General features: G+C 39.8%; 1 protein-coding gene across 1 annotated transcript; it reads left to right on the top strand.

Annotated features, from left to right (window-relative positions):
• Window positions 1-13,487: 13,487 nt before the first annotated feature.
• Window positions 13,488-27,481, top strand: LOC129053280 (adenylate kinase isoenzyme 6-like). Its single transcript, XM_054545368.1, is given in 2 exon segments — window positions 13,488-13,654; window positions 26,935-27,481. Coding segments are annotated over 2 exon segments (714 nt in total).
• Window positions 27,482-72,089: the final 44,608 nt, after the last annotated feature.

Here is a 72,089-nt window from a genome sequence, read left to right as displayed (position 1 = left end):
AATTTTTTAATCACCTGGGTGCAGGCAGGCTGAGTCCAAAAAGAGCCAGCGAAGAGAGATGAGGTGGTGCCATTTTACAGGATTTTGTTAGGTAAAGGAAAAAGGGGGGTTGTTCTCTGGTGGGCAGGAGTGGGAGTCACAAGGTACACAGTGGGGGAACTTTTGAGCCAGGATGAGCCAGAAGGAATTTCACAAGACAATGTCATCAGTTAAGGCAAGAACAGGCCATTTTCACTTTTTTTTTTTGTGGTGGAATGTCATCAATTAAGGCAGGAACCAGCCATCTGGATGTGTATATGCACGTCACAGGGGATATGATTGCTTACCTTGGGCTCAGAGGCCTGATAATAACTAAATTATAGAAACAAATTTTTGAAGCCTCTCAAGCTCACTTATCCATTGTGCCTGGAGCTGAGGTGTTAGATCAGGTGGCAGAAAATATTTATGGATTAAACCCCATGATTTGGATTAAGTCTAATGGGGGCCCTACTGTAGTAAATTTTGGAATTGTGTTTCTTTGTTTAATCAGCTTGTTTTTAGTGTGCCAGACCAGTCAAAGAATCCTGTGTCAAAATCAAGAGAATGAACAAAGCTTCATCACCATGACACATTTATATAAAAAGAAAGGGAGAGATGTTGCTGGAAGTCAGGGACCCCAAATGTAGGGAATGGCTGAAGCCATGGCAGAAGAACATAGATTGTGAAGATTTCATGGACATTTATTAGTTCCCCAAATTAATACTTTTGTAATTTATTATGCCTGTCTTTACTGCAATCTCTAAAAATAAATTGTAAAGATTTCATGGACTCTTATCACTTCCTTAGTCAATACCCTTGTGATTTCCTTTGCCTGTCTTTACTTTAAGCTCTTAATCCTGTCAGCTGAGGAGGATGTATATCACCTCAGGACTCTGTAATAATTGCATTAACAACACAAATTGTACAGCATGTGTGTTTGAGCAATATGAAATTTGGGCACCTTGAAAAAAAGAAGAGGATAAGAGCAATGTTTGGTGAGCTGGGCAGAACAGAGTCATATTTATCTTCTTTCAAAGGCAAATGGGAGAAATATCACTGAATTCTTTTCCTCAGCAAGGAATATCCCTGAGAAAGAGAATGGAAACCAGGGGATGGGTCTCTGAACTGGCCCCCCTGGGCATGGCCATCTCTTATGGTCGAGACTGCAGGGTGAAATGGACCCCAGTCTCCCACAGCACTCCCAGGCTTATTAGGAAGAGGAAATTCCCACCAAATAAATTTTGGTCAGACCGGTTATCAAAACCCTGTCTCCTGAAAAGATGTTATCAATGACAATGGTGCCTGAAACTTAATTAGGAATTATAATTTTGCCCCATCCTATGGACCTGTGATCTCACCCTGCCTCGACTTGCCTTGTGATATTCTATTACCTTGTAAAGTACTTAGTGTCAGTGACCCACACCTACTTGCACACTGCCTCCCCTTTTGAAACTCCCTAATGAAAACTTGCTGGTTTTTGTGGCTTGTGGGACATCACGGAACCTACCAACATGGGATATCTCCCCCAGATGCCCAGCTTTAAAATTTATTTTGTACTCTGTTCCTTTATTTCTCAAGCTGGCTGACACTTAAGGAAAAGAGAAAAGAACCTATGTGAATGTCGGGGCATATTCCTTGATATGAAGTGATCTTGAATCTCTGATATACAGGGCTGATGTTGACACATTATTCTCAAGAAAACAGTGGTTTAGGGCACAGTCTCAAGCTCTCTCTAGGTTGAAATTTTGTCTGGCATGTTGGTTCACATTTGTAATCCCAGCATTTTGAGAGGCCAAGGAAGCAGGATTGCTTGAGCTCAGAATTTTGAGACTGGTCGGAGTAACATAGCAAGACACCATCTTTAAATAAAACTTAAAAATTAATTGGGCATGACAGCACGTACCTGTAGTCCCAGTTACTGAGGAGGCTGAGGCAGAAGGACCACCTGATCCCAGGAGGTTGAGGTTGTGATGAGCTGTGATCATGCCACAGCACTCCACCCTGGATAACAGAACAAGACCCTGTCTCAAAAAAAAAAAAAAAAAAAAAAAAAAAAAAATTACCAGCTCTATGATCTAGCACAACTTATTTGAGTGTTGCAGCACTCATCCAAAGACAATAATTGGACTTACCTTATTGGTTATGACAACTAATAAAAAATGATACATGAAAAGTGCTTAAAACAGTTCCTGCATTTAGTAAGAGCTTTGTGAATATTAACTACTATTAGTACCATCATCATCTTTATTGTCGCTGCTTACGGGGTGTTTAATGTGCACCAGGCATGTTTAAGCACATATAGCACATGCATTATTAGCTCATTGAACTTCACTTTGTTTGTTTGTTTGTTTTTGCCAGGGGTTGTTGTTTTTTGAGATGAAGTCTCATTCTGTCACTCAGACAGGTGTGCAGTGGTGTGATCTCAGCTCACTGCAACCCATGTTACAGCAATTTTCCTGGTTCAGCTTTTCAAGTAGCTTGGACTACAGGTGTGTGCCACCACACCCGGCTAATATTTGTATTTTTAGTACACAGGGGTTCACCATGTTGAACAGGCTGGTCTTTAACTCATGACCTCAAGTGATCAGTCTACCTCGAACTCCCAAAGTGCTGGGATTACAGGCTTGAGCCATTGTGAACTACACTTTGAAGTAGGGGCTAACCCTTTGCTTCAGTTGAGGAAACTAAAAATGGGAGAGTTTAGTAACCTGCATAAAGATAAACCTGCAAGTAATTGGAGTCAAACGTGGAATCAGGAGTTTTTTGTTTATTTTTTTGTTTTGGAGACAGGATCTTGCCATGTTTCCCAGGCTGGAGTGCAGTGGTGCAATCATAGCTCCCTTTAGCTTCAACCTCCTGGGCTCAAGCGATCCTCCTATCTCAGCCTCCTGAGTAGCTGGGACCAGAAGCATGCCCCACCACACCTGGCTATTTTTTTTTATTTTTTATAGATATAGGGTTTCACTATGTTGTCCTGGCTGATCTCAAACTCCTGGGTTCAAGTGAACTGCCACCCACCTTGGCCTCCCAAAGTGCTGGAATTACAGGCATGAGCCACCGTGTCTGGCCTGGAATCCAGTTTTCCTAACTCCTGAGTTATGTTGTTATTGCCGTCTGCTACTGTCCATAGTAACAGCCATATTAATAACTACTTCCCACTTGCTGAGTAGGGTGCTAAGTACTTTACATGTCTTATTTAATTTAATGTTCACAATAATCCTATGAGGTAGATTCTGTTGTTAGTCCCATTTTACAGATGAGGTAACCAAGGTTCAGAGAAGCCAAGCAGCCTCCACAAATTTATACCGCAAAGAATGCCAGCATTTAAATCCAGGCCTGCCTGACTAAAATCTGTTCTACTGAATTTGGCTGGCAAACAGGTAAGCAGGATGCTCCTAGGAGTATGGTAACAGTAATTGGTGATCCACGACATCTGGGAGTCACTGAAACTCAGTTCTACAATTTGCCTAATCAGCCCTATTTTCTGAGCTATTGTTAGGGACAATTTTCACTTTCTCTGACGCTTCATTTCTTTGCAGCTTCTGAAAGATGCTGATTTGTTCAAATTAAGACCAACTTTTGTGCGTTTCGCATCTCAGATGGTTGTGCACGTGCTCAAGTGTACGGAGGAATCCTAAACAGTCCAGAAGGAGGCCTTGGCGTTCTGTGCAAAGTTTTTGCCACTTTGCTGTGGGAGGAGTCTGTCTTTCTTGACCGAACACTTGATGTTATGTGATTGTAAGATTCCAAATGTGCATTTCAACATCAGATCGTGACGGGCAACTTGTTTTGTGATGAATAGCACTATAAGTAGAATACATTCTATAGAGAAAGAATTCTTAGCCAGGGATACACGGCGGGGCTTCAGAGGCTCTGGGAACATTCCCTGTGTATGTGTGCATTTTACTAGAGAGAGCTCCTAATTTTTATAATATTCTCAAAGGAATTCATGCTCAAAAATATCATTAAAAAGCCATTGTTCTCAGGCCAGGTGCAATGGCTCATGCCTGTAATCCCAGCACTTTGGGAGGCCAAGAAGGGCCGTTCACCTGAGACCAGCCTGGCCAAAATAGTGAAACCCCATCTCTACTAAACATACAATTTTCTGGATGTGGTGGTGCCTGTCTCTAATCCCAGCTACTCGTGGGGCTGAGGCAGGAGAAAATCTGGAACTCGGGAGGTAGAGGTTGCAGTGAGCAGAGTTCAGGTCTCCCATCTGCTTTTGCAGAATCAGAAAATGTGATTGCTGCAAGGCTTGAGGGGACGATGCAGGGGACTGAAGGGAGAGGGCCAAAGGCTGAAGGGACAATAGCTCACCCTGGAATGTTTTCAAATTTAGTGGAGATGACGCAGGAAACAAGTTGACTCTGAAAACGTCACAGAATTCAGTGTTATTGCTTCTTTGAAAGGTGGGTTGTTTGTGGTTTTTCCTCAACACTCATTCATATACTTCAAATAAGTGCCATTTAGTTTCATACAATTTATATATACCTGGTTTCACTGCATCTGGAGAGATTCAGGACAGTACTTGTTAATGAGAAGTCCCAGGGTGGAGCTACAATGCACTCTCCATTGTGAACTCTAATAACTTGAGACAGGTCTCATTGAATTTAGAAAGTACATTTGGCCAAGTTTGAGGACACACACCCGTGACACAGATTCAGGAGGTTCTGAAGACGTGTGCCTAAGGTCATCAGAACAGTTTGATTTTATACATTCTAGAAACACAGGAGACATCAATCAATGTGTGCAAGATTAACATAGGTTCGGTATGCAAAGGCAGGAGAACTTGAAGCAAAAGCGGGAATTCTCAAAGTGAGGAGGGGACTTCCGGGTCATAGTTAGTTGAGAAACAAATGTTTTTAATGACAAAAATACTTAAGATTGACTGCAGAACTGGAGGCAAATTCATCATATTTGTATTAGTTCTTCTTTTTCATGCTACAATTTTTGGAGGGATTTCAAAAGGCTCAGATGCACATTACACATGTGGAAGGTTTGTATCACAGCTGAGCAACCTCAAGATTAAGAAACCTCAATCTTGTAAAAGTAGGTTACATGCAAAGGTGTCCAACATTTGCCTCACAGAGAAAACCTGTCTTTTTTATATTGGTTGAGTAATTTATCTGCCATTCACCTGAAAAGAAAAAATTACTACCCTTTTCCCAGGCTATTTCTGTACAAAAATCTTTGAAAAATACCCTGGAAAAGGAGAGATATGCAACCTAAAAAAATAACAAACAACAAACTCTTAAAGACTTTTGGAGAATTATATCTCAGCAGCATGCATCCTTTCCATTAAATATTACACTAACCAATATTCTGATGTAAAAGATCCATTGAAGATTTTTAACATGAAGACTAACTTTGGCTGTTTTGTGTTGTGAGATTGTCAAAGATTGTAAGAGACAGGAATAAATACAATTACCAAGGACTTTAGAGACATTAGAGAAATGGAAGTTGGAGAAATGGATTTTTTCTTTTTCCTTTTTTTGAGATGGAGTACTCTATCTCCCAGGCTGGAGTGCAATGGCACTATCTCAGCTCACTGCAACTTCCACCTCCCAAGTTCAATTGATTCTCCTGCATCATAGCTGGGACTACAGGCTCCTGCCTCCCTGCCCAGCTAATTTTTGCTTTTTTAGTAAAGACAGAGTTTCACCATAATGGCAAGCCTGGTCTCAAACTCCTGATATCAGGTGATCCACCCATGTTGGCCTCCAAAAATGCTGGTATTACTGGCATAAACCACTGTGCCAGGTACCAGAAATTAAAGTTCTATTGTGAAATGATGTAATTCTGGCTGAGTGAATGACAGGTGAGAAGAAATGAAAATAATACACAATTGAACATATTTAGAACACAGTGAAATTAGCTGGCTTATTGGAAATAGTTAAATGACTACCAGTGTAAATAGTGTATTTATTCTGAATGAATTGCTAATCTAGATTTGTGAGATAAAATCATTATTTTTACAACACAGAAACATAAACTGCATTTCCATATACCAACAATAAATTTGAGAGTAAATTAAGAAAACAACTGGTTGCAACAACATTGAAATAAATATAATGCTTAGCAATAAATTTAATAAGGAGGAACAAAACTTGTACAATGAAATCTACAACATAAGAATATTTATAAAATAAACTAAAAAATATTTAAATAAGTGGCAAGGAATTCCATGTTCATGGACTGGAAGCCTTAATAAAGTTAAAATGACAATATTACCCAAAGTAGTGTTACAAAGGTACTGTAATCCCAATTCTTAATTTTTTCCAACTTTTCTTCTGCAAAAACAGAATAGCCCATGCTAAAATTCATATGAAATTTGAAGGTACTCTGAATATCCAAAATAATCTTGAGGAAAAGAACAAAGCTAGGTGGCTCACATTTTAAACAAGAACATAAAAAACTGCTATAATTAAGTTTGATACTGCCATAAAAGCAACGATAGAGAGAAAATTAATAAAATAGGTAACTCCAAAAAAGAAAACCTTGCATAAATTGTTGATTGTCTTTTGACAAGTGTGCCTAAACCATTATGTAAAGGAAATGATAGTTTGTTCAACAAGTGAGGCTGGCAAAACAAGTCCAAATTTAAACCAGTAAGTTTAAATCTTTATCATATTCCATGTAGAAAGTTAAAACAAAAATCGATTCAAGACACAAAAATAACTGTTAAAACATTAGTGGTTTCTGATGGTTGTTTTTATTTATGTGGGTCAGTACTACCATGAACAACTTCATACACACTATGTATAAAACTTAGAAGAGATAAATGCATTCCTAGACACACACACACCCTCTCAAGACTAAGCTAGGAATACACTGATTTCCTAAACAGACCAATAACGAGTTCTGAAATTGAATAAGTAATACATAGCTTGTAAATCAAAAAGAGCCCTGGACCTTATGAATTTACAGCCAAATTCTATGAAATGTACAAAGAACAGCTGGTACAATTCCTACAGAAACTATCCCCAAAAAATGAGGAGACATCCCCCCCCCCAACTCATTCTATGAAGTGAGCATTATCTTGACATGAAAACCTGGCAGAGACACAAGAAGTGTAGAAAACTTTAGGCCAACTTTCTTGATGAATACCAACACAAAAGTTCTGAACAAAATGTTTGCAAACCAAATCCAACAGCACATCAAAAAGATAGTCATCATGGTTAAGTAGGCTGCCTCCTTAAGATGCAAGATTGATTTGGCATATGTAAATCAGTCAATGTAATTCATCACATAGACAGAATTAAAAAGAAAACACGATTATCTCAATAGATGCAGAAAATAATAAGAGCCATCTATAACAACCCCACAGCCAATATTCTGCTGAACGGGCAAAAGCTGGGAGCATTACTTTTGAAAACCAGTACAAGGCAAGAATGCCCTCTCTCACCATTTCTATTCAACATAGTATTGGAAGTCCTGACCAGAGCAATCAGGCAACAGAAAAAAATAATAAATAAACAGCATCCAAATAGGAAAAGAGAAAGTCAAACTATCTCTGTTTGCAGATAACAAGATTCTATATCTAGAAAACCCTGTAGTTAGAACTCTAAAACTTCTTTAGTCAATGAACAACTTCAGCAAAGTTTCAAGATACAAAATCAATGTGCAAAAATCCCTAGCATTTCTCTCCACCAAAGATAGCAACACTGACAACCAAATCAGAAAGGCCATCTCATTCACAATTGCCACAAAAATAATAAAATATCATGTAATACAACTAACCAAGGAGGTGAAAGAGCTCTACAATGAGAATTGCAAAACACTGCTTAGAGAAATCGGAGAAGACACAAACAAATGGAAAGACATCCCATGCTCATGGATGGGAAGATCCAGTATGTTTAAAATGGCTATACTGGGCAAAGTAATTTACAGATTCAATGCTATTCCTTTCAAATTGCCAATGAAATTATTTACAGAGCTAGACAAAACTATTTAAAGTTCATATAAAACCAGAAGGCAAGGAGTGGTGGCTCATGCCTGTAATCCCAACACTTTGGGAGGCCGAGGCAGGCAGATGGTGAGGTCAGATCAAGACCATGCTGGCTAACACAGTGAAACCCTGTCTTTACTAAAAATACAAAAAATTACCAGGTATAGTGGTGGGTGCCTGTAGTAACCCAGTGACTTGGGAGGCTGAGGCAGGAGAATGGCGTGAATCCAGGTGGTGGAGCTTGTAGTGAGCTGAGATCCTGCAACTCCACTCCAGCCTGGGTGACAGAGTAAGACTCTGTGGAAAAAAAAAAAAAAGGCACAAAGAGATGAGGCAATTTTAAGCAAAAAGAACAAAGCTAGAAGTATCATGTTTCCTGACTTCAAACTATTCTACAAGGATACAGTAACCAAAACAGCATGATACTGATACATATACAGGCACATAGAGAAATGGAACAGAATAGAGAACCCAGAAGTAAGGCTGCACATCTGTGACCATGTGATAATCAACAAATCTGACAAAAACAAGCAATAAGAAAAAGATTACTTATTCAATAAATTGTGCCTGGATAACTGGTTAGCCATACGTGGAAGATGAAGCCAGATCCCTACTATACACCTTATACAATAAATAAATAAATAAATAAATACATAAATACATAAATAGATAAATAAATTCAAGATTGAGGACTTAAATATAAAACTGAAATGTATAAAACCCTAGAGGACAATCCAGACAATACAATCCTGGACATAGGAACGTGCAAAGATTTCATGACAAAAACACCAAAAGCAATGATAAGAAAAGGAAACATTGACAAGTAAGATGTAATTAAACTAAAGAGCTTTTGCATACCAGAAAATAAAACTATCAGCAGAGAAAATGGAGAACCTACTGAGTGGAAGAAAACATTTGCAAATTATGCATCTGAAAAAGATCTACTATCTCAGCATCTATAAGGAACTTAAATTTACAATAAAAGTAATCTCATTAAAATGTGGACAAAGCACATGAAAAGACAGTTTTCAAAAGAAGACATGTATATCACCAAGAAGATTATGAAAAAAACCTCAGCATCACTGATCATTAGAGAAATGAAAATTTAAACCACAACAAGACAGCGAGGTTCGGTGGCTCATGTCTGTAATTCCAGGACTTTGGAAGACTGAGGCAGGCAGATCACGAGGTCAAGAGATCAAGACCATCTTGGCCAACATGGTGAGTCCCCATCACTCCCAAAAATACAAAAATCAGTTGGGTGTGGTGTGTGCACCTGTTGTCCCAGTTGTTCAGAAGGCTGAGGCAAGAGAATTGTTTGAACTTAGCAAATGGAGGTTGCAGTGAGCTGAGATCATGCCAGTGCACTCCAGCCTGTTCACAGAGTGAGACTCCATATCAAAAAAGAAAAAAAAAAAAAGAAAGAAACCACAATGAGATGTCATCTCACACTAGTCAGAATGGCTATAGTTAAAGAGTCAAACAATAAATGTGGGCAAGGTTGTAGAGAAAAAGGAACTTATGGTGCAAGTGTAAATTAGTTCAACCATTAAGGAAAGCAGTTTGGTAATTCCTCAAAGAGCTAACAGCAGAACCATCATTCAATAGTTCTGCTTGCAATCCCATTACTCTGTATATTCCCAGAGAAATAGAAATTATTCTAACTTAAAGACACATACATGCAAATGTTCATTGCAGCCCTATTGACAACAGCAAACACATGGAATCAATCTAAATACTATCCGTAACAGATTAGATTAAGAAAATGTGCCACATACACATTACGGAATACTATGCAGCCATAAAATAAAGAGATTATGTCTTTTATGGCAACATAGATGTAACTGGAGGTTATTATCCTTAGCAAACTAACACAGGAACAGAAAACCAAATACCGCACGTTCACAGTTTTAGGTAGGAACTAAATAAGAACGTACGAACTCAAAGATGAAAACAACAGACATTGGGGTCCATTTGAAGTTAGAGGGTGGGAAGAGGGAGAGAAGCAGAAAAGATACCTATCAGGTACTGTTCTTAATACCTGGGTGATGAAATCATATGTACATTGAACCTCTGTGACATATGTTTACTGCGTAACAAACCTTCACATGTACCCCCAAACCTACTGTAAAAGTTTTAAAAAGTTAAACTTTAAAAACTCTTAGGAAAAAGAAAATGCAAAAATCTTACAACATTAAATTTGCTGATTGTTTCTTGACTGTTACACCAAAAGCATAGGCCACAAAATGAAAAACATAAATTGGACTTGACTAAAATATGAATCTTTTGTGTTTTTTTGATATGAAAACACTCTGTTGTTCATGTATTTTGATACCAAAAAAAAAAAACTCACTACTACTAAAATTTGGTACAAAAAGCATGAACAACAGAGTGAAAAGACAACCAGCAAATGGGAGAAAAGATTTGCAAATCATGTATCTGACTAGGTACATAAGGTGTAATATAATAAGCAGAAAATATAAAGAACTTCTAAGACTCAACAACAAAAAAAAAACAACAGTATTTATAAAAAGGAAGAGGACTTGAATCTATATTGTGTCAATAAGCCTACAGAAAAATGCTCAGCATCACCGGTCCTGAGGGACATGCACATCAGTACCACAATAAGGTACCACGTTACATCTATTAGGGTGGCTATATAAAAACCAAAACAACAAAAACGAAAAAGATGCTGGCTAGGATATGGGTGAAGTGGAACCCTGGTGCATGGCTAGTGAGAATGGTTTATCAACTGTGACCAATGGTTTATCAACTGTGATCAATAGTTTGGCAGTATATCAGAAAGTTCCATATAGAATTACTGTATGTTTCAGCAACACGTGACCACTTCCATATGTTTCAACTACAGGTGTATCCAAAATAATTAAATGCAAAGACTTAATCTGCAACCTCTGCCTCTGGGGCTTAAGTGATTCTCATTCCTCAGTTTCCAGAATAGCTGGGACTACAAGGATGCACCACCATGCCCAGCTAATTTTTAAATTTTTAGTGGAGACAGGATTTTTCCACGTTGCCCAGGCTGGCCTTGAACTCCTGAGCTTAAGTGATGTGCCCATCTCAGCCTCCCAAACTTTTGGGATTACAGGTGTGAGCCACCATGCCTGACCTCTGTTATTCAATTTAAGAACTGCATGCACAGATGTGTTTGGGTTTTTAAATTTTATTCACTCATGCACTGATACTTTCACACCTATTTTTATAGCGGTATCATTTACAGTACAAAATGTAAAAACAAATCCAGATATCTTCTAAGAGATAAACAGATAAAAAAAGTGGTATAGATACACAACGGAATATTATTTAGCCTAAACATGAATGCAATGCTGCTGGGCATGGTGGTTCATGCTTATAATCTCAGGACTTTGGGAGGCAAAGATGAGAGGATGTCTTGAGCCTGGGAATTTGAGACCAGCCTGAGCAATATAGCAAAATTCCATCTCTACAAATAGTACAAAAGTTTGCTGGCCTTGGTGGGGTGTGCCTAGAGTCCCAGCCACAGGGGAGGTCCATGTGAATCAGAAGGATCGCTTGAGCCTGGGGAGATTGATGCAGCAGTGAGTCATGATTGCATTGCTGTGCACTCCAGTCTGGGTGAAAAAAGAGACACCATCTCAAAAAAAAAAAAAAAAAAAAAAATGCAATGCTGATACATGCTACTATATGGATGAAACTTGAAGACATTATACTACATAAAACAAGCCAAATACAAAAGGATAACTATTTAATGTCAAATTTTGTGTGTAGGGGAATGTCATATGAGGCTGTCCCATTCTGAGGAGGAGCAGATTGTTGGGTTGTTAGAATACTGATAGCTCACGTTTACAAACCAGGTCATGGTTGGTAAAGGAGGAAGGCAAAGGCAGCTGTGGTACTCATCCACCTGAATTGATTGTTCTGTGCCCTGGAGCTGTTATCTGGTGACTTCCAAGGCTGAAGGTCTGTGCAGACATAAGTCTATGCCTCATCTGGGGAGCAGAAGGTTGCATGGGTTATAAGGAGTATCACTGATGGCCAGAAATAGCTCTAAGTCTTCCAAATCTGGCTGCCAGTTACTGTCTTTGCAGAGCTCCACACAGGAGATTGACAAAAAAGTTTTAATCCGGTCACACTCTGTTTCCTCTGGTGCAGGGCAGAAGCTTGCTGTTGCCAACAAGGGCCAGCACTGAAATGAGGTGAGTGGAAGAACAGAGGGTTCTCTAAACCAGCCCAGAGATCACTGAGAAAGGCCCCCTGCGCAGACACCGCCATGACAACCCAAAAGGGCTCTGTCCCATATATTAACAGAGACATAGTTATTGACATAGAGGTAGATATTTGTTCTATTCCTTCTATTTCCCTGAATAAGTCTAATACAAACTGTAACTAGCAAAAGACTGCATAAATTATCAAAATCATACTAACAAGAAAAGTCGAGAATCAGATGGCTTCACTGATGAATTGTTTTAAACATTAAAAGACGTAAACCAATTTTTCTCACTCTAACAACTGCAGTTAGTCAATGCAATATACCAACTCAGTAGAATGATTTTTAGGAAAAAGAAATTATCATCTCAATTGATGGAGAAAAAAATTGACATAATCTGAAAGGTTTTTATAAGAGCATCTAGTAAACTAGATATAGACTACAACTTCCTTAACATTAAAAAGTACCAAAAAAAACCTCAAAACTACCATTACATGCAATGGTGAAAGACTAAAAGCTTTCTCCTTAAGATCAGGAACAAGACAAGCATAGCTGCGTTCATTACTTCTGATCAAAATTGCAATACAAATCAGGTGAGAATAATTGAGCAATACAAGAAAAGAAACATTTCAATTGGAAAATAAATAAGCTTATTTCTACACATAGATGTTATAATTTTACATATATAATTAAAATCCTAAGTAATAATAAAACTGTTAACACTAATAATCAAATTCTGCCAAGTTGTAGAAAAGAGATCAATATATACACATTAATGGAATATAATTAAGGGTCAGGAAATATATCCATACATGTATAGAGATGGGGTTTCACTGTGTTACCCAGCATGGGCTAGATCTCCTGACCTCGTGATCCGCCTGCCTCATTCCCCCAAAGTGCTGGGATTACAGGCGTGACCCACGGCTCCTGGCTGGACTCCCTTTAATTTTTAATAAGACAGAATGGAGATCCCTGGGGCCGCAGCTCCTCCCACGCACACTCGGAATCGGTTTTTCTCCCTTTATGACCCACTGGGATCCCTGAACAATCTGGAGAGTATTCGGGGCTGTGGACGCACAGCAGAACTCCGCACAGGGAGAGGACAGGACTGCACGAGGTGGGATGCGGGGACCCCCGCTGCTAGCCCAGCCACCATCTTGCGGCCACAGGGGACTGACCGCCAAGCTGCACGGATGACTCGGAGATGACTGTGGAGGAGCATGTACTGCCGGTTTCACAGCCTGATCTCTTCTCTTGGGATGCCGAACCCCCGTACTCACCATTTCACAGCTTGCAGGATGTCCTCGTATCTTAGCTATGCATCACAGAGACTGTAAGCTATTAACAGAGACTGTGAGGAAGTCTCCTGGAGCTGCCAACGTGGAGAAGATTCCCAAGTTCCCGTACAAGAGAGAGAAAAAGTTCCTGCCAAACGCCGGAAGCCACGCCCTCCCTTCCTCTCCAACTGCGTGCCTGATTGGGCGGTTGCCACGCCACCTACACTGACTGGATAAAGTTCCAGGGCACACCCACTCCCGCCCCTACCCCCACGCTTGCCCCTACCCCCACTCCCCATCAACCTTAGTGCTTTTTTTTTTTTTTTTTAATTAAAATCTGGGATACATGTGCAAAACGTGCAGGTTTGTTCCATAAGTTTACATGTGCCATAGTAGTTTGCTGCACCTATCTCAAACTCTTGACCTCAGATGGCCCACCCACCTCCTCCTCAGAAAGTGCTGGGATTGCAGGCATGAGCCACCGTGCACCTCTACTGCACCTATCAATCCGCCATCTGTGTTTTAAGCCTCACATGTTTTAGCTGTTTCTCCTAATGCTGTCCCTTTCCTTGACCATTCTCAGACAGGCCCCAGTGTGTGATGTTTCCCTCCTTGTGTCCATGTGTTTTCACTGTTCAACTTCTACTTATGAATGAGAACATGTGGTGTTGGATTTCCTGTTCCTGTGTTAGTTTGCTAAGGACGATGATTTCCAGTTTCATCTATGACCCAGCAAAGGACATGAACTCATCTTTTTATGGCTACAGAATATTCTATAGTGTATATGTGCCTAATTTTCTTTCTTCAGTCTATCATTGATGGGCATTTGGGTTGGTTCCAAGTCTTTGCTATTGTAAACAATCCTGCAATAAACATATGTGTGCATGTGTCTTTATAGTAGAACGATTTATAATGCTTTGGGTATATACCCAGTAATGGGATTGCTGGGTCAAATGATATTTCTTTTCCTAGATCTTTGAGAAATTGTCACAATGTCTTCCACAATGGTTGAACTAATTTACACTCCCACTAACAGTGTAAAAGCATATCTATTTCTCCACAGCCTCACCAGCATCTGCTGGTTCCTGACTTTTAAATACTTGCCATTCTAACTGGCATGAGATGGTATCTCATTGTGGTTTTGATTTGAATTTCTCTAATGACCAGTGAAAATAAGGTTTATGTTTTTTGGTCATGTAAATATCTTTTTTATTATTTATTTACTTATTTATTTATTTAGACGAAGTGTTGCTCTGTTACCCAGGCTGCAGTGCAGTGGTGGGATCTCAGCTCACCGCAATGTCCGCTTACCAGCTTCAAGCGGTTCTCCTGCCTCAGCCTCCCAGAGTGCTGGGATTACAGGCCCGAGACACCTCACCCAGCCAAATGTCTTCTTTTGAGAAGAGTCTGTTAATATCCCTTGCCCACTTTCTCATGGTATTGTTTGTTTGTTTTTTTCTTGTGAATTTGTTTATGTTCCTTCTAGATTCTGGATATTCAACCTCTGTCAGATGGATAGACTGCAAAAATTTTCTCCCATTCTGTAGGCTGCCTGTTCACACTGATGACAGCTTCTTTGGCAGTGCAGAAGCTCTTTAGTTTAATTGGATCTAATTTGTCAATTTTTCTTTGTTACAATTGCTTTCAATATTTTAGTCATGAAGTCTTTGTCCATGACTATGTCCTGAATGGTATTGCCTAGGTTTTCTTCTAGAGTTTTTATGGGTTGGGTTTTTACATTTAAGACTTTAATCCAGCCAGGTGCAGTGGTTCACCCTTGTAATCTGAGCACTTTAGGAGGCAGAGGCAAGCGAATCACAAGGTCAGGAGTTCGAGACCAGCCTGGTCAACATGGTGCAACTCTGTTTCTACTAAAAATACAAAAATTTATCTAGATGTAGGGGTGGGTGCCTGTAATCTCAGCTACTAAGGAGGCTGAGGCAGGAGAATTGCTAGAAAGGTATTTCCCTTTCTATTTGAAAATGGAGGTTGCATTGAGCAGAGATCAATCCACTCTACTCCAGCCTGGACAAAAAAGTGAGACTCCATCTCAAAAAAAAACCCACGAAACAAAAAAACTTTAATCCATCTTGAGTTAATCTTTGTATAAGATGTAAGAAAGGGGTCCAGTTTCGGTTTTCTGCATATTCCTAGCTGGTTTTTTCAGCGCCATTTGTTAAATAGGAATTTCTTTCCCACTTTGTTTGTTTTGGTCAGGTTTATTAAAGATCAGATGGTTGTAGATGCATGGTGCTATTTCTGAGGTGTCTGTTCTGTTCCATTGGTCTATATATCTGTTTTGTACTAGTACCATGTTGTTTTGGCTGTTATAGCTTTGTAATATAGTTTGAAGTTGGGTAGCATGATGACTCAAGCTTTGTTATTTTTGCTTAGGATTGTCTTGGGTGAACAGGCAAACAGGCTCAAATAGTTGGAGTCACATGTCCAGAGTATCACAGCTAATTAAGAAGTGAGCTGAGACTTGAAATGCATTTGTTCTTCCCCTTCCTTGATCTGTTGCATAACACATCTTAGCAGCTATTTAAAGGTAGGAAGTAGAACATTTGGACACTTTTTTCACAACTTTTTAAGCATTTTGATAAGGTAGTAAAGACCCTCGTCCCATCCCTGAGCCCCTCTCTTACCACACTGCACACCATTGCTGACCACATCGTGAGGTGGCCATAGGGAATCAGGTGGGAAGCAAGGGCTGGGAATAAATAAGCGAGAATTATATTGCCCAAATTTGTAAATCTAAGAAAGGCTCCTCAACCATTCTGTGTGAGGAGGTTATGCCACAGTAGTTGTGACCTGACTGTGCTGCATCTCAGTTTGATTTCTGTTTTTGAGAATCACTGTATTACTCTTATTAATGGGGGTAATTCTCTTTCTTTTTTCCTTTATTATTATTATACTTTAGACTCTATGGTACATGTGCGCAATGTGCAAGTAAGTTACATATGTATACATGTGCTATGCTGGTGTGCTGCACCCACCAACTCGTCGAGGGGATAATTCTCTTTCTACTTGAAAATGACCAACTGTCCTCTGCAGGTTCTCTGATTTGACTTGCTAGGTTAGATTCTGAAGGTAGTGGTGAGAAAATATTTGGGCCACATTTAGAATACCTCAGTCTCAGCTGGAGAATATACAGAAATTTCTTAATACTATCTAACTGTTTTCTCAATAATCATTATATTTAACTCTGATAGCTTGGAGGGCAGGGCTACACACAGATGACACAATCTTCAAAGTTTAATTTTGTTGTAAGTTTTTTTTTGTTTCATTTTGCTTTGTTTTTGGATATAAGGTCTTGCTCTGGTGCCCAGGCTGGAGAGCAGTGGTGCGATCATAACTCATAATTTGGATGTAACGGTTCTTTAAAAAATATATTTTTGGCTGAGTTTGGTAGCTCACAGCTGCAATCTAAAAACTTTGGGAGTTGAATGTGGGATGATTGCTTGATCCCGGAAGTTCAAGACCATTCTGGGCAACATAAGTATGCTCAGTCTCTAGAAAAAGATTTACAAATTGTCTGGGTGTAGCGTTGCTTGCCTGCAGTCCTAGCTACTTGAGAGGCTGAGGTGGAAGCATCACTTGAGCTGAAGAGTTTGAGGCTACAGTGTCCCATGATTCAGCCACTGCACTGCAGCCTGGGTGACAGAGTGAGACCTGTATTTGTATGTATGTGTGTGTGTATATATATAAAAATATGTATGTTAAAAAATTCAATCATGGGAGATAAGTGAAAGCCCACAGTGGGGGATGTGGAGAAAGGCTAGTATGGCTCTTGCAACTCAGTGAGACTTGGTTTTCCATCTTGAAGAAGTGCCCATCCACAATGACACCATAGCCTAGCACAAGTCAGTTCTCACACTACGCCTGCTGGGATACCACTATGTACCCTTTTTTAAAAAAGAAAATCTTTCACCTAAGAGAAAGAGAGTAGAAGAGGAGGGTTTCACATTCATAGCCTTCTTTTTTTTTTTTAATGAAACAACAGCCACTTGTCATAGGAGTTGTCAAAAGGTGACCGACAGTAATACACTTAAGGAATCAACCAAAGAAAATAGGCCTCTCAGGTGAGGAGAAGGCAGAATGGTAACTAAACCCAATCCATTCTCAGATTTGCATGGTGAAGACATCTCAAGAACAGGTGTTAGCTGTGTGAACTGTGTTCACTGGACAAGGCCAGGGGAAAGGAATTTCTAAGACATAGAGCACTCTCTAAACACTTCAAAAGACATTCACTTATACACGTGGCTGATGACATGCTTGCTCTGAGGAGGGACTGCTGAGCAACAGCCACCAGCTGTAAAAGCTGTAAACTCTTCCTCTCATAGGGTCATGCCACCCCTACAGACACCCCCTCCCCCCCGAGCACCATAGGCTCCAGTCATCAGATGAACCTGAGGGACTGCCTTCCTCCCATCTCATTAGCTCTCCAAGAGTGTCCAGATCACTCTAAAACCTACCCTAGGATGGCCAGTTGTAGATTCTCCTCCATTCTCCCAGCACAGTGTGACTCCTGAAGAGTGCTGCCCAATCCTCTTACCTCAACTCATGTGTCAAGGGCCAGTGCCTGGGCAGTTAGATGTCCAGTGACCTAACAGGATTAGCATGCCCAGGGCCTAGCCCCACAACCTGGCACCTCTCCCCCACCTAGCCTTCATGCTGGCTTTTTCTCTTCTGTCACCAATGTCAGGTGAGGTTCCCCAGAGCCACACTCATGAGCCTGGTAAGTGACAGTTGGGTAAACTCCTACTAAGTGCCTGTTACTCCACCCTCTTATCTCCCACATAAATGACATTATAAGCATAATTTTACATTTGATTAAATTTATACATATTCTTCTTTTCATAACATTTCTGACAACAGCCCTCACAACCAAATGAGTCTGGGTTACAGAGCACATGGGTGAGGCTGCTGCAGCAGGTTTCACTTCCCTTATTCCAATGTGAAATGAAAATGTGATGGTTTAAAGACAAGAAAAATTTATTTATCAAGTATGGGGTTGCTGCACTTGCTAGTTCATGCTCACTTCCTTTGAAATATTGTATCTGGACAGAGCATATTCATAAGTAACTCTATGCAAAACCCCAGACAGAAACAACTCCTTCAGGCTCACAGGGCATCAACCTCTCCCTTCATGTTGGGCTCTGACAGCAGGAAAGATAAGGAGCACAGACAGGGGTGACAGGGAGCAGCCTCGGGCCTTAGGGATCCCTAAACTTGCCAGAGCTGGTCTCTGTAGATGGGGCTGTGTGGCAAGGATCAGGTATGGAGCTGGGCTCCACAGAGAGGTGACAACCACTCCTGTATCTCTAAATTTCCACCAGGATCCATGATCCAGCCCTGCTTTCCCCTGGGCCCTTCACCCACCCACCCTCACTGTGTGTTAGGTGGCTCAGGTCCAAATGGGAGAATAATACATTCAGACAGTAGCTTCTGGGTATTCCCATCTGATATACAAGGAGTAAGGAGACAAGTCAGAGCCTGTGGTGGTGCCTCTTGATATGTCTGAGGGCAGGCAGGCCAGGGTTGGGCACATAGATGTCTACATGTCCACCACTGCTGACTCCCTCCCTATCACTCAGAGTTACAACCAGACCAGGCCTATCATGATTAAAAAAACCACTGCAACTCTCATCCTGTCACAAAACTAATGTGCACCTAGTGCCACCCCTACACAGATCCCTGGCTTCCTATTCCAGAACACAGAAAAGCCTCTTATCTTTTCTATTTAAAATCCAAATTTTAAGCGAGATTGAGCTTGGGGATAATGGCAGCAAAAGCAGCAGCCAGATGTATTCACTCTAGGTGTATACACTCATGGCTTGGGCATGTTCCACAGTTGTTGGAGGATGAGGCTTTGGAGGCACCTGTTTGCCAGCTGCTAACTGATATCCACACACTCCATTCATGTGTCTTCATTTAGACCTCTGCATCAAATATTCCTTGAGCCATTGCCAACACATCTTTTGGGAGATGTCGTTAATTGCAGAACCAGCCCCCACTTGTTCTAGAGGCATTCTGGAGCTATCTGGTCAGCTCCTAATCCCCCAGGACATAGGTGCTGTCCTCTTGCCAGTGCTCACATCCAGCAGTACCATCTCAGGATGTTTTTTTCAAACACAAGCAGTGTGAGGTAGCAGGCATGGCATGACAGGCTCAGGACCACGGGCAGCTGATTCCTGGAGAAACAGCACAGGGCAGATGCATCTGTGGGTGGTGCCATAACAAGTGAAGAGAGCCACAGCTCCTGCCCCCCACAGCCCCAGCCTAGATGATGTTCAAATCTTCCCAGATGGTATTGGGGTGCCTGATGCCCATCACTCACCCGCTAATTAGCACTGCCTTGTGTTGGTTACTCAGGAGAGGGGGTGGGGGGTGTAGATCCAGGGTGGGCACCGCCTCACAGCCAGAGTCCATCTGATGGCAGACAAGCAAGCAAGCCCAGGCAGTTCTGCTCTAGACACTTGGCCTCATCACCTCTGGCTGCACTTTCTGTGTATACGTTGCACAAAGGTAGCAAAAAGAGGTCAACAGTAGCTGTTGTGTCATGAAAGTCTATGCCACCTTAAGATCTTCTAAAATTTTGTTGTCTGAAGCCATCTTTCTTCTAATAAAATGTTTACAAATACACAAATACAAGCCTGAAACTAGTATAAATGAAATATTAGGATACTTTAAACCCATAAATAAATAGACAACATGAAAACAGTCACTGTTTGGTTTCAAAGCACACCCTCAGGAAGCAATGCTCAGATGAGCAGGCAGCCCCAGATCCCCTAACCCATGATGCTCTGTCCCACTTTGCAAAGCTTCTCCATTGGCCGGTACCCACTGCTTTCTGGTGAGATGTCCAAGGTGAAGTGAGTGCTGAAGGCTGTACAGCTGATGGAGCTGACTGCCTTGCACACATTGAAAATCACCCCCTGGCTCCAAGGGTCAGCTGTGGTGACACCTCTTGATGGGAGGTAGTGCCAAGCCACCATTAGTGTGCCTGGGCTGCCCTGATCTATACACCCCAGCTCCTTGCTGGGATGTCTGTCTGCTTCTTTCAGGGCCTGGGTCATGAGCCACCTCTGGCAAGGACCAGCTTACTGGACAGGCTGGGCACTCTCCCCCAGCATCCTCAGCAGCCCTGCCTATGCTGTCACCTGTGCTGATGATCTCCAAGGTAAGATTAGGGGAAATTTTTCAAGGCAACTCTTTCCCCCTAATTTCTCAATCTTAATAACAGCACTGATAACTTTTATGCCCTAGTAAGCTGAACCTGTAAGACAAATGATCTCCTGCCTTAGAAGGGCCAAGGTTGGGCAGTGTGTGCCCAGGTGAGAGCCCATTGGTTGTTATTGAAGGGGGAGAGCTGGATGGACCTGGCCGCTTAGCCTAGTGAAATGTAGGGCCTTCTCCTTCCAGAGAATCAAAGTCTCCAAGGCCAGAAAGAGATGCTTGGGTGGTCTTCCAAGAAGCAGAAAGCTAGAAGGCCTTGCAGGGAACCCCAGACAGCCTTCGGGGTGACTGAGAAGGCTGGATTCATTCCTGCTTTCCTTGGTTTCATTCTGTCAGCAAGAAAACCTGCCTGCAGATGGTAGGTGGGACTGAGGCTGCCAGTCAGTCACTAGAGTCTGTAGGCACTTTGATTGTGGTTCTTTTTTGAAGCAGCCACTCAGGCTAGTTCTTGCAGAGCAGTTCCCTCATTGTCTGCAGCTCCTTGTTTCAGTCCTGGGACCATAGAGGGACAAGGGAGGGAGGCAAAGGCTCAGCCTGTGCCCCACAATGTGCTCTGAGAAGTCTCCCTTCTCTTTCTTTCTTTTTTTTTCCAAATGGAGGAGAAGTCTCTTTTGTTACCTGCCTATGGACAACCTCAAACTTCCAAATGAACAGACCCAGCATGGAGCCTCCAGGAAAGTGCACAGAATTCTGTCTGGTACACAGGAGGAAGGGGGTACTAGACACTGAGGGCAGGATCAGTCTGCATGACCCTGTTCAGGAATGTTCTCCTCATAGTACAGCCTCAAGGTGTAGGCATTCTCTGTGTGCATGCGGTCTATGGCAGCCTCTGCCTGGGGAGCCATCCAGCTGCACACATGCAATGGAGCAGTGATCTGGGTGAGTGTGTGGTTCTGGAATTCGTGACAATTAGGGGAGAGGGAGATACACAGCCCACTGAGCCCAGAACACTGCCATAAGCTACTTCTCTGAGACTTCCATCTGCTGTAGGATCTTCTTGCCCCGATAATCTGCACTGAGGTCAGATAGAAGCAAATGGCCACCACTCTCAGGGATGCCCCCTGTCATACTGACAGCTCCCTAGAGGGAACTCAAGCAGTGGGGGTAGATTGTTTGGCAGAAACTCTGGAGTTTTGGCTGGCTGGTTCATCCCATAAGCCCCTGTAACTTGACACATATCAGGGGGAGATGAAACAGTGACATTACATTTTATTTTATTTTATTTTATATTTTATTTTATATTTTACTCTATTTTATTTTGTCTATTCTATTCTATTCTATTCTCTTCTCTTCTCTTCTCTTCTCTTCTCTTCTCTTCTCTTCTCTTCTATTCTATTCTATTCTATTCTTTGAGAAGAATCCTCACTCTGTCACCCAGAATGGAGTGAAACAACATGATTTTAGCTCACTGCAACCTTCACCCCCCGGGTTCAAGAAATTCTTCTGCCTCAGCCTCCGAGCAGCTGGGACTACAGGCATGCATCACCATGCCCAGCTAATTTTTGCATTCTTAGTAGAGATGGAGTTTCATTGTATTGGCCAGGCTGATATTAAACTCCTGACCTTGTGATCTGCCCACCTTGGCCTTCCAAAGTTTTGGGATTACAGGCATGAGACACCATACCTGGCAGCCTTACCTTTTCTTTCTTGGCATGACAAAGTGTTTTATGAAGTTCAGGCTGTGGTACTTGAGCAGCTCCAGTGGGGAATGGCTTAGGAAGCAAGGGCTAGTGGGTTTGGGGTTGAGCAATTGGCTGTAGGCCTACAAGGAGGAAGTGGGCACTGAGCAAGTACCCTGGTTGTGTGTCCACAGACCCAGAAAAAATGACATCCCAGGAGTTTGTGGGGAGCTGGCAGAGACTTACTGGACCCAGTAAAAGCCCCATGTGGATGCAGTGATGGGGCCCTTCTTGTACTAGTCTGTAATTACAAAGAGGTACATGAAATCCCCTTGCATCTTGCAGTTTCCAGAAAGTGGGTTCCAGATGCTCATGCTAATCACTTTTTGGCACTGAAAGCGCTTCAAGAATGGTCAAGTAGAAATAAGCCCTTCATCTCACCTAGGACCCTCTTCTTTGCTCCCTTTGGGAGTTCCACCTTCCAGTCTTGGCTCTGGAGACACCATGGTCCCTCCTGGGTCACTGGCAGGATGTACTCAGGAGGCACACAGTCAGTGAGGCTCATCTCCAAGCCATTCTTTCACTTCCTACTGTTTGAGGGACTCAAGGCTGGTGGTAGCACAGGGCCACCCAAGGCCAGCTGTCTCCACCTAAATTTGACCCTGGTTTGAGTGCCTCTAGGCCAGACCCCTCCAGGTGGGAAAACCTGGTCCTCAGCCTCTGGCCTCCATGCTCCCCTTCCCTCTTTTCAATCCTGGCCCCAATGTCTCCCCCACCTCTCAGGTCATTGGAGAAGATACTCGGGAAAAACAAGCAGTTTAGTCAGCCCTGCTGAAGTTGGCAGATGGGTCCAGGCTCAAGCTGCTCTTGGAAGTGGCTTATGTGGAAGCAGGCCTTGAATAGTGTGTGTAGCTCTTTCAGGGAGAGGGATGTAGGATGTTACCAGTGCCCTGTACCCTAAAACATCGCATCTAGCACAGATAGTTTGCAAGATGCTTTCTTGGGTGATTTTAATTTTCAACTTTAGGCTTCCATTTTCAAATTCCATAACGGACACATTAGTTGGGGTTCTAATTTCAACACACACACACACACACACTCTCACAGAAACACACTCTCCTGTCTGCTGGTGGGCAGAGATCCTTTCTTATGAAGAATCTTCTGCCAAATCCCTCTGAATCACATGTGGGTCTTGAGGAGCAGACAAGGCTAACTGCTTTTTGTCCACTAGTGTCTTGGGTAGGTGGAGTATTTAGAGCTGCCTTTTTGGGCAGCCCTAATGCAGGGGTGTGCTGAGGACTCCCCAGGGCCTCCAACTTCAGGACTATCTTCCAGTGTGTGTTTCACTGAATTTTAATGGTGGCTGTTTTGGGAAAGAAGAAAGGTTCTGTGATCAACTACGGGCACCATTGAGCTACAAATCTTTTCCACAATACCTCTTAGCAAGCAGGTAAACCCTGGGAACATGAGTGGCTTTTCCCCAGGGAATATGAGTACATGAGAGATTTTGCTTTACAACCAGGTGAATCTCACCACAGCAATTGGTGCTGTACTGGGCAGATTTCTTCACTCAAATACTGTGAATCTTTTTAAGTTTTTTTTTTTTTTCCCACAAGACATCATTTATCTTTACAGAATTTGATTGGGCTGATATCAAGCCTGGCTTGGTACTGCCGGATTTTTTTAGAATCACAACTCCGCTCTTTAACTTGTGGGCTATGAAGTTATAAGGTGTTGGTGTGACAGGCTGAGAAGGAGGTCTGTGCTCCAACCCTACATTCACATGCTTATCTGTGACACAAGACCTCCAAGGATTGGGGAAGTGCTGCCTGGCCCTTCTTTAGGGGTCCCTCCTCTGGGCATTCTACCCAACTTCCAATCCAGCCTTCCCTCATACACAGCCCCAAGACCTCCTGCAGCTCCTCACTGTTTTGCAGCCCTGGGAAGTGTTTTGGCATGTTGCTGTTCACTTGCCGTGAGAAGCAGGTGCAGTGACACATTTCTTCATGGACAATAAGCACTGGCTAAATCTCCTGCAACGTCTCCCTAAGGCACACCTGCAGGCAGATGGCCCCAACAACTCTGATAAGAAACCGCATGGCTGGAAGCAAGGACTTGCGATTTCCCCAGCCCAAAGCCCTGAGAATCTTTCCCAAAATTCTCAGTTTTCCATTTTTTGAGTATTTAATTCTTTTTAGAATCCCAGGCCCCCTCTATACATGCCATGCCTACCTACACCTGTCTGTCTGTGCAGAACAGAGCCTGGCCACACTGACTATTCTTGCAGACCAAGAAAAATCCCTATGCAGAATAGAGGGTGATGGAAAAACTAAGGGAGACAAAATGGCAGCTTTATCTCATCCCTTGCCCAGTGTTAAGGTCCCCAGGGCAAACAGCTTTTGCCTTCAACTTCAAGCTAACAGCATACAAAATACATTGATTTTAACTTCCACCACTCTCTTACTAATGTTACAAATTATATCGCTATATATTGTGTGTATTTTCACAGAGATTTAAGAATTTTATACACCATTATTATTACAACAGCAAATTTTATATCAGTGTATATATTTATATTTAACAGAGAGCTTTATATTTTCTTATGGCTTTATGATGCTGTCCAGCATCATTTAATGTTTCAACATAATTGACTATCCTAAGCATTTTTTTCTAGGGTTATTCTAGTAGTAAGCAACCTTAGATTTTTTATTTTAAACTTAAAAACGTTTTATTTTTTCTAATTTTTGAAGTACAGTGTTTTCCAGATCAATTATTCTTAGTTACTAGTATTTTTTGTTTCATCACAGAAACATGTAAGGTTCTCAGCATCCCCTCTTTTTCTCCCAAATAACATTTATGTCATTTTCTTCCTATATTCTTTTTATAAGACTCTTTCCCTGAATATATTGGTTTACTTGATGATGTCCAGTAAGTCTCATATTTCACACTCATTTTTTTCCAAAAACTAGTTTCCAGGCCTAAATATTTGTGAATAATATATGTTTAATTTTCTGATTCTTTTTTTGCTCCATTTTTTGCTATTGTGTCTCTGTAGTGAATTTGTAAATGCCAGTTATTAGATCCTTCAATGCCACAATTTCTGTTGGGTTTTTAGAAAAAGGTTTCATCTCTTTGTTGATATCACATTTTGGTCATTTATTATTTTTAAATATTATTCAATTGTTTATTTTTGTTTTATTTTTGTTCACTAAGAACTTTTAATTGTTTTTAATTCTTTATCAGATATGCAAAAATCTTCATTTCTTAAGAGTCAACTTTTGGATATTTATTCTGTTTCTTCCAGTGAAGAGTATTTCCCACCTTCTTCATATGAATTGTAATTTTTTTATAAGATCTGGAAAATTATACAATGTACATCAAATCTAGCATTTAAAGCCTGCCATGGCTGGGCACAGTAGCTCATCCTGTTATCCCAGCACTTTGGGGTCCAAGACGTGCAGATACTTGAGGCCAGAATTTTGAGACCAGCCTGGCTAACATAGCAAAACCCGTCTCTACTGAAAATACAAAAAAATTAGCTGGGCATTGTGGTGTGCACCTCTCATCCCAGCCATTAAGGAGACTGAGACAAGAGAATCGCTTGAACCCAGGAGATGGAGGTTGCAGTGAGCTGAGATTGCTCCACTGTACTCCAGCCTGGGCTACATAGCAAAACTCTTTCTCAAAAAAAAAAAAAAAAAACCCTACCTTAGTAAAGGGGGATATTGACAGCAATCAGCCAGGCTATAGATTCTGGGCACTTCACAGATGCATTCTCGGTATGTCTTCTATAAATCTGGGTGTAGTTCTCAGTTAAAGATAATTTGTTTCATTGTTTTTAGATTGATTACATATTTTCTTCCCCAGTTGACTGTCTGTGGTATTGCAGCCTCTCTAGTGCTGCAGTTTTCTTTCTTTTCATCAGACACAACTGTTGTCTGTATGACTCCATCATGTCCTTCAGCACTCCATGTCTATTCATTAGGCAATCTCTTGAAAGGAAAAACATTTCAACACATACACTACAGCTTTAATTCTTTCCTGATGAAGATGCTGGGAGTTTGGCATTTTCTGGTGAGCCCAATTACTATTGTGGGGAAGAAAAAAAAACTCTGGTGGATAGTCTGTAGCAAAGAAAAAATTCCTGCATTGTGAAAAGAGAGGAGGCAACAACCATATACAAAGCAAGGTGAAAAAAAATGAGCATGTAAACCATGGGAGAGGTCCAAAGGTCACAGAGAAAGCCAGAGTTTAAATATGGTTTGGTCATCTCTGTTCTAATGGAAATTGTTTTAGAAAAGCCTAATTTTATTTTTCTTGCTGTCACAGAGAAACATGTTCCTGTCCCATGCTTACTATGCTCTTCAATCTTCTATGGCTTCCTTTCTCCCTCCCAGAATCTTCCAGTGCATTCACACTGAAAACCAAAGTCCTCCCAGAATCTGTAAGAACCTACATGATCTGACTAGTTTTCATTAGTTTTGGGAATCTGGAGAAATCTGCGCACATTTCTGGAGACCTCTATGTTATGTAATTTTTAAATAAATATGTGGTTTCTCAAGTCAAAGATGTGTGAAGGGTGTTGTGGAGGTATTGAGAGGCATTGGGATTTCGTTTGGAAATTCCAAGAACAATAGTGCAAAGGACATGTGAGCAAGGCACTCAGAGCCATCGCGGCAAGCCGTCATTGCTTCTCAGCATCCTGCTTACCAGTACCCCACGGGTTGGAAGAACCATAGTAGGCAAAGAACTTGCATCAATATCAGGACTGAAATACATTGATGTGGGTGATTTATCTTGATAGGAGCAACTGTATGATGGCTATGATGAAGAGTATGATTGTCACATTTTAGATGAAAACAGAGTAGTTGATGAGTTAGATAACCAAATGAGAGAAGGTGGAGTTATTGTTGATTACCACTGTTTTGATTTCTTCCCTAAATGCTGGTTTCATGTAGTTTTTGTGCTGAGGACGGATACCAATGTATTGTATGAAAGACTTGAAACAAGGGGTTATAATGAGAAGACTCTAACAGACAATATTCAGTGTGAGATTATTCAAGTCCTTTATGAAGAAGCCACAACATCCCACAAGGAAGAAAACGTGCATCAGTTGCCCAGCAATATACCAGAAGAGCCAGAAAATAATGTAGATCAGATTGGATGGGTGCAGTAGCTAAAGCCTGTAATCCTCACACTTTGGGAGCCCAAGTGGGTGGATCACCAGGTCAAGAGATCAAGACTATCCTGGCTGACACGGTGTAACTCCATCTCTAGTAGAAATACAAAAAAAAAAAAAAATTAGCCGGGGCATGGTGGTGGGTGCCTATAGTCCTAGCTTCTCAGGAGGCTGAAGCAGGAGAATGGCATGAACCAGGGATGCGTAGCTTGCAGTGAGCTGAGATCGCACCATTGCAATCCAGCCTGGGCAACTGAGTGAGACTCCTTCACAAAAGAAATAAAAATAAATAAATAAATAAATAATTAAGAAAATAATCTAGATCAGATCTAGAAATGGATTAACAGTGGTCAAATATCATAACTCTTGACTTATAAGGCCAGCTACTTTATAATGATTCTTGTTGATATTACTCTGCGGACATCATAGAAATTGTTCAAGTATCAGTAACAATTTATTCAAATCATGTGCAGGACTAGCAGGTTGATAGTATAGAGGTTTATGCCTGTGTTTCTTTTTCTCCATGAGAAACCCAAACACCTGAAATACAATGAATATAGTATTATTAAGGATTGAGACAAAAACTGTACTTTTAAAACACATCACTAAGGAATAAATAAATCTGACAAAATGGGTGGATATGTTAAGTTTATTACAGAAAAAAATGCAGATGATCTCTTAAAATAAAACCAAAGACTAAAGAGAAAGCATCAGAGTATTCCTTTTTTCTTTCCATAAATTAAAAAATAATGGAAGTGTAGTACTCTATACAAAATTTAAAAGGTACAAAAGAGCAAGTTGAAAAGTTAGGTCTCCCTTCCAGACCACAATATCCACAGGCACTCCAGGATCCTTCGCTTTAGGAAATAATGTTACTGGTTTCCTATATGTCTTTTGAGAGTTTTTATGCCAGGACAGTGTATATATATATATATATGTGTGTATAATTTTTTTAAGAATATAGTAGTACATGGCACACACTATTCTGTACCTCTCATTTTTTAATTAATATATTTGTAGATTATATCATATCAGTACAGAACTCCCTGTTCTCTTTTATTTTTAGCTGAGATATACATATCATACAATAAAATTTACAATTTTGAAGTGATTCAGAACTGGATATGGTGGCTTATGCCCATAATCCCAGCAGCTGGGGAGGCTGAGGTGGAGAATTGCTTGAGGCAGGAGTTCAAGAACAGCCTAGGCAACATAGTGAGACTTTAGACTCTAAAAACAAACAAATGAAATATACAATCCATTGATTTTTAGCTTACTAGCAAGGTTATGACTGTCAACACAGTGGGGGAGGCAGTGATGATAAAGGAAAATCCTATACGCTTTAGCAGTCACTCTCAATTCTTTCCTACTCCTCCCTTTGCAGTTACTAGTCTGCTTTCTGTCTCTATGGATTTGCATATTCTGGATATTTCATATAAATGGGATTATACAATAAAAAATGAAATTTCAGGAACACTAGAGAGAGATGACACGTTTCTGCTTTATAATTTCACATCCTATGAAGGTTTAAAACATAATTCTACAAAAAAGTTGATGGAAAATCTTTATGTGCAAAAGTATCTTGTTAAATATAAGAAAATTATTTTATGGAGAATTCTTTTTTCTTATCAGGACCTAATCTTAAAAATTTAAACTCTACATGCCAATAGTATCTACTGTAATGTAATACGGTTTATTGTATGTATTCATTTTATGGATTTCTTACAAAAACTTTTCCCACTGGGGAAATTAGAACATTGCTCTACATACATTGAATTTCCAATTATTATCTTATTTCTCACTTATTATTTTGTGATTCTGTCTTCTTTAACATTAAGATTATCATAACTGTGTTGTCACTTTCTGAATTGTCATATGTCTGTAATTTGTCTGTAATCTTAGTTTCAGTTCTACAATAGCATGCTCAAGGCCTGGCATGGTGGCTCATGCATTTAATCCCAGCATTTTGGGAGGCAGAGGTGGGCAAATCATGAGGCCAAGAGTTTGAGACCAGCCTGGCCAACATAGTGAAACCCCAACTCTACTAAAAGTACAAAAATTAGCCAGATGTGGTGGCATGCACCTTTAATCATAGTTACTTGAGAGGCTGAGGAAAGAGAATCACTTGAAACTGGGAGGTGGAGTTTGCAATGAGCCAAGATCCTTCCATTGCACACCAGCCTGGGCAGCAGTGAGGTTCTGCCTCAAAAAAAATGAATACATAAATAAAACAATGAAACATTCTCAAATATATATATTGTATATAATTATGTAACTTATTAAAATATTTGTCTTGTAAGTTTCATTGACATTAGGCACAATGTTATTACTAGCATTTTCTTCCAGTTTCCTCAACTTTTACCTGAATAAGAGCAAAACTTATTCCCAATTGTATTTTATATATCAATTCTTTATACTGTATTTAAAACATATATAATTATTATATCTAGAAATGTAAGACTTTTCTTCTAAAGGCTAGATTACAGCCTTATTATTTTATAAGAAAAGCAGCAAAGGGCCGGGCATGGTGCCTTATTCCTGTAATCCCAGCACTTTGGGAGGCCAAGCCAGGCGGATCACCTGAGGTCAGAAGTTTGAGACAAGCAGCCTGACCAACATGGAGAAACCGCATCTGTACTAGAAATACAAAATTAGCTGAGTGTGGTGGCACATGTCTCTAATTCCAGCTGCTCAGGAGGCTGAGGCAGGAGAGTAGCTTGAACCTGGGAGGTGGAGGTTGTGGCGAGATAAGATCATTGCCCTCCAGCCTGGGAAACTAGAGTAAAACTCTATCTCAAAAAAAAAAAAAAAAGGGAAAACAAAGCAGCAACAAATCAATGTATCAGAAGCATAATTTAAAAGTGTCTTTAGTATTACTTAAATGCTTTTTTAAAACCTTTCTCATCAAAGCTCCTTATAAATAATTATGATGGGTTTTCTTTGAAATGTTGTTGCCTTAACTGTATGAAACAATTCAAAATTAATGCTTTTAATGGATGCACAGTTAGAGTTGAAAATTGTAGTTATCTAGAATTTTTTCTTTGTTTATTGAGGATTTTATGGGTTAAAGTTGCTCTTCATTAATTTTGTATTTTATATTTCTGTATTTTTCAGAGTAGCCTGCCTCACATCAGTTGTGTTTCTAGTTTCTACCTATTTATTATGGTTTTGAATTGCAGTATTCAAATCAGAATTTTGGGGGTTAATGTTAATTTCAACTTTGTTTGCAATTTTGTATCTGTTTCATTTTTTTAGGGCAGGCCACCATACATCAGTTTACTGTTTTTAGTTTTAATTTATATTCTATAATTTTGTATGACAATTGTCAACTCTGTACATCTTAATACAGTGTGAGGCAAAAGTCAAGTATGAATCAGGTCTACTTTCTTTGTCAATATAATTATCTAAGTGTTTGCGTGTTTAAACATTACCACTATTTTGTTTATGATTTGTATATTTTTCTTCTTGGCTGGTGGCCAACAATTGATTCTGTCTAGGTGATATTCATGGAAATTGTCTTAATTTCAACATCTTTATCTTATAATATCTTAGTGTGAAAGAAACTGTTTTGTGGTTTGATGGTAAATTTTTAGAAAGTTTGTAGCTCTATCTCTGTTAGCTGTCTTATTTATTTTTAAGACAGAGTCTTGCTCTGTCACCCAAAGTGCAGTGGCACAATCTCAGCTCAATGCAACCTCCACCTCCCCAGTTAAAGCAATTCTCTTGCTTCAGCCTCCAGAATAGCTGGGATTAAAAGCATGCACCATGCCTGGCTAAGTTTTGTATTTTTAGTATAAATGGGGCCAGGCTGATCTTGAATTTTTAATCTCAAGTGTTGTGAATACCTTGGCCTCCCAGAGTGTTGGGATTACAGACCTGAGCCACCTGCCCTTAGGTGTTGTTGTTAATTTTAATTGTAGTAAAAATACATAACATAAAGTTGAGAATCTTAAATATATTTCTTATACAGTTTAGCCATGTTGAGCATATTTACATTGCTATGAAACATATCTGTAGAACTTTTTTCTGTTGCAAAACTAAAGCTCAATATAAATAAATAATACCCATTTTTATTTTACCACCTGGCTCCTGATGAAAACCGTTTCAATACTTCAGATATTACATGTAAGTGGAATCATAGAGTATCTGTTTTATTGTGGCTAAGTTTACTTAGCATCATGTGCTCAAGGTTTATCTTTATTTTGGATGTTTCAAGATTTTCTCCTCTTAAAGGCTGAGTAGTTTTCCATTACTTTTATATCACAAATTGTATTTATTCATTTATTTGGTGAGGAAAGTTTGTTTTGCTTTCAAATATTTGCCTTTGTGAATAATGTTTCAATATGTATAGGTGTTCCAGTAACTATTTGCTCATATGTGCAAGGTTTTCATCTGTGCTACATTGTGTTTTATTGGAAAACGTCTGTCTTTATGCTAGAACAAAACTATTTTTATTACTGTAGCTTTGTAATGTGCTTTAAAATAAGAAAAGGTGACATCAATAACATTATTTCTTTTTTAAAACATTTTTGGGCTCTTTTTTATCCCTTGAGATTCCATATAATTTGTTGGTTATTTTTTCTATTTCTTAAAAAAAAAAAGTTAATTTAAAAGGGATTGCATTGAATCTGCAGTTCACTAGGAAGTATGAATATTTTCACAAGATGAAGCCTTACAAACTTTGAACACAATCATGCTCAAAAGTGAGTTGTTTAATTTCCATTTGTGTTGATATTTTTGTTTTCTTCTGTTGTTGATTTCTAGTTTTATTCCATTTTGATCAGAAATAATAGTCTTTAATATTTCTATTCTTAAAAAATTGTGAAGTCTTGTTTTGTGGCCTCATAGGTGGTGTATCTAGGAGACTGTTTTATGAACTATTGAGAAAATTGTGTTCTGTTGTTCTGTATTCTGTATATTCTCATTAGGTCTAATTTTTTTCTAATGTTTTCATAATTTCTGTTTCCTTATTAATATTTAGGCTAGCTTTACTATTTATTATTTAAAATTTGAATTGAAGTATTCTACTATTATTATTTTTCTGTCTATTGTAATAATTATTTCAATGTTTGCTTTGTGCATTTGGAAACACTGGTGTGAAAAATTTATGTATATATATATACAGACACATATATATAATAAAATTTCATAAGTTCTAAGTGAATGAGCCCTCTTATTATTATTTAATGGCCTTCCTTGTCTTCTGTGACAGTTTAGACTAAAGGTTTATTTTTATTTTTGAGAAACAGTCTCACTCTATTGCCCAGGCTGGAGTGCAGTGGCACAATCTCAGCCCACTGCAAGCTCCATCTGCTGGGTTCACACCATTCTCCTGCCTTTCCTCTTGGGTAGCTGAGACTACAGGCGCCCACAACCACTCCTAGCTATCTTTTTGTATTTTTAGTAGAGGTGAGGTTTCACCGTGTTAGCCAGGATAGTTTCCATCTCCTGATCTCGTCATCCGCCAACCTTGGCCTTTCAAAATGTTGGGATTACAGGCATGAGCCACCATACCCAGCTGACTTAAAGTTTGTTTCATGAACTATGACTAAAATGTGTTTTGCCTAACATAGATGTGACCAGCACTGCTCTCATTTGATTTCCATTTACATCAAAAGTCGATTTTGATCTTACTACTTTCAGCCTAGTTTTGATATTAAAGCTAAAGTGAGTCAATTACGGAGAGGATAAAGTTGTGCTGTTGTTGTTGTTGTTGTTGTTTATTAATCCCTCTCTTCAATTTACATGTTTTGATTGAAAAGTTAAGTTCATAAATATAAAGTTATGTTTTTGAAATTGAAGAACTTATTGTCATTGTTTAATCTGATTTTTACAGCTATGTGGTCCACTTTACCTACTCCTTTTAATCTTCCCTTTTGTGTTGATTTTTGTAGTGACATGCTTTAATGTATTTGTGTGCTGTATGTATCTCTGTAAATATTTTTCTTGCGGTTACCATGGGGATTTCATAAAACTTTTTTTTTTTTTTTTTGGAGATGGAATGTGACACTGTTGCTCAGGTTGGACTGCAATGGTGCGATGTCAGCTCACAGCAACCTCTGCTTCCTGAGTTCAAATGATTCTCCTGCATCAGCCTCCCCAGGGCCTGGGATTACAGGGCACCACCACCATGCTTGGATAATTTTTTGTATTTTTAGTAGAGACGGGGAGTTTCACCATGTTGAGCAGGCTGGTGTCTATCTCCTGACTTCATGATTTGCCTATCTCGCCTTCCTAATGTGCTGTGATTACAGGCATGAGCCACCATGCCCGGCCAGTAACACTAATTTTAATTGCATACAAACATTCTTTCTCTTTCCATCCACCTCAAATTAATATTATTGATGTCACTAATATCTTTTTAAATTATATATCATTAACAAATATTTTTACTTATTTTTAGGCTTTTTAAAATTATATTTCATAATTACATATGTTTTCTGAACCATCATTTGAATTCATCAGAATCTTATTTTTGTGCCTGCATATTTCTTTTCCAGAGAGTTATGTACTTTCATCTAATTTTGTGATGCTATTTATCATCACTTCATTTTTGTCATGAGAAAATCTCTCTTTAGCATTTCTTGTAGTGCAGTCCTAGTGGTGATATGCTATTGCAGTATGTGGTCATCACAAAAAGACTTTACTTTTTCTTCATTTTGATAAATAGTATATCTGGATATAGTATTATTGCTTAAAATTATTTGTTCTTTCAGCACATTGACAATATTACCCATGTCCCTTCTGGCTGGCAAGATTCCTGCAGCTAGATTCACTGATTATCTCATAGAAGCACCCATATAAAAGACACATAGCTTTTCTTTTTTGGCTTTCAAGATTATCTACTAGTCTGTGACTTTCAAAACTTTGCTTATAATTTTTCTCATTAGGAATCTTTTTGTGTTTATCCTAGTTAAAATTTGTTGAACTTTTTAATTTTTGTGTTTTTTACTTAAGCTTGATAATTTCCCAGGCATTTTTTTCTTTTTATATTCTTCAACTCCATAATTTGCTCTTTAATATTTTTATGTTATTGTTTATGTTCTTATTTTCCTGATTTTATTTCATTGTCTGTGCTCACATTTTGCTCACTGAGCACCATTTAGATAATTATTTTAAAATTTTGTATGTAATTTATACCTCTCTATTTCTTTATGGTAGATTTCTGTGTATTTATCTTTTTTTAATATTATTTTGTTATATTACCCTAATACTTTGTATATGTTGTAATTTTTGGCTGATTATATTATATTACATTATATATGTCCATTAAACTTGGCCATTTAATATAATCACTGGTCACAGTTTTTACATAGAGGCTTTGTTCTGAGAGAATCTGACACAACTGGTTGGCCTAGAAATTCTGAAGTTCTCTCAAACCTTTTCTCAAGATTCATTTTCTTTTATTACAGTTGGTCTCAGCCAAACCAATCTGTCATTCAAAGTACACCACCATGTCTTTGAGCATTCTGAAGCCAGGAGTTGGGAGTCCACTCCTACATGCACCATGCTATATTGAGAAGGAGAAAGAACTGTCGTGTGTAAATGTACAAAACATTCCTTTCTTTTGGCGGGGGGGATGTGGTTTCACTCTTGTTGCCCAGGCTGGAGTTCAATGGCACGATCTCAGCTCACTGCAACCTCTGCCTCCCAGGTTCAAGTGATTCTCTTGCCTCAGCCTCCTTAGTAGCTTGGATTACAGGCATATGTTTCCATGCCCAACTAATTTTGCATTTTTAGTAGAAATGGGGTATGTCCATGTTGTTCAGACTGCATTTGAACTCCTGACCTCAAGTGCTCTGCCTGACTTGGCCCCACACAATGCTGAGATGACAGGCATGAGCCACCGCACCTGGCCACAAACATTCCTTCTTGTGAATGTGGAGGACATGCATGTCCCTGACAAAAAATTTTAGACTTCTTAAAAATTTTGATATGGGTTTGAGGGTAATCTAACCACTACTAGCTACAAGAAATCCTCATGTAATTTTGTGAACTGTTAAGCAACAGCATCCATCAGCATTAATAGCGTATATGAAGTGCATTTTTACACTGAGTTCTCCAAAAAGCCCTCAGTGTAGAGATGAGAAAACACAGGCTATGCAATTTCAAAAGGCTGCTGAACAGCACGTGGGTCAGACCTAAGAACCTTCCAGAGAGGGCTGCATGAAATTTCCTCTAAATTACCTGAAACACAGAAGATTCTGACATTGAGTGCAAGAAACTGGAGAAGCCATATTTCCTCTCCATTTTGGAGACAGTGAACAGGGCAAGATAGCTTAGAAAGAATTAAATCAACAATTTTTTCTTCCTTTTTTTTTTTTTTTTGAGACAGAGTCTCGCACTGTCACCCAGGTTGGAGTGCAGTGGCAGGATCTCTGTTCACTGCAAGCTCAGCCTCCTGGGTTCATGCCATTTTTCTGCCTCAGCTTCCTGTGTAGCTGGGACTACTGGAGCCTGCCACTACTCCCGGGTAATTTTTTGTATCTTTATTAGAGACGAGGTTTCACCGTGTTAACAAGGATGATCTCGATCTCCTGACCTCGTGATTTGCCCACATCAGCCTCCCAAAGTGCTGGGATTACAGGCATGAGCCACCATGCCTGGCCCTCCCTTTGTTAATATTAAAAAAAATCTTAAGAAAGAGACACAACATTTTCAGACCTGGTAAGAAGATAACTGCTGGGAGACTGCAAGATTGATGACAGAGTCAAATACAGAAAATCCATATCTATATTTAAAATAACAACTAATAAGTGACTTAAACATATCAGTTGGAAAAATGGAAATAAAAGAAACTGTGTTTTTATTGGCACCACAGACATGAGATTGTCAGAAAATTAAAAGAATGTTAATATCTAGGAGAGGCTGGGTTCAGAGAAGCAGCTTTATTCAGGGACTGTCGATGACAATGTACTTGCCATAGACCTTGTGGAAATTTATCTGGCTGAAGCTTTTAAAATTTTACACATGTATTTCCTTTTACCCAGTAATCAGTTTCCTGGCAATCTACCATTAATACATATCATGTTCTTAATTTTGTCCCTTCTCTCAAATTTATATGTTGATATTCTAATATTTATATGTTGACATTCTAAGGCATATATAATGTAGTTAGCCTCAAATTGTGAGTGAATGTGTGTTTGGACATATAATTTTTAAAGAGGTGACTATGATTAAGTAAGTTCAGTAAAGTGGACCGTAATCTAACATGACTGGAGTCCTTTTAAAAAGAGTAAAGACAGAGAGGCTCAAGAGAAGACCCTTTGAAAACATAAACAGAAGGTGGTCAATTAATCTCAAGTAGAAAGAGGCGTTAGAGAAACCACTTCAGCCAATAGCTTGTTGTTCAATTTCTAGCCTCCAGAATTATGAGAAACTCAGTTTCCATTGAGAAACTCAGTTTCCAGTACATGGTACTGGATTATGGAAGCCCAAGCAAACTGCTACAGCCAATCGTGACACACAGAGACGTTTTCTTCATTACAGCTAAAATGAAAATAGAATGTTATCATGGCAGGCTCTAACAACATTGAAAGGCTAAGCCACTCTGGGGAATGACCTTCTTTTATAGAACATTACAAAGACATGTGAAAGCACAGCTTCTACACTAAAGGCCTACAGGGATGAGCTATCTGACGTGACACATTGCAGGCAAATGCAGGGAACAAAGTAACCTCTTTTTCATGTAACCTCTTCCCTATTTTTGTGTAAAAACCTCCCTAGGAATAGTGGTGGCTTTTAAGTCTCAGAGAAAGTCTGGCAATACAGTGAAGCTGCCTGCTACAGATGATAACTGGGGTAAATAATTAAAACAATACAAACTGTAGCAACAAGAATAAATATAGCCTAGTGTAAAGTAAAAACAACACAAAGGCCTCCTCTGGTATTTCTAGAAGTATATGAACAGGGAATTTACATCTAACAAAGTTGCCATTGGGACTAATGAAGGCCACATTTTTGGCAGCAGAACTTTGGGTCACTCTGAGAAAAAAGCTCTAAGACAGAGCCCAGAGACAGTCCATATTTGTGTCTGGGTTTTGGACCCATCCTGGCCTTGTCAGGCCCCTGTCTGTAGACATTCCCATGTGCCTGTTCTCACCATAGCTCTCTGTGAGACATTCTTGGTGGTAAGGTGAAATTGCCCCTTGTCCAAGATGATGGGGACTTGAACTCATCACACAGCTTCTCATTGATTTTGACACATTTCATTAAAGAGAATGCCCAGCAGCCAAGCCAAGCCAAAAAATATATATATATATAATGGTCTCCCTTGTTTTTACCACAAGGTGGCATCCCCATTGTAAATTTTGCTCCCAGCTGGGTGTGGTGGCTCACGCCTGTAGTTCCAGCAGTTTGGGAAGCTGAGGCGGGTGGATCACAAGGTCAGTGGACTGAGACCATCCTGGCCAACACGGTGAAACCCTGTCTCTATTAAAAATACAAAAAAAAAAAAAATAGCTGAATGTGGTGGCAGGAGCCTGTAGTCCCAGCTACTTGGGAGGCTGAGGCAGGAGAATGGCATGAACCCAGGAAGCAGAGCTTACAGTGAGTGGATATTGAGCCACTGCACTCCAGCCTGGTGACAAAGTAAGATTCTGTCTCAAAATAAATTCTGTTCCCCAGATCAGGCACATAGGAACATCTTCATAGACTCACAGCACATGAAAAAACCAGAGGACAGCTAAAGCCTTGGGATTCACATCTGAGTAGACACACTTGGTCCCCAACACTCAGATTTTTATTCAACCAGCCATGACCTGGGTGTGGACATGACAGACTCACCAGAGTTCCAACACCTGACAACCTGCACCTGCCAGGAAAAGCCCCTTCCCTTCCTATTCCCCATGCAACACATGGTTATGGGGGGCCAGATGGGGTTTCTCAGATTAGATGACAAAAGAGGTCTGGCATGGACATATCTGCTCTGGGCTACACTGCATTACCTGTGGGTGCCTCTTGCCAAATGGACACAGGTATCAAGGATGTGGGCTCAGCCAATACCTGTATTATTTTAAAAGGCTCTCACTTTGGACCCTTCTAAGGCAACAGCTTACGAATGTCACCATGAAATAAGAACATAGTGTTCTCTTAAGCATATCCCATGAAATGAGCTATGTACAGGGCTGTCTCTAGAATGTGGGTGTCTAGTTTTCAAAGTTTCACAAGAGGAGTGTGTTAGTTCTTCAAGTTTCCATCATCCCCTGAGCCCTTTTCTTCTATAAATGTATGCAAAGTCTCTGCACAGCTGCTGATTACTCACCTTCCTATCCATGTCAACTCTTCATCTGTATGCAATTATGCAAACACACAGCCCCTTACCCCCTGAAAATATCTAAATACAGCCAGGGCCCCAGGTTTGAGAGAACAGAGCTGGATTAGAAAATTCATTTTCTTCTCATTTCTGTGACCATAAAAGAATCACTCTGTTTCAAGTCTCTCCAGCCCTGAAATATATGCACATTGGGGATTATGCTAGCATCTACTTCCAAGCAATTTCTTTGAGAATATATGAGACAGAGTGGATAAAATTCATTTAGGTGCAGTGGCTCATGCCTGTAATCCCAGCACATCAGGAGGACAAGACAGGTGGATGGACTTAAGGCCAAGAGTTTGAGACCAGCCTTGGCCAACATGGCAAAAACTCAGGAGGCTGGGGTTGGTGAGTCGCTTGAACCAGGGAGGCAGAGGTTGCAGTAAGCTGAAATTATGCCACGGCTCTCCAGCCTAGGTGCTAGAGTGAGACTTTGTCTCAAAATAACAATAATAATAAAAATGATAAAAAGATTAGCTAGGTGTGGTGGTTCATGCCAGTAATCCCAGCTACTCAGGAGTCTGAGAAAAGGAGAAGATCACTTGAGGCCTGAAAGTTTAAGGCTGCAGTCAGTCATGACCCACTCTAACTTGGGCAATCCTGTGAGAAATACAGAAAAGAAAGAAGGAAAGAAGGAAAGGACGAAAGGAAGAAAGGAAGGAAGAAGGAAAGAAAGAAAGAGAGAAAGAAACAAATGCGGGCAGATCACGAGGTCAGGAGATCAGGATCATCCTGACCAACATGGTGAAACTCTGTCTCTACTAAAAATACAAAATTAGCTGGGAATGTTGGCGTGTGCCTGTAAATTCAGCTACTCGGGGGGCTGAGGTAGGAAAATCACTTGAACCGGGGATACGAAGATTGCAGTGAGCTGACATCACACCACAGCACTCCAGCCTGGTGACAGAGCTAAAAAAAATAAAAAGAAATAAAAATAAAAATGAAAAATAATAAAAAGAAAACTGCAATTCAAGCTTGGCCGCCATCCCTTGTGCATCTCATAGTGGATCTACCCATTTGTCAACTCTGAGATCTATAATTTCCATCTTTTTTTTTTTTTTTTTTTGAGATGGAGTCTCCCACTGTCACCCAGGCTTGAATGCATTAGTGTGAGCTCCTCCGCCTCCCAGGTTCAAGTGATCCTTTTGCCTCAGCTTTCTGAGTGTCTGGGATCACAGGTGTGTGCCACCATGCCTGGCTGATATTTGCATTTTTAGTAGAGATGAATGGGGATTAGCCATGTTGGCCAGGCTGATCCACCCATCCTTTTTTTTTTTTTTTTTTTTTTTGAGATGGATTCTTGCTCTGTCACCTGGAGCAAAATTGTAGTGTCCTGATCTTGGCACACTGAAACCCCCACCTCCTGGGTTCAAGTGATTCTCCTGCCTCAGCCTCCCCAGTAGCAGGGATTACAGGTTCCCAACACTGCACCCTGCTGATATTGTAGTTTTAGTAAAGACATGGCTTCACCACCTTGGCCAGGCTGGTCTTGAACTCCTGGCCTCATGGTCCACCCACTTCAGCCTCCCAAAGTTCTGGGATTACAGACGTGAGCCACCCCCACCCCCAGCCACACTCATCTTTAAGATGACAACACTGTACAGTAGTTTAAGAAAACAGGATGCATTTATCGAATTCTACACACGTTCCTTCCTTGTTGGGTTTGTGTAATTTTGGTCACCAGACAAGGAGATACACTTTCCCCCACATTTTTCTTTTTTTTCTTTTTTTCTTTATTTTAATCTTCCCACCTTGGCCTCCCTAAATGCTGGGATTGCTGGGATGAACCACCATGCCTAATTGTCCTAAAGAGATATCCATTGAAAGTAAGAAATAGAGAGGTCCTTTCAGTGATTTGATTGATTGATTGATTCAGAGACAGCGTCTCACTCTGTCATCCTGGCTGGAGTGCAGTGGTACCAGCATGGCTCATGCCCTGCAGCCTGGACACACGTTAGCTCAAGCAATCCCTCCTCCTCAGCCTGCAGAGTAAAGTAACTGGGACCAGAGGCACACGCCACTGTGCCCAGATTATTTTTAAATTTTTTCTACAGAGTCTCATCACATCATTGCAATCCTCCTGTACCAGCGTTTCAGAGTGCTGGAATGATGGGTGTGAGCCAATTTGCCTGGCCTCCCGGTAATCACAACCATGACTAGTGTACTGATTTTTCTTTTTCCTTTTTTTTTTCTTTCTTTCTTTCTTTCTTTCTTTCTTTCTTTCTTTCTTTCTTTCTTTCTTTCTTTCTTTCTTTTTCTTTCTTTCTTTCCCTTTCTTTCCTTCCTTCCTTTCTTTCTTTCTTTCTTTCTTTCTTTCTTTCTTTCTTTCTTTCTTTCTTTCTTTCCTTCTTTCTGACAGAGTCTTGCTCTGTGCAAGGCGAGGAGCATCACCTTGGAAGCCACAGTACTGTGTTCCAAAGTCCCATTCACATGCACAAAGCTTTATTCCCTTCCTGAATTCCTAGCTGGTGACTTCCATTGCTTCAAGCTTCTCTCCATTCAGAAGCTTTTGCAGGAGCCACCCCACCCAAAGACTGGGCGGTGGGATGGGGATAGAAATTCAGTCTCCCACCTTTTCTAGCTTGGCCACAACATCCCCTCCCCCCCACCACTTACTCACCCTTTGAGATCACCTACCTCCACCACCTTGGAGGCTGACCTCTTACTTTACTTTATGTCTTTCTTCGTTTCTTGGGCTTGAGTAAGGGATCCAGGGGTGAGAGTGTGTGTGGGGAGGGATTTGTGTGCTGAGGATATAGGGGAGTGTCCTAAGGATTGATTTACTCTCATGCCTCTTTTATCACCATCACTGTATAAGAAACCAGCAATACACTAAATACTGCATGTTCTCATCTGTAAGTGGGAATTACATAATGAGAACACGTGGGCAGAAAAAGGGCGACAACAGACATGGGGCCTTACTTGAGGGAGGAGGAGTGGTAGGAGAGACAGGTTCAAATTAAAACATGAAAACCGTCTGGTATTGCACTGAGTACCCAGGTGATGAAATAATCTGCACTCTGAACCCCCCAGTCAGAAGTTACTTATATAACAATCTTGCACATGTATGCTTGAACAAGAAATAAATGTTGAGAAAGAGAGAGAAACAAAACCAAACACCACCTCATTGACCTGAGACAGGGGTTATCCGGCCTTGTAGGGGACATTCAGTGACAATGTAAGAAAGCCACAGTTAGCCCCATGCAACATATTCTGCCACTTAAGGGATCAGAAACTGTAAATAACCGTAGGTTCTAAAGGGGAAAAGGGAAGGAAGACAGGCGGGCATTTCAGTAGTCTTTTCCTTTTTTTTTTTTTTTTTTTGAGACTGAGTCTCTTTCTCTTTCTCTGCTGTGCAGTCTGGGGTGCAGTGGCACTATCTCGGCTTACTGAAACCTCTGCCTCCCAGGTTCCAGTGATTCTCATGCTTCAGTCTTCAGTAGCTGGGATTACAGATGCACACAGACAAAACCAGCTAATTTGGGTATTTTTAGTAGAGACGGGGTTTTGCCATGGTGGCCAGGCTTGTCTCGAACTCCTGACTTCAAGTCTCCTGGCCCTCCCAAAATGCTGGCATGACAGGTGTGAGCCGCCGAGATTTCAGCCTTTAAAAGCACATGTTTTGCCACCTTTCACTGCGGACCTTATGTTGTGAATGGTGTGTCATTTCTGCTATAGGTTGACTCCCTTAGTTCCCTCTCCTCGTTAGTTACTCATTTAACTAAGTTAGTTATGTTATGTTTTGTTTTGTTTTCTATCTTCTTGGCTTTTAGACGGTGTGGTTACCACAGCTGTTGTCGGTGGCTAGCAGACTGTGTGTCACCCCAAGTTAGAATCCCACTGGGAAGGGAGAAATGGATCAGGGTATCTAGAGACTTTTGCCTTGGGAGACTGTCATTTTTCACTGCTCACAAAAAAGATCACGTGGGGGCAGGGAGAGTGCTTTGTCTTCCTCCCACTGAAGGTTTATCTGAAACCTCAACTTGTCACAGGCAGATGAATAAAAGAATAGGCAGACATGTTTCTGGGACCTGTCTTCACGGGGGTCTACAGAACGAAGGCCCCAAGAGGATGGGGAAATTGTCCATGTCTATGCTTGAGTTTCACAGGGTGTGTTTTGTTTGACTGTAGGTCTTCAGTATCCCCATTCTGGGGAGGGCCCCGCACCTTCCACCAAAGGAAGGAGTGCCATGCTTAGACAGGATGAGAGAAATCTAGACAGACAGGCCGTGCTGGGCTTCCCCACTCGGTGTATGATTTCGGGAGGTCGAGGCCAGGTCTGCACTTGGATGGAAGGAGCATGTTCAGAGTTTTCCCCCTGTCTCTTATGGAGTCTGCTTCTGGTATTTCCCTGACAACTCCTCAGTTTAAAAATAAACGGTTAAACAAAATCTTATTTAGTGAAACCAATTGTGAAGGCAATGAGGAAGAAATCTCATTATTGTTGCATAAAATTCTGTGCACTTGGTGGGGCACGGTGGCTAATGCCTGCAATCCCAGCACTTTGGGAGGCCGAAGTGGGCGGATCACCTGAGGTCGGGAGTTCAAAACCAGCCAGACACATATGGAGAAATCTTGCGTGTACTGAAAATACAAAATTAACCGTGGGTGGTGGCGTTATGCCTATAATCCCTTGTACTCAGGAGTCTGAGGCAGGAAAATCGGTTGAACCTGGGAAGCAGAGGTTGCAGTGAGCACAGGTTGTGCCACTGAACTCTAGCCTGGGCAACAAGAGTGAAACTTTTGAGTGATTTCTAGTAAATGGCACTGTATCGCTGCCAGGCTAATATGGCGGTGATGGTCTCGTGGAGAGACACTGCTGGGAGTGATGTGTAGTGTGCGGACTCCGATATTATTGGTCGGATGTGGATGCTCCGGGATTCACCGAACTAAATTTTTGACTGATTCACGACAGAGTGGCCTTTGGGGAACACGATTGAGAAATGGGTACTTCAGGAGTGAAAACTGGCCCCAGGACAGGAGGGAATGTGGTATAAGCTGTCCTCTCCGGGAAATCCAGGCTGTGTCTGGGAGCGTGGATTTCATGGACTTTGTTCCACTGTGACAGGTATAGACACTCTGAGGTCCTGGGTCTGGAGTATAACCTGAAACGCTATGGAATGGCCTTAGATAGGCCCCACCTCCAGCCCTAGCCTCCATCCTCACACCTGTGACCCCATGGTCCACTTTTCTCTCTGGGGGAATGGAAGTTCCAGAAGATTCCATGGGCAGGAACGTAGGCTGTGTCCTCGGTGGGGCTGTGGTCGCCTTGTCATGGGCATTGCCTGGGAGTACTCCCTGGGACCGGAAACAACCTGATGTGAGAGGGATCTGGAAGAGGCCAGTGACTGGCGTGTGCCTCTTCCGCCCCTCCTCCCCAACCTCCACCCTGACCCAGAAGGATGCATCATTCCTTTCTTTTCCGTGCTGTCTCACACTTGCAAGCCTCGGTTGTCTTCAGGCATCACCTAGCGGCCTCTGTTATTGAAAGTCGAGGTAGCACGGTGGGAGGTCTGGCCGACTTCACAGAGCCTGGAGCAACTGGCTTCCCTCCCTCCCTTCTGAAGGCTCCTCGCTCTCTCCCTCGTTCTAGGGAACTTCCGCCCTGGCGGGGCCCCTGTTCTTTTATCAGCGCATTATTTTTTCTTCATGTGTTGGTTTCTTTAATGCTAATAGGCTCTTCCACTTTGGCTTCATGTGGGGTGACTTTAATTTTTAAGTCACCACCCGGACCCCCAAGCCATTTTACCTTAATTTAGCATTAGGTGGGTTTCCCCCAACCCCCACAACTCCCACACCTTGCTTGGAAACGATCTAGAGTCACCCGGGTGTGCCTCCGTCTTCTCTCCCCTTCCCCGACCCCTCGCCAGTGATCTCATTCTCACGAGGCTGACATTTGCATTGGTGGTCAGGCTTCACTCATTGGCCACAGTTTTTGAAGATGGGGACGGCACAGTCCCACTTCCCTAGAGGCAGCTTGGATCAATGGCATAAAGCTTGACCCACGTGGACAACTGGACCGGCAGGTGGGGCAGACTGCAGTTATGAGTTTTTTCCCCCTTTGCTCCTTAGGCCTCTCTCCCTAGGAAAGCTACATCCGGGCTGGGTCTCAATCACCTTTTATCTGGATGTTTTATTTTTTATTTTCTCCTCTCTCGGGCCAGCATATTTTCAAAATGGGAAGGGCCTCATAGCTCTACCCTGGGCCTATTAGTATTTGCCCAAAATAGAAATGCTTTCTACAAAGAATTTTGCTGGTTTAAGATTTCATGAGACAATGCTTTGGCCCGTGTTTGTTTGCTTGTTTTGTTTTGTTTGCGTTTTTTCCTTTTCATGTTTATTTACAGCTGAAGTAGAATTCACCAATTTTTAGGAAGATGTATATTTTCCCCAGGACATTTTAACTGCTGTTTTCTTCTGTTGTTAACTAGCACTTTTGCAAATCTCTCAACGTATGGTGAGAACGAGTTGATGTAAACTATAATTCATAACATCTTACTTTCTAAAAATCTGTAAGTGAGTGTTGCTGCTGCCGCTGTTGCTTTTGATGTTCTTGTTTTCAAAGCATACTCCGGCCACCGTTTATGGCATCAGAGCATTATAAAATACATGTAGTTAATTCTTGAGTACCCCGTTCCTCTTCCTCTCTCTCTCTCCCTCTCTCTCTCCCTCTCTGTCTCTCTCTCTCTCGTCTCTCTCACTCTGTCTCTTTCCTTGTCTATCTCTCTCTCCATCTCTCTCTGTGTCTCTCTCTTTCTGTCTCTGTTTCTCTCAGTCTGTCTTTCTGTCCTCTGTCATTCTTTCTTCATCCATGTCTCTCTCTGTCTCTCTCAGTGTGTCTCTCTTTGTCATTCTCTTTGTCTGTCCATCTGTCTCCCTCTTTCTCTATGTCTCTCTCTTTTTCTCTTTCTTTTTGGTGTCTCTGTCTCTCTCTGCCTCTCTCTCTCTTTTTGTGTCATTCTTTCTCTGTCCTATTCTTCACTCCCTGTCTTTTTTCTAGTATAGGCTCAGGTTGATCTAATCTAATCTATTACCAAGGCTGAATTCTTAACTTTAGAAATCCCAGGTTTGATTTTGATACAGAAAATTGTACAGAATTGGAGAGTTCATTTCTGGGCTTGGATATCTCATAGATATTACATACTAGTGAAAATCCAACCCTAAAATCTGGGTTTGTTTTCACTTGCCTCGGCTGTGACCCAGACATTCTGTCTCAATAAATCGTACTTCTTTTCACATAGGAAGCTAGGAGGGTTTTCTCAATCTGTATCCCCCATGTCCTAAACAGCTCGTGACCAAGCTCTGTCCATTGTGTCTAAAATATATATCTCCAAACAATTCTCTCAATTTCCAGAACTCCCATGTCCCCTTGTGGAACCACTGACTCTTTGGAAAACCTCCCAGAAGTTGTTTCAGCTTCTTGGATAGGAGTTCTAAGCCTGCTGAGAACTTTCCTTCCCAGGATTCTGTGTGAACAAAAGTGCCTCTGCTAGGAACTGTGATCCTGGAGACCATGATTGCTAGCACTGAATGACTCTCTGGAAGAATGCATGGGACTCCACAAAGCTGACCACCCACAAAGAGGTCAAATGCCTACCTCTACATTGGCCTGTGGCCTCCACCATGCATCCCTCTCACTGTCACCATCTCACTGCCCAAGGCACCCACTCCAGGGAAACTCCTAGGAGGGCAGCCTTCCTTTGCTTAAGTCCAATGTGACGGCAACCTCCACCTACATTGTCTCCACTACACTGTGAAGATGTGGAGAGCAGGGCAGAGAAGAGAGCAGAGCAGAAGGCAAGACATCCTGACAGTTGATGAGTTCCCTAGACTCTGACAAAACCAACCATGTCCCATGTCTCTGGCACATGCCGGACACCACCACTCTCTCCCCTCTTCTGTCCACAGCACCCCCCACCAGCACACACGCTGGAGGTTACAAAACCACGCGGTGTGAGTACAGCTTGACATTCTTCTCATGCGAGTGTCTGGATCATTGTTCATCTGCCACTGCATGCTAGGAAACAGATTCTCTCATTTCCATTCAATGGAGTGAGAGCCCACACGTTTCACTAGGAGTTCTGTAGACAACCCAATTATCCCGCATGGGTGGCTACAGACTAGAAGTGAATATCGCTTCTTGAGTTCAGGGGATTCCTTGGGCTGTCAGGTTTGTGGGACTACCTCTCAAACCCTCCCTTGAGGCCACAAAATAGTTTCCAACCTATCCCCTGACATTTCCCCGGTGCTTAATGTATCCTGTCAATAGAGCCTAGCGTGACACTTTGAGTTAAACACATTCATTGGCTTTGTTTGTTTGTTTCTGAGATGGAGTCTCACTCCGTCCCCCAGACTGGAGTTACAGTGGCTTTGCCTTTTGGGTTCCAGTGATTCTCCTACCTAAGCCTCCTGAGAAGCTAGGATTACAGGCACGCACCACCACACCCAGCTAAATTTTTGTAATTTTAATAGAAGTGGGATTTCACCATGTTGGCCAGGCTGCTCTGACAATCCTGAACTCGTGATCTGTCTGCCATAGCTTCCCAAAGTGCTGGAATGACAGGCATGAACCACCGCGCCTGGCCATCTTCATTGGTTTTAAATGGAGATTCAAGATACGAGCCACACCTCATTCTATGCCACAGAATGATTTCTTTATCCTACTGACTCAGGGAAGGCTAGCCGCCTGTCATCCATTTCCAACCAAGAGTCACCTCATGTTTGGAAAACTGATCCGCTTTCAAGTTCAGTGGAGGGATGTGGCATGTAGGATGAGGGATTGTTCCTTCTGACTTCATCTGCACAGTGGGGCCTAGGGATAGAACTCAATGAGGACCGATGGCTCCATCTACCCTGAATTCCATAGAACACTAACGCCGCGGAACACGGGCCTTGGCAGATCCTGGACCTTCCTGGCCCTTAAGACAGTGTCAGAAACCCCATCCTTTGCTCCAAACGACTGTGGCTTGTGCCTCTACAGAAACATTTGAAATCTATCCTCTACACGTGGCCACCTAAATCCACAGAAGTACAGGACATTTGGCCACCATTCACCTCCCCGCTTTAGAGAAAGAATGCTGAAAGTCTCGTGTGATTCTCCCTTGATTTGAGTTCTTCATAGGTCAAAGTGTAATGAGACCAGATGTATTAAGTCAGGCCAGGTGCAGTGGCTAACACCTGCAACCTTAACACTTTGGGAGGCTGAGGAGGTAGGAATGCTTTAGCACAGGAACTCAAGTCAAGTCTTGGAAAACACAGCCAAAACACGAAGTGCATTCCTATGTTGTCCCAGCTACTCGGGAGGGCAAATTGGAAGACTCACCTAATCTGGGGTGGTTGATACTGCAGTCAGCCATAATGGTGCCACTGCACTGCAGCCTGTGTGACAGACAGAGTAAGATTCTGTCACAAACAGATGGACAGTCAAACAGAGAACAGCTATATTATGTTCTCAGGGTAGGAAGAAAATTAAGAGAATACAGCATTTATGATTTTTTATCTTAAATTTTAATCGATTTATTTATTAATTTTGAGTAAAGTTTATGAAAACAGCTAATTTTTGTATTTTTGTAGAGAGGAGGTTTCACCATATTGCTAAGGCTGTTCTGGATTGCCTGGGATCAAGGGATCCACCTGCCCTCAGGCCCTCAAAGTGCAGGGATGACAGGCATGAACCAGTTCCACTCACAGCACTGTTTTTTTTTGTTGTTGTTGTTGTGTTTTGTTTTGTTTCCCTTTCTCATTCACTTGTCTTTATGAGAGTTTCACTGCAGAGTGTTTGGCTGGCTTGTCAAATTCAATCTAAATAGAAGTAGAATGTAAGCATATGGTCTTATGGACTCTGAGGTGACAATTCCCCTGGTCTGTCTATCACAGGACCGTACACATAATGAATTAAAAATGTAACATTTACAATAAGTAATTTTGTTTTACAGAAATACGTGGTTGCACCAAAAACACAGAAATGATTCTTTTAAAAATTGTCTTAGTCCTGGTGGGTGTGCCACTGATTCTTTTTGTTTGGACCTTGACTGAGAATTTCCAGTCGGTCTCTCATTTCTGATTGGAAATTACAGGTGATCTAATGGTTGGGGACTTAAGCTATGTCTTCCAGGGGCCCTGGTTGAATAGTTGTGGGGACCACCTAGGAGAGTACAGCTATTGGGCATCACCTAGCAGACACTTTTACTCTGAAAACTGAGGCCTCAAGGAGGAGGGCACCTGAGGCTGCCTGCACACAGCCTGAGACAACTGTGTCTTCTTCATTGCCCCTGCCCCAACTTTCAAGTTCCTCACTCCATTGTTGCATAGCAATTGGCCACACCATTGATTGGGTCTGATTGTTCTTTGACCATATATAAAAAGCATGTGCCAGACATTGTGGTCCATGCCTGTGATCCCGGCACTTTGGGAGGCTGATATGGGTGGAACACGAGGTCAGATCCTTCAAGATCAGCCTGTCCAGCATAGTGAAACCTGTTTCTCATGAAAATACAATTAGTAACGCAGGCATGGTGGTAAATACCTGTAACCCCACCTACTTAGAAAGCTGAGATAGGAGAATTGCTTGAACCCAGGCAGCAGAGGTTGCAGTGAGCCGAGATCACACCACTGCAATTCAGCACATGTGATACAGTGAGACTCCATTTCAGGAAAAAAAAAAAAAAAGTCACAACTAGCCAGGAAGGGAACAAAACTGGATGGAGAATGAGTCTGATGAATTGACACAAATAGGCTTCAGAAAATGGGTAATAAGAAACTCCTCTGAGCTAAAAAAAAGTTTGTTCTAACCCAATGTAAGGAATCTAAGAACTTTGAAAAAAGGTTAGACAAATTGATAACTAGAATAACCAGGTTAGAAAAGAACATAAATGACCCGATGGAGCTGAAAAATAAAGCATGATAATTTTGTGAGCATACAGAAGTATCAATAGCTGAATAAATCAAGTGGAAAAAAATCAGAGATTAAAAATCAACCTAATGAAATAAAGTGAGAAGACAAGATTATAGAAAGAAGACGAAAAAGGAAAGGACAAAGCCTCCATGAAATATGGGACTATATGAAACCACCAAATCTACATTTGATTGGTAATCTAAAAGTGACAAGGACAATGGAACCAAGCTGGAAAACACTGTTCAGGATATTATCCAGGAGAGCTTCCCCAACCTAGCAAGACAGGCCAACCTTAAAATTCAGGAAATACAGAGAACACCACAGAGATAGTCCTCGAGAAGAGGAATCCAGAGAAATATACATAATTGTCAGAGTCACCAACGTTAAAATGAAGAAAAAAATGTTAAAGACAACCAGAGAGAAAAGTCGGGTCACCCACAAAGGGAAGCCCATCTGACTAATATCATGGAATATTCAGTTTTTCACTACAGGCAGCAATGGACTCCGAAATTTCCCCTCATAGATTCTACAAAAAGAGTGTTTCCAACCTGCTGAATCAAAAGAAAGGTTTAACTCTGTAATATAAATCCATGCATCACAAAGCAGTTTCACAGATACTTTGTTTATATTTGTTATCATGGGAAATTCTGTTTTTCCCTATAGGCTTTGAAGGGTTGTGAAATGTCCCATTGTAGATACTACAAGGAGAATTTTTCAAACCCACTGAATCAAAGGAAAGGTTTACCTCTGTGAGATGAATCCACACGTTGTTAAGTGGCTTCATAGATGGCTTGTTTCTTGTTTTTATTGCAGGATACTCAGTTTTTCCCTGTAGGCTCTAATGGGCCCCAAAATGTCCCTTTGTGGATTCTACAAAGAAATAGTGTTTCCAATCTACTGAATCAAAATAAAGGCTTACCTCTGTGAGATGAATGGACACAGCACAAAGCAATTTCACAGATACCTTGTTTCTAGCTACTGCCATGGAATATTCGATTTTTCATTATAAGCCTCAAAGGGTTCCAAATTGTCCCCTTCATAGATTTTAAAAAAAGTGTGTTTCCAACCTGCTGAATCAAAAGAAAGGCTTACCTCTGTCAGATGAATGGACACACCACAAAGCAATTTTACAGATACCTTGTTTCTAGTTACTGTCATGGAATATTCAATTTTTCATTATAGGCCTCAGTGAGTTCCAAAATGTCCCCTTCATAGATTCTAAAAAAAGTGTGTTTCCAACCTGCTGAATCAAAAGAAAAGTTCAACTCTGAAATAAATCTACAAATCCCAAATTGACTTCACAGATAGCTTGTTTCTGTTTTTTATCTTCAGTTATTCAGTTTTTTACAACAGGCCTTAATGGGCTCTGAAATGTCCACTTATATATTCTACAAAAAGAGTGTTTCCAGTGTGCTAAATCTAAAGAAAGTTTATCTCTGTGAGATGAATCCACATATCACAATGAGGCTTCACAGGTAGTTTGTTTCTTGTTTTTATCGTGGGATACTCATTTTTTTCAATAGACTTCATGGGCTCTAAAATGTCCCTTCTTAGGCTCTACTAAAAGAAGTTTCCAACTGCTGAATCAAAAGAAAGGTCCATCTCTGTGAGATAAATCCACACGTCACACAAAGGTTTCACAGATAGCTTGTTTCTAGATTTTTTTTTTTTTTTTCTGAGACAGAGTTTTTTCTTATTGACTAGGTTAAAGTGTAATGGTGTGATCTCTGCTCTCTGCTCACTGAAACCTCCACCTCCTGGGTTTAAGCAATTCTCCTGCCTCAGCCTACCAAATAGCTGGGATTATAAATATGCATCATAATGCCCAGAGCAATTTGTGTTTTTAGTAGAGACAAGTTTTCTTCATGTGGTCAGAATGGTCTCAAACTCCTGACCTCAGGTGAGTTACCCTCATAAAGTGCTGGGATTACATGTTTTACCCACAGTGCCTGCCCTAGCTTCTAGTTTTTACAGCGAGATATGCAGTTTTTCAAAATAGGCCTCAATGGGTTTTGATATATCCCTTCAGAGATTCTACTTAAACAGCGTTTCTAACCTGCTGAATCAAAAGACAAGTTTAACTCATATTTGGATATCAACCCAAATATGACATAGATGTTTCACAGATAGCTTGTTCTAGTTTTCATAGCAGGATATTCAGTTTTTCACTATAGGTCTCAATCGGCTCTGAAATGTCCCTTTGCAGATTCTACAAAAAGAGTGTTTTGAACTGGCTGAGTCACAAGAAAGGCTTAACTCTGTGAGATGCCATACATCATAAAGTGGTTTCACAGATATCTGGTTACTAGTCTCTATTGCGGGATATTCAATTTTTCACTGTAAGTTTCAATGGGCTCCAAAATGTCTCTTAGTAGATTCTTTTCTTTTTTTTTTGAGATGGAGTCTCACTCTGTCACCCAGGTTGGAGTGCAGTGGCATGATCTCAGCTCACTGAACACTCCAACTCCCAGGTTCACACCATTCTCCTGCTTCAGCCTCACAAGTAGCTAGGACTACAAATGCCTACCACCATACCTGGCTTTTTTTTTTTTTTTTAATTACAGATGGGATTTCACCATGTTAGCGAGGATGGTCTTGAGCTCCTGACCTTGTGATCCACTCTCCTTAGCATCCCAAAATCCTAGAATTACAGACAAGAGCCACCATGCCTGGCCACCCCTTAATAGATTCTAAAAAAAGATGGTTTCCAACCTACTGAATCAAAGAAAGGCTTACTTTTGTTAGATGAACTCACACATTGCTAAGTGGTTTCCCAGATAAGTTGTTTCGAGTTTTTATCACATGATATTCTGTTTTTCACTATAGTCCTTGATGGGCTCAGAAATGTCCTTTGTACATTCCACAAGAGGAGTGTTTGCAGAATCAAAATAAATTTTTAAGTTCATAGGATCAGTCTGCACATAGCAAAGCAGTTTCAGAGATATCTTGTTTCTAGTTTTTATCATGAGATATTCAGTTTTTCACTATATGCCTCAATGGACTCCAAAATATCCCATTGTAGATTCTAGAAAGAGAGTGTTTCCAACATGTTGAATAAAAAGTAAGTTTTAACTCTGTGCAATAGTAGCATACATCATAAAACAATTCAACAGAAAGTTTGTTTCTTGTTTTTGTCACAGAATATTTGTTTTTTCACTATAGATCTCACTGGAAATTAAAATGCCTCTTTTCAAATTCTATACAATGAGGGTTTCCAACCAGCTGAATCAAAAGAAAGGCTTAAATCTGTGAGCTGAATCCACACACCACAAAGTGATTTCACAGATAGCTTCTTTCTACTTTTTATCGTGGGATATTCGGTTTTTCACTGTAGGCATTATGGGCCCCAATATTTTCTTTCACAGATTCCACAAAAAGATATTTTCCACCCAGCTGAATCAGAAGAAAGTTCAACTTTTTGAGCTAAATCCGCACACACAAAGAAGTTTCACAAATGGATTCTTTGTAGTTTTATCACAAGATATTCAGTATTTCACTATAGGCCTCATAAAACTCTGAAATATCTGTTCGTAAATTCTATACATACAGTGGTTTCAACATGCTGAAACAAAAGAAATGTTTATCTCGGTGAAATGAATCTGCACATCACAAAATGGTTTTACAGTTAGATTCTTTCTAGTTTTTTTGAAGGATATTCCATTTTTCTCTATAGGACTGAATGGGATGCAAAATATCCCTTTGTAGATTCCTCAAAAAGAGGGTTTCCAATATGCTGAATCAAAGGAAAGTTTTAGCTCTTTAAGATGAATTCACACATCACAAAGTGGAGAGCTTCTTTCTAGTTTTTATCATGGGATATTCAATATTTCAATATAGACATCAGTGGGCTCTGAAATGTTCCTTAGAAGATTCTAGAAAAACAGTGTTTTCAACCTGCTGAATAAAAAAAAATAGTTTAACTTTTTGAAGCCATGACTTCCAAAGTGGTTTAACAGATAGCAACTTTCTAGTTTTCATTGTGGCATATTCGGTTCTTTAATATAGGCCTCAGTGGGCTGCAAAATGGCTCTCATAGACTCTACAAAAAGAATGTTACAGAGCTGCTGAACCAAAAGCAGATTTCACTCTTGGAGATGAATGCACACATTGCAAAGCAGTTTCACAGATAGCTTCTTTCTAGTTTGTATTGTGGAAAATTTTGTTTTTCATTATAGACCTTACTGTACCTTGAAATATCTCTTGGCAGATTCTACAAAAAGAGTGTTTACAAATTGCTGATTCAAAAGAAAGGTTTAACTCTCTGAGCTGAAATGACACATTACAAAGAAGTTTCACAGATAGTTTTTTTTTCTAGTTTTTATCACATGATATTCAGTTTTTCACTATAAGTCTCAAGGCCCTCCAAAATGTTCCTTTGTAGATTCTACAAAGCAAGTGTTCCAAAACTGCCGAATCAAAAGTAAGGTTTAATTTTGTGAGCAGAATACACACGTCATAAAGCATTATCATAGATAGCTTCTTTCTGGGTTTTATGGTGGGATATTCGATTTTTTACTGTAGGCCTCAGCGAGATGTGAAATGTCCCTGCACAGATTCTACAAAAAAAGTGTTACTAACGTGCTGAATCAAAAGATAAGTTTAACTTTGTCAGCTGAATCCACACCTCGCAAAGCACATTCACGATGGTATCTTTCCTGTTATTATGGCTGGACATTTGGGATTTTACTGTAAGTCTCAGTGGGTTGAGAAATGTCCCTTTGCAGATTCTACAAAAATAGTGTTTCCAACCTGCTGAATCAAAATAAAGGTTTAATTATGGGAGCTGAATCCACAAATCACAAAACAATTTCACAGATACTTCTTCCTAGTTTTTGTGACTGAATATTGAGTTTGGCACTGTAAGCCTCAGTGGGCTTCAAATTTTCCCTTCACAGATTCTACAAACCAAATGTTTCAAACATGGTTAATAAAAAGTAAGTTTTAACTCTGAGCTGAATCAACAAATAGGAAAGAAGTTTGACAGAGAGCTTATTTCTTGTTTTTATTGCTGGCTATTTGTTTTCTCATTGTAAGCCTCACTGTACTCAAAATGTCCCTTCACAGGTTCTACAAAAAGAGTATTTGCAAACTGCTGATTCAAAAGTAAAGTTTAACTCTGTGAGGTGTTTGCACGTATGGCAAAGCATTTTCACAGATAGCTTCTTTCCAGTTTTTATCTAGTAAAATTCCATGTTTCACTATAGGCCTTACTGTAGTATGAAATGTCCCTTTGCAGATTCTACATAAAGAGTGTTTCCAAACTTCTGAATCAAAAGAAACATTTAAATCTGTGAGGTGAATCCACACGTCACAAAGCAGTTTCACATATAGTTTCTTTCTAGTTTTTAATCAAGAAATATTCGGGTTTTCACTATAGGTCAAAATGACCTCTGAGATGTAGCTTCACGGATTCTACAAAAGAGTGTTTTCAAACTCCCGAATCAAAAGAAAGGTTTAACCCTGTGAACTGAATGCCCACATCACAAAGCAGTTTCACAGAGTTTGTTGCTAGTTTTTATCACGGGATATTATGTTTTTCACTATGGGTCTTAATGACCTTCGAAATGCCACTTTGCCAATTCTACAAAAACAGTATTTCCAATCTGCTTAATCAAAAGAAAGGTTTCATCCTGCAAGATGAAACCACAGAACCCAAAGCAGTTCTACAGATATCTTTTTTCCAGTGTTTAATGTGGGATATTTGGATTTTCACTGTAGGCCTCACTGCATTCCAAAATGTCCCTTTGTAGATTCTTTGGACTGTTTCCAAAGAGCTGAATCAAAAGTAAGGTTAGCACTGTGAGTTGAATACACACAGAGAAAAGAAACTTCACAGATAGCTTCTTTCTAGTTTTTATTACAGGATATTTAGTTTTTCGCTATAGGCCTCAGTGAGCTTTGTAATGTCCCTTTACAGATTCTACAAAAAGAGTTTCCAACCTGTGGAATCAAAAGAAAGCTGACTCAAGAGAAAGCTGAATGGACTCATCACAAAGAAGATTCACAGATAGATTTTTGTAGTTTTTATCATGGGATATGCATTTTTTTCACCGTAGGCCTTACTGCATTGCAAAATCTCCCTTTGCTGATTGCACAAAAGAGTGTTTCCAAACTGCTTAATAAAAGAAAAGTTTAATTCTGTGAGCTGAATGTACACATCGTAAAGCGGTTTCCCAGATAGATTTTTCTAGTTTTTATCACAGGATATTAAGTTATTCAATAAAGGCCTCAGGGGTTTCTGAAATGTTTCTTCACAGATTCTACATAAACAATGTTTCAAAACTAATGTATCAAATAAAAAACTTTAACTGTGTGAGGTGAAACCACAAATCACAAAGCAGTTTCACAGATAGCTTCTTTCTAAATTGTATTGCAAGGTATTTGACATTTTACCATAGGTTTCACTGAAGTGAGAAATGTCCGTTGGTTGATTCCACAAAAAACTGTTTCTAACCTGCTGAATCAAAAATAGATTTAACTTTGTCAGCTGAATTCACACCTCAAAAAGTGGATTCACGGATGCATCTTTCCCATTTTTATGGCTTGATATTCTGTGCTTCACTATAGGTCTCAGTGGGCTGAGAAAAGTTCCTTAGCAGATTCTACAAAAATAGTGTTTTCAACATGTGTAATCAAAACAAAGGTTTCATTCTGTGAGCTGCATCCACACATCACAAAGCAGTTTCCTATGTAGCTTCTTTCTAGTCTTTATCAAAGCATATTCAATTTTTCACTATAGGCCTCAATGCCCCTTGAAATGTTCCAATGTACAATCTACAAAAAGAAAGTTTCCAAACTGCTGAATCAAAAGTAAGGCTAAATCTGTAAGCTGAATGCACACATCACAAAACAGTTTCACAAACAGCTTCTTTCTAGTTTTTATTTCAAGATATTCAGTTTTTCACTACAGGCTTCAGTGGGCTCAGAAGTGTCCCTTCACAGATTCTACAAAAAGAGTGTTTCCAGACGGCTGAATCCAAAGTAAGGTTTAACTCTGTAAAGTGCATGCACACGTCACAAAACAGGTTCACAAATATCGCCTTTCTTGTTTTTATTTCGGGATATTTTGTTTTTCATTTAAGCCCTCTGTGGGCTTTAAATTCTCCCTTTGGAGATTCTGCAAAAAGAGTGTTTTTAAACTACTGAATCAAAAGAAAGGATTAATTCTGTAAGCTGAATGCACACATCACAAAGCAGTTTCAAAAATACCTTCTTTCTAGTTTTTATCGTGGGATATTTCTAAACTAAAGAATCAAAAGAAAGGTTTCATTCTGTGAGCTGAATCCATGCATCACAAAGCAGTTTCATGGATAGCTTCTTTCTAGTTTTTGTTGTGGGATATTCGATTTCTTACTATAAGCCTCAAAGCCCTCCAAAATTTCCATTTGCATATTCAACAAAAAGAGCCATTCCAATCTGCTGTAAGGCTTAAATCTGTGAGCTGAAAGTACACATCACAAAGAAGTTCCACAGATATCTTTCTAGTTTTGTCATGGGATATTCTGTTTTTCACTATAGGTCTCAGTGGACTGAAATGTCCCCTTGCTGATTCCACAAAAAGGGTGTTTCCAAACTGCTTAATCAAAAGAAAGGTTCAACCCTGAAAGCTGAATCCACACATGAGAAAGCTGTTTCACAGATACACTCTCATTTTTATTTTAGGATACGTATTTTTTCACTATAGGCCTCAGTGGGCACCAAAATGTTTCTTTGCAGATACTATAAGAGGAATATTTTCAAACTGTTGAATCAAATGTTACATTGAATAATGTGAACTGACTGTATATGTCACAAAGCAGTTTCACAGATAGCTTCTTTCTAGATTTTATTTCAGGATATTCAGTATTTCACTGTAGGCCTCAGTGGGGTCTGCAATGCCACTTTGCAGATTCTACAAAAAGAGTGTTTCCAAACTGCTGAATCAAAAGTAAGGTTGAAATCTTTGACATTAATGTACACATCACAAAGCAGTCTCACAAACAGCTTCTTGCTAGTTTTTATTTTGTGATCTGTTTTTCACTGTAGGCCTTACTGTACCCCAAAGTGTCCCTTTGTAGATTCTAGAAAAAGTGTTTCCAAGCTGCTGAATCAAAAGAAATATTTCACTCTGCGAACTGAATGCACACATCACAAAGCAGTTTGGCAGGTAGATTCCTTCTAGGATATTTTATTTCATGATATTCAGTTTTCCACTTTCTTTCTCAGTGGGCTCAGAAATATCCCTTTGCAGATTCTACAAAAAGAGTGTTTCAAAACTAATAAATCAAAAGTAAGGTTTAACTCTGTGAACTGCAAGCACATGTCACAAAATAGGTTCACAGATGTCTTCTTTCTTTTTATTTCAGGATATTTGGCTTTTCACTATAGGGCTCTGTGGTCTCTAAATTGTCTCCTCAAAGACTCTATAAAGAAACGATTAAAAACATCTGATTCAAAACTAAGATTCAACTTTGTGAACTGAATGCATACATTGAAAGCAGTTTCACAAATATCTTCTTTCTAGGTTTTATCTAGAGATATTCACCTTTTCACTATATGCCTCAAAGAGCTCCAAAACACCCTTTGCAGATTCTACAAAAAATGTGTTTTCAAACTGCTGAATCAAACAAAAGGTTTCACTCTATGAGCTGAATGCATGCATCACAAAGCAGATTCAAAGATAGCTTCTTCTAGGTTTTTATCATGGTATATTCAGTTTTTTATTATAGGCTTCAATGCCCTCTAAAATGTCCCTTTGAAAATACTACAAAAAGGGTGTTCCCAACTTGCTGAATCAAAGGACAAGTTTCCCTCTGTGAGCTGAATTCACACATCACAAAGTAGTTTCACAGGTAGCTTTTTTGTAATTTTTGTCGTGGGATATTCAGTTTTTCACTATATGCCTCAGTACATTCCCAAATGTCCTTTCGCAGATTCTACACAGTGAGGGTTTCCAAACTGCTGAATTAAAAGAAAGATTTAAGTCTATGAGCTGAATCCACACATCACAAAACAGTTTCACAGATAGCGTATTTCTAGTTTTTATCAGAAGATTTTTGGTTTTTCACTATAGGTCTCAATACCCTCATAAATGTACCTTCTCAGATTCTATGAAAAGAGTGTTTCCAAACTGCTGAATTAAAAAAAAAGAAAGGTTTCCATCTAAGACTTTAATGCACACATCACAAAGCAGTTTCATTGACATCTTCTTTCTATTTTTTATCATGAGATATACTGTTTTTCAGTACAAGCCTTCTGGGCCTTGAAATATCCTTTCGCAGACCTTACAAAAAATGTGTTTTCAAATTGTTGAATCAAATGTGATGTTGTACACCACGAATTGAAAACACACAACACAAAGCAGTTTCACAGATAGTTTCTTTCAAGTTTTTATTTTTGGATATTCAGTTTTTCACTATTTGCCTCAGTGGGCTCCTAAATGTCACTTCGCAGATTCTACCAAAAAAGTGTTTCTAAGCTGCTGAATCAGAAGTAAGGTTTCACTCTCTGAGCTGAATGTATACATCACAAAGCAGTTTCACAAATAGCTTCTTACTAGTTATTTTGGGATATTCTGTATTCTGTTTTTCACTGTAGGCCTTACTATGCTCCAAAATGTCACTTTATAGATACAGTAAAAAGAGTGTTTCCAATCTGCTGAATCAAAATAAAGGTTTCACTCTGTGAGCTGAATAAACTCATCACAAAGCAGTTTCACAGATAGATTCTTTCTAGATTTTTTTTTTCTGAGGTGAAGTCTCACTCTGTCACCCAGGTTGGGGTGTAGAGGCTTGTTCTTGGCACACTGCAACCTCTGCCACCCTGGTTCAAGTGATTCTCTGGCCTCAACCAACCAAGTAGCTGAGATGTAGGCACCTGTCACTGTGCCTGGATAATTTTTGTTTTTATACTAGCGATGGGGTTTCACCATCTTTGCCAGGCTAGTCTTGAACTCCTGACCTCATGATCCACTCACAGAGGCATCCCAGAAGGCTAGGACTACAGGCATAAGCCACCATGCCTGGCCGATTTTTTTCTAGTTTTAATAGTGGCATATTCATTTTTTCAGTATAGACCTCAATGCCCTTTGAAATATCCCTTCGCAGATTCTAGAAACTGTTGAGTGTTCCCAAACTGTTGAATCAAAAGGTAAGTTTAACTCTGTGAGCTGGATGCCCACATCACAAAGCAGTTTCACAAACAGCTTCTTACTAGTTTTTATTTTGAGATATTCTGTTTTTCACTGTAGGCCTTACTGTGCCCCAAAATATCACTTTGTAGATTCTACAAAAAGAATGTGTCCAATGTGCTGAATCAAAACAGAGGCTTAACTCTGTGAGCTGAATGCACACATCACAAAGCAGTTTCACAAATAGCTTCTTATTAGTTTTTATCCCAGGCTTTTCAGTTTCTCACTGAAGACCTCAATATACTCCAAAATGTCTCTTGGTAGAGTCTAAGAAAACAGTGTTTCCAAACTGCTGAATGAAAACAATGGTTTAGCTCTGTGAGCTGAATACACACAAAATAAATCAGATTCAGAGATAAATTCTTTATAGTTTGTATTGTGGAATAATCATTTTTTCACTATAGGTTTTACTGCACTCTGAAATGTCTCTCACAGATTCTACAAAAACAGTGTTTCCAAACTGTTGAATGAAAACAAATGTTTAAATCTGTAAACTGATTCCATACCTGACAAAGGAAGTTTACAGAGTTTCTTTCAATTTTCTATCATGGAATATTCAATGTTTCACTATAGGCTTCAACGCCCTCCCAAATATCCCTTTGCTGAATCTACAAAAGGAGTGTTCTCATGCTGCTGAATCAACAGTAAGGTTTAACTCTGTGAGCTGAATGCACACATCAGAAAGAAGTTCTATGATAACTTCTTTCTATTTTGTCTAGGGATATTCGTTTTTTCACTATAGGCCTTAATTCACTTTGAAATGTACCTTTTTTTTAAATTATTATTATACTTTCAGTTTTAGGGTACATGTGCACAATGTGCAGGTTAGTTACGTATGTATACATGTGCCATGCTGGTGTGCTGCACCCATTAACTCATCATTTAGCATTAGGTATATCTCCTAATGCTATCCCTCCCCCCTCCCTCCACCCCATGACAAGCCCTGGTGTGTGATGCTCCCCTTCCTGTGTCCAAGTGTTCTCATTGTTCAATTCCCACCTATCAGTGAGAACATGCAGTGTTTGGTTCTTTGTCCCTGTGATATTTTAATGAGAATGATGATTTCCAGTTTCATCCATGTCCCTACAAAGGACATGAACTCATCATTTTTTATAGCTGCACAGTATTCTGTGGTGTATATGTGCCACAGTTTCTTAATCCAGTCTATCATTGTTGGACTTTTGGGTTGGTTCCAAGTCTTCGCTATTGTGAATAGTGCCACAATAAACATACGTGTGCATGTGTCTTTATAGCAGCATGATTTATAGTCCTTTGGGTATATACCCAGTATTGGGATGGCTGGGTCAAATGGCATTTCTAGTTATAGATCCCTGAGGAATTGCCACAATGACTTCCACATGGTTGAATTAGTTTACAGTCCCACCAACAGTGTAAAAGTGTTCCTATTTCTCCACATCCTCTCCAGCATCTGTTGTTTCCTGACTTTTTAATGATTGCTGTTCTAACTGTTGTGAGATGTATCTCATTGTGATTTTGATTTGCATTTCTCTGATGGCCCGTGATGATGAGCATTTTTTCATGTGTCCTTTGTCTGAAATGTACCTTTGCAGATTCTACAGAAAGAGTGTTTCCAAACAGCTGAATCAAAAGAAAAGTTTAACTCTGAGTTGAATGCGTACATCACAAAGCAGTTTTACAGATAACTTCTTTCTAGTTTTTATCTAGGGATATTTGGTTTTTCAGTATGGGCCTTGCTGTTCTCTGAAATATCCCTCACAGATTCTATAAAAACAGTGTTTCCACCTGCTGAATCAAAAGATAGATTTAACTTTGTGCATTGAATGCACACATCACAAAACAATTACACAGATTTCTTCTTTCTAGTTTTTATCACAGCATATTCGGCTTTTCACTATAGGCCTTGCCATACACTGAAATATCCTTTCACTAATTCTACAAAAAGAGTGTTTCAAAACTGCTGAATCAAAAAAACAGTTTAATTCTATGAGCTGAATCCACATTTCATAATTCAGTTTCACACACAGCTACTTTGTAGATTTTATCACAAGATATTCAATTTTTTTGTATTGGCGTGGTGGGCTCTGAAATGTCTCTTCTAGATTCTACAAAAAGAGTCGTTCTGTACTGTGGAATAAAAAGAAAAGTTTAACTCTGTGTGCTGAATTCAGACACCTCAAGCAGTTTCACAGATAGTTTTTTTTTTTTTTTTTTTAGTTTTTATCAGCAATATTCAGTTTTTCACAAAATGCCTTCATGTTGTCTGATATGTCTCTTCTCAGATTCTCCAAAGGAGTGTTTCAAGCCTGCAGAATCAAAAAAAAAATTTAACTCTGTTAGGTGAATCCACACATCACAAAGCAGTTTCACACATACCTTCTTTCTAGATTTTATTGTGAGATACTAGGTTTTTCACTATAGGCCAAGTTGTATCTGAAATATCCCTTTGCAGAGTTTACAAAAAGATTGTTCCCAAACTGCTGAATCAAAAGAAAAGTTTAATTCTGTGAGTTGAATGCAGATATCACAAAGCAGTTTCACAGATAACATCCTTTTAGTTTCTGTCTTGGGATAGTCTGTTTTTCACTGTATGTTTTACTGTACCCTGAAATATCTTTTAGCAGATTTCACAAAAGGGTGCTTCCATATCTGAATCAAAGGAAAGATTTACCTCTGTGAGCTGAATTGAGACATTCTAAAAGAAGTTTCACAGATAGCTTCTTTAAGATTATATTGTGAGATATTCTGTTTTATTATGATTTTATGATTTTATGGTGAGATGCTGTCAGCCTGGTTGTCTCTGAAATGTTCCTTTGCAGATTTTTCAAAAAGTATGTTTCCAAACTGCTAAATCAACACAAAGGTTTAACTCTCTCAGCTGAATGCACACATCACAAAGCAGTTGTGCAGATAGCTTCATTTTGTTTTTTTCACAAGATCTTCTGTTTTTCACTGTTGGCCTTCTTGTGCTCTGATGTGTCCCTTCGCATATTCTAGGAAAAAAGTTTCCATCATTCCAAATCAAATGAAAGACTTAAATTTGTGAGCTGAATACACACATCACAAAGCATTTTCACAGACAGCTTTTTACTAGTTTTTATTGTTGATTACTAGGTTTTTTACTGTAGGCCTCAATGTCCACCAAAATGCCCCTTTGCATGTTCTAAAAAAAACAGTGTTTCCAAACTGCTCAATGAAAAGAAAGGTTTACTTCTTTGAGCTGAATCCACACATCCAAAGCATTTTCAGAGGTAACTTCTTTTAGTTTTTATCATGCGATATTCAATTTTTTACTACAGGCCTCAATACATTACAAATTATGCAAAATCAACATGAAAAGAAAGATTTCACTGTGCGAGCTGAAAGTACACACCAGAAAGCAATTTCACTGATAACTTTTTCTAGTTTTTGTCTAGAGATACTTCATTTTTCATTGTAGGCTTATTGTACTCCAAAATGTCCCTTCTCTGATTCTACTAAAAGAGTATTTAAAACTGCTAAATCAATTGTGTGGTTTAACTTTGTGAGCTGAATCCACATTTCACAAAACAGGTTAACAGATAGATTATTTCTGGATTTTTATCATGGGATATTGTACATTTCACTATAGGCCTACTGGGCTCCAAAATGTCCCTTTGCAGATTCTACAAAAAGAGTGTTTCCAAACACTGAATTAAAAGAAAATTTTAACACTGTGAGCTGAAGGGAGACTTCAGAAAACAGTTTCACAGAAAGCTTCTTTCTTTTTCACATAGGATATTCAGGTTTTTTCTTACTGCACTGTGAAATGTCCCTTAGCAGATGCTACAAAAAGAGTGTTTCCAAACTGCTGAATCAAAGATAAATTTAACTTTGTGAACTGAAGGCACACATCATAAAGCATTTTTGCAGATAGCCTCTTTTCACTTTCTATCCTGAGACTTTTTGTTTTTCACTATAGGTTTTCCTTTTCTCTGAAATTTCCCTTCATATATTCTACAAGAAGAGTGTTACAAACCTACTGAATCAAAACAGAGGCTAAACTCTGTGAGCTGAATCCACACAAATCCACACATCACAAAGCAGTTTCACAGACAGCTTCTTACTGATTTTTATCATGGGCTATTCACTTTTTTACTATAGGCCTCAATGTCTTCAGAAGTGTCCATTCGCAGATTCTACAAAAAGAGTTTTTCCAAACTGTTTTTGAATGTAACTTCTTAATGGAAAGAGAGGTTTAAATTTGTGAACTGAGTGCACACATCACAAAGGAGACTCAAAACTATTTTCCTTCTAATTTTTATTATGGGATTATTGGTTTCTCACCATAGAACTTACTACACTCAGAAATGTCTCCACATATCCTACAAAAACAGTGTTTTCAAACTGCTGAATCTAAAGAACAGTTTAATTCTGTGAACTGAATGCACATTCACAAAACAGTTTCAAAGACAACTTTTTTCTAGTTTTTATCATGTGATATTCACTTTATCATTATGGGGCTCACTGCACTCCAAAATGTCTCTTTGCAGATTCTAATGGAAGAGTGTTTTCTAACTGATGAATCAAAATAAGGTTTAAATCTGTGAGTGGAATGTACACATCAGGAAGTAGTTTCACAGATAACTTCTTTCTAGTTTTTATATAGGAATATTCTATTTCTCATTGTAGACCTGGCACCCTAAAGTGTACCTTCACAGATTCTACAAAAACAGTGTTTCCAAGCTGCAGAATCAAAAAAACAGTTTAACTGTTTGAACTGAATCCTCAAATAGCAAAATAGTTTCTCACATAGCTTCTTTCTGGATTTCATTGTGAGATGTTCACTTTTTCACTGTAGGCCTAGTGGTCTCGAAATGTGCCTTCACAGATTCTACACAAAAAGTGTTTGCAAACTGCTGAATCAAAAGAATGGTTTAACCTTGTGAGCTGAATGGAAACTTGACAAGCATTTTTGCAGATAACTTCTTTCTAGTTTTTATCATGGGATATTCAGTTTTTGACTATAGGCCTTACTGTGCTCTGAAATGTCCCCTCACAGATTCTGCAAAAAGTCTGTTTCCAAACCACTGAATTAAAAAATGGTTTGAAATTGTGAGCTGAATCCACACATCACAGAGTAGTTTTACAGATTGCTTTTTTTTAGTTTTTATTATTGGATATTCTGTTTTTCACTATAGGCCTTACTGTGTTCTGAAATGTTCCTTTGCAGATTCTACAAAATCTACTGTTTCCAAACTGCTGAATAAAAACAAAATTTTAACTCTGTGAGCTGTATCCACATGTCACAAGGCAGTTTCACAGATACCTTCCTTCTAGATTTTATTGTGGGATATTCTGTTTTTCTCTATAAGCAAAATGAGATTCAAAATGTTCTTTTGCAGATTCTCCAACAAAAGTGTTTCCAAACTGCTGAATGAAAATAAAGGTTTAAATGTGTGAGCTGAATCCACACATCACAAAGCAGCTTCACAGATAGATTCTTCTAGTTTTTTAGTGGGATATTCAGTTTTCAATGTAGGACTCGCTGCACTCTGAAATGTCCCTTTGCAGGTTTTACTTAAAGAGTGTTTCCAACCTGCTGAACCAAAGGAAAGTTTTAACTCTGGGAGCTGAATCAACACAGCATGAAGCCAATTCACAGATAGCTTTCTTCTGTTTTTTTCACAGGGCATCCGGTTTTCCACTATAGGCCTCAATGTCCCTTCACGGATTCCACAAAAAGAGTATTTCCAAACTGTTGATTCAAAAGTATGCTTTAACCATTTGAGCTGAATGCACACATGACAGAGCAGTTTCACACATAATTTCTTTCTAGTTTTTATCGTGGGGTATTCAGTTTTTTTACTACTGGCCTTACTCCACTCCAAAATATACCTTCACAAAATTTATAAAAAAAGTGTTTCCAAACTGCTGAATCAAAGGAGAGATTTAACTCTGTGAGCTGAATCCACACAAAACAAAGCAGTTTCACAGACAGCTTCTTTCTAGTTTTTAATGTGGGATGTTAGCTTTTTCACTATAGGTCTTAGTGCATTCCAAGTTGTTCATTAGCAAATTCTACAAAAAAAGTGTCTCCAAACTGCTGAATCCAAAGAAAGTTTTAACTCTGTGAGCTGAATTCATATATCACAGAGCAGTTTCACAGATAGCTTCTTTCTAAATTTTATCATGTTCTATTCAGTTTCTGCTATATGCCTGGTAGACTCTGAAATGTCCCTTCATAGATTCTACAAAAAATATTTTCCAAACTACTGAATGAAAAGAAAGGTTAAACCTCTGAGCTGAATGCAGACCTAACAAAACGGTTTCACATGTAGTTTCTTTTTAGTTATTCTCATGGAATATTCATTTTTCAGTATAGGCCTTACTGTGCTCTGAAGTCTTTCTTAGCAGATTGTACAAAAAGAATGTCTCCAACACGCTGGAAGGAAAGAGGGTTTTAATTCTGTGAGCTGAATCCACACATCATCAAGCAGTTTCTCAAATAACTTCTTTCTAATGTTTATATAGGGATATCTGATTTTCTACTATAGACCTTACTGCCCTCTGAATTGTCCCTTCACAGATTCTACAAAACAGTGATTCCAAACTACTGAATGAAAAGGATGGTTTAACTTTGTGAGCTGAATCCACACATCACAAAATAGTTCCTCATGTAGCTTCTTTGAGGATTTTATCGTAGGATATTCGATTATTCTCTAGAGGTCTTACTGTGCTCCAAAATGTTCCTTAGCAGATTGTACAAAAAGAGTGTTTCCAACCTGCTGCATCAAAAGAACGGTTTAACTCTGTGAGCTGAATCAACACATCACAAAGTAGTTTCACAGTTTCTTTTTAGTTTTCATCATGGGGTATTTGATTTTTTACTGTACACATTACTGTGTTCTGAAATGTCCCTTCTCATATTCCACAAAGAGTGTTCACACCTGCTGAATAAAAATAAAATTTTAACTTTGTGTGCTGAAACCATGCATTGCAAGGCAATTTCACAGATAGATTATTTTGAAATTTTATCATGAGATATTCTGTTTTTCTCTATAGGCATAATGGGCTCCAAAATGTCCCTTTGCAGATTCTACAAAAAGAGTGTCTCCAACCTGCTGAATCAAAACAATGGTTTAACTCTGTGAATTGTATCCACATATGACAAAGCAGTTCCACAGATAGCTTCTTTATGCTTTTTATCACAGGATATTTAGAATTTCACTACAGGTCTCAAGGTCTTTCAAAGTGTCCCTTTACAGATACTACATTAAGAATGTTTCCAAACTGCTGAATCAAAAGAAAAGTTTAACTCTGTGAGCTGAATGAAGACAAAGCAGTTTCACAGAAAATGTGTCTCTTTGTTTCCAGGCATATTTTGTTTTTCACCATAGGCCTTACTGCACTCCAAAATGACCCTTCGTATATTCTAAATGACCCTTGGTAGATTCTAAAATAGGAGTGTTTCTGATCTGTGGAAACAAAATAAAGGTTTACACTGTGCACTGAAATCATACATCACAAAGCAGTATCACAGACAGCTTCTTACAAGTTTTTATTGTGGGATATTTGGTTTTTCAACATAGGTCTAATGCAGTCCAAAATGTCCCTTCACAGATTCTACAAAAGGAGCATTTCAAAACTGCTGAATTAAAAGAATGGTAGAACCCTGTGAGCTGAATCCACACATCACAAAGCAGTTTCACAGATCCCTTCTTTCTCGTTTTTATCTGAGAATATACTGTTTAGTACAATTAGCCTCAATGGGCTTCCAAATGTCGCTTTGTAGATTCTCCAAAAAGAGTGTTTCCACCATTCTAAATGAATAGAAAGGTTTAAATCTAAGAGGTGAATGTTCACATTACAAAGCAGTTTCAGCAATAGCTTCTTTCTAATTTTTATTTGGGAATGTTCAGTTTTTCCCCATAGGCCACAATGGGCTCACAAATGTCCCATCACAGAGTCTCCAAAATAAGTGTTTCCAACCTGCTGAATCAATAGAAAAATTTAACTCTGTGACGTGAATCCTCACATCACAAAGCAATTTCATCACAATAGCTTCTTTCTAGTTTTTATAAGGGGATATTCTGTTTTCTTTGTAGGCCCTAATGGGCACCCAAATATCAGATTTTCCAAAAAGAGTGTTTCCATCCTACTCAATCAGAAGAAAGTTTTAACTCTGTGAGATGAATCCACACATCACAATGCAGTTTCAAGATAGCTTATTTCTAATTTTTGTCTGGAGATGTTCTGTTTTTCCCCTTAGGTCTCAGTGGCTCCCAAATGTCCCTTTGCAAATTTTCCAGAAACAGTGTTTCCAAACTGCTGAATCAGAAAAAAAAGGTTTAACTCTGCAAGATGAATCCCCACATCACATAGCAGTTTCAAGGATAGCTTCCCTCTAGTTTTTGTCTCGGGATATTGAGTTTCTCCCCATGGGACATGGTGGGCTTCCAAATGCTGCTTTGCAGTTTCTTCAAAAAGAGTGTTTCCAACATGCTGACACAAAAGAAAAGTTTACCTCTGTGAGATAAATTCACACATCACAAAGCAGTTTCATATAGAGATTCTTTCCCATTTTTATCTCAGGATATTTGACTTTTTCCCATAGGCCTGAACAGGATCTCAAATGTCCCTTAGCATATTCCTCAAAATGCGTGTTTCCAAACTGCTGAATCAAAAGAAAATTTTAACCCTGTGAGATTAATTCAAACATCACACAGCAGTTTCACAGAGAGCTTCTTTCTAGTTTTTCTGGAGATATTTTTATTTTCCCCTTAGGCCTCAATGGACTGACAAATGTCCATTTGCAGATTCTCCACGAAGAGCATTTCCAACCTGCTGAATCCATATAAAGTTTTAACTTTGTGGGTTGAATACACACATCACAAATTAGTTACACAGGTAGCTTCTTTCTTGTTTTTATCTAAGGATATTCATTTTTTCCCAAAAGGCCTCAACGGGCTTACAAATATCCCTTTGCAGATTCTCCAAGGAGATTGTTTCCAACTTGCTGAACCATGAGCATGAAATGTTCTTCCATTTGTTTGTGTCCTCTTTCATTTCGTTGAGCAGTGCTTTGTTGTTCTCCCTGAGGAGGCCCTTCACATCCATTATAAGTTGGATTCCTACATATTTTGTCCTCTTTGAAGCAATTGTGAATGGGAGTTCACTCATGATTTGCCTGCTTGTCTGTTACAGGTGTATAGGAATGCTTGTGATTTTTGCCCATTGATTTTGTATCCTGAGACTTTGCTGAAGTTTCTTATGAGCTTAAGTAGATTTTGGGATGAAACAATGGAGTTTTCTAAGGATACTATCATGTAATCTGCAAAGAGGGACAATTTGACTTCCTCTTTTCCTAATTGAATACCCTTTATTTGTTTCTCCTGCCTGATTGCCCTGGCCAGAACTTCCAAAACTATGCTGAATAGGAGTGGTGAGAGAGGACATCCCGGTCTTGTGCCAGTTTTCAAAGTGAATGCTGCAGTTTTTGCCCATTCAATATGATATTAGCTGTGGGTTTGTCATAAATGGCTCTTATTATTTTGAGATATGTCCCATCAATACCTAGTTTATTGAGAGTTTTTAGCATGAAATGCTGTGAAATTTGTCAAAGATCTGCTCTGCATATATTGAGACAATCATGTGGTTTTTGTCTTGGTTCTGATTATATGATGGATTACGTTTATTGTTTTGCATATGTTGAACCAGCCTTGCATCCCAGGGATGAAGCCAACTGGATTATAAAGGATAAGCTTTTTGATGTGCTGCTGGATTCAGGTTGCCAGTATTTTATTGAGGATTATTGCTTCAATGTTCATCAGGGATATTGGTCTAAAATTCTCTTTTTTTGTTGTGTCTCTGCCAGGTTTTGGTATCATGATGATACCGGCCTCATAAAATGAGTTATGGAGGACTCCCTCCTTTTCTATTGATTGGAATAGTTTCAGAAGGAATGGTGTCAGCTCCTCTTTGTAACTCTGGTAGAATTCAGCTGTGAATCCGCCTGGTCCTGGACTTTTTTTGGTTGGTAGGCTTCTAATTATTGCCTCCATTTTAGATCCTGTTATTGATCTTTTCAGGGATTTAACATCTCCCTGGCTTAGCCTTGGGAAGGTCTAGTGCATCTGTTTGCTTATTCCCTCTTTTCTTATTTATTAGCCTTGTTAGCGATCTATCAATTTTGTTGATCTTTCCAAAATACCAGCTACTGGATTCATTTATTTTTGGACAGGTTTTTTTCTTTATGTCTCTATCTCCTTCATTTCTGCTTTGTTCTCCGTTATTTCTCATCTTCTGCTAGCTCTTGAATGTGATTGTTCTTGATTCTCTAGTTCTTTTAATTGTGATGTTAGGCTGTCAATTTTAGATCTTTCCTGCTTTCTTTTGTGGGCATTTGGTTCTATAAATTTCCCTCTACACACTGCTTTAAATGTGTTCCTGAGATTCTGGTATGTTTTGTCTTTTCTTCTCATTGGTTTCAAAGAACATCTTTCTCTCTGTCTTCATCTCATTACTTACCCAGTAGTCACTCAGGAGCAGGTTTTTCATTTTCCATGTAGTTTTGTGGTTTTGAGTGAGTTTCTTAATCCTGAGTTCTAATTTGATTGCATTGTTGTCTGAGAGATAGTTTGTTATAATTTCTGTTCTTTTACATTTGCTGAGGAATGCTTTACTTCCAAGTATGTGGTCAATTTTGGAAAAAGTGTGATGTGGTGCTGAAAAGAATGTATATTCTGTTGATTTGGGGTGGAGAGTTCTGTAGATGTCCATTAGGTCCACTTGGTCCACAGCTGAGTTCAAGTACTGGTTATCCTTTTTAACATTCAGTCTTGTTGATCTGTGCAATGGTGACAGTGTGGTCTTAAATTCTCCCATTATTATTGTGTTGGATTTTAAGTCTCTGCTTAGTTCTCTAAGAATTTGCCTTACAAGTATCAGTGCTTCTGTATTGGGTGCATATATATTTAGGATAGTTAGCTCTTCTTGTTGAATTGATCTTTTTACCATTATGGAATGGCCTTCTTTGTCTCATTTAATCTTTGTTAGATTAAGGTCTGTTTTATCAGAGACTAGGATTGCAAACCCTGCTTTTTTTGTTGTTGTTTGTTTTTCATTTGCTTGGTAGGTCTTCCTCCATCCCTTTATTTTGAGCCAATGTGTGTCTTTGCACGTGAGATGGGTCTCCTCAATACAGAACCCTCATGGGCCTTGACACTTTATCAAATTTGCCAGTCTATCCTTTAATTGGGACATTTAGCCCATTTATATTGAAGATAATACTGTTAAGTGTGAATTTGATGCCATCATTAAAATGTTAGCTGGCTATTTTTCACGTTAGTTGATGCAGTCTTTTCATAGCATTGACGGTCTTCACAGTTTGGCATGTTTTTGCAGTGGCTCTTACTGATTGTTCCTTTCTATGTTTAGTGCTTTCTTCAGGAGCTCTTTTAAGGCAGGCCTGGTGGTAACACAATCTCTCAGCATTTGCTTGTCTGTAAAGGATTGTATTTCTCCTTCACTTGTGAAGGTTAGTTTGACTGGATATGAAATTCTGGGTTGAAAATTCTTTTCTTTAAGAATGCTGACTGGCAGCCAAGATGGCCAAATAGGAACAGCTCCAATCTACAGCTCCCAGTGTGAGCAATGCAGAAGACAAGTGATTTCTGCATTTCCATCTGAGGTACCAGGTTCCTCTCACTAGGGAGTGCCAGACAGTGAGCACAGACAGTGGGTGCAGTGCACCGTGAGTGAATCAAAGCACGGCAAGGCATTGCCTAACTCAGGAAATGCAAAGGGTCAGGGAGTTCCCTTTCCTAATCAAAGAAACTGGTGACAGACGGCACCAGGAAAAATGGGTCACTCCAAACTTAATACAGCACTACTCCGATGGGCTTAAAAAACAGTGCATCAGGAGGTTCTATCCCACACCTGGCTCAGAGGGTCCTACACCCACAGAGGCTTGCTGATTGCTAGCAGAGCAGTCTGATATCCAATTGCAAGGCAGCAGCGATGCTGGGGGACTGGTGCCTGCCATTTCCTAGGCTTGCTTAGATAAACAAAGTGGCTGGGAAGCTCCAACTGGGTGAAGCCCACTACAGTTCAAGGAGGCCTGTCTGCCTCTGAAGGCTTCACCTCTGGGGGCAGGGCACAGACAAAAAGACAGCAGTAACATCTGCAGACTTAAATGTCCCTGACTGACAGCATTGAAGAGAGCAGTGGTTCTCCCAGAAAGCAGCTGGAGATCTGAGAATGGGCAGACTGCCTCCTCAAGTTGGTCCCT

Source organism: Pongo abelii, chromosome Y (genome assembly GCF_028885655.2).
Source record: "Pongo abelii isolate AG06213 chromosome Y, NHGRI_mPonAbe1-v2.0_pri, whole genome shotgun sequence".
NCBI classification, from domain to species: domain Eukaryota; kingdom Metazoa; phylum Chordata; class Mammalia; order Primates; family Hominidae; genus Pongo; species Pongo abelii.
Note: the sequence above shows the minus strand (reverse complement) of the source record. Positions and strands in the feature narration are given on the sequence as shown.